At 41.4% G+C, this 58,018-nt stretch overlaps 4 protein-coding genes across 6 annotated transcripts; all 4 read right to left on the reverse strand.

Annotated features, from left to right (window-relative positions):
* Positions 1–324: 324 nt before the first annotated feature.
* camk1ga (calcium/calmodulin-dependent protein kinase IGa) lies at positions 325–9,163 on the reverse strand. The gene is made up of 12 exons (XM_072665760.1): positions 9,127–9,163; positions 7,819–7,931; positions 4,167–4,292; positions 3,906–3,980; positions 3,133–3,271; positions 2,807–2,930; positions 2,561–2,636; positions 1,972–2,084; positions 1,764–1,842; positions 1,420–1,504; positions 484–797; positions 325–397 (listed from the first exon to the last, which is right to left on the reverse strand). Exons 2-12 carry the CDS (start codon positions 7,902–7,904, stop codon positions 325–327), a joined length of 1,290 nt encoding a protein of 429 aa, XP_072521861.1. The 5' UTR covers positions 7,905–7,931; positions 9,127–9,163.
* Positions 9,164–9,257: 94 nt separating this feature from the next.
* Positions 9,258–15,142, reverse strand: LOC140543220 (uncharacterized). Its single transcript, XM_072666271.1, has 14 exons — positions 14,992–15,142; positions 14,542–14,614; positions 14,130–14,202; positions 14,011–14,041; positions 13,703–13,843; positions 13,456–13,587; positions 12,778–12,922; positions 12,658–12,698; positions 12,320–12,370; positions 12,152–12,243; positions 11,844–11,951; positions 11,552–11,683; positions 11,296–11,442; positions 9,258–9,272 (listed from the first exon to the last, which is right to left on the reverse strand). The coding sequence occupies exons 1-13, from the start codon at positions 15,001–15,003 to the stop codon at positions 11,298–11,300; spliced, it is 1,176 nt and encodes a 391-aa protein (XP_072522372.1). The 5' UTR covers positions 15,004–15,142; the 3' UTR covers positions 9,258–9,272; positions 11,296–11,297.
* A 4,188-nt stretch (positions 15,143–19,330) lies between these two features.
* pparda (peroxisome proliferator-activated receptor delta a) lies at positions 19,331–39,616 on the reverse strand. 2 transcript variants are annotated; one of them, XM_072665831.1, is made up of 8 exons: positions 39,383–39,616; positions 30,108–30,437; positions 26,918–27,063; positions 26,417–26,555; positions 26,023–26,228; positions 25,414–25,620; positions 24,761–25,004; positions 19,331–24,488 (listed from the first exon to the last, which is right to left on the reverse strand). In XM_072665831.1, exons 2-8 carry the CDS (start codon positions 30,385–30,387, stop codon positions 24,241–24,243), a joined length of 1,470 nt encoding a protein of 489 aa, XP_072521932.1. In that variant the 5' UTR covers positions 30,388–30,437; positions 39,383–39,616; the 3' UTR covers positions 19,331–24,240. The 2 variants fall into 2 exon arrangements, with proteins under 2 accessions (XP_072521932.1, XP_072521933.1); XM_072665832.1 differs by lacking the exon at positions 39,383–39,616 and adding an exon at positions 36,182–36,209.
* Positions 39,617–42,794: 3,178 nt separating this feature from the next.
* Positions 42,795–51,483, reverse strand: def6b (DEF6 guanine nucleotide exchange factor b). Of its 2 annotated transcripts, none has more exons than XM_072665830.1 (11): positions 51,263–51,483; positions 50,150–50,290; positions 49,818–50,003; positions 49,312–49,536; positions 48,606–48,752; positions 47,782–47,890; positions 47,304–47,602; positions 46,633–46,799; positions 45,122–45,320; positions 44,920–45,010; positions 42,795–44,153 (listed from the first exon to the last, which is right to left on the reverse strand). In XM_072665830.1, the coding sequence occupies exons 1-11, from the start codon at positions 51,356–51,358 to the stop codon at positions 43,978–43,980; spliced, it is 1,836 nt and encodes a 611-aa protein (XP_072521931.1). In that variant the 5' UTR covers positions 51,359–51,483; the 3' UTR covers positions 42,795–43,977. The 2 variants fall into 2 exon arrangements, with proteins under 2 accessions (XP_072521931.1, XP_072521930.1); XM_072665829.1 differs by having other exon boundaries at positions 42,795–44,165.
* Positions 51,484–58,018: the final 6,535 nt, after the last annotated feature.

Consider the following 58,018-nt stretch of genomic DNA (forward strand, 5'->3'; position numbering starts at 1 on the left):
TGGAACATGCTTTTACTGATACTTTTTACATTAATAATTGGACACAAAGCTGCACTACTATTACAAATGAGCAAACACATGTTGTCAAAAATAAAAGTCACTAATACAAACAAACCAAACACAAAATACCTTCAAATTAATAATACGCTAATATAATATCTGTCTCCCTTTTTTGCTGATCCGATAAATGATCTGTGATCAGATCTGAATCATGGGTTTAGTGATCTGTTACACCACTTGACTGTAAGCAATATGTGTATACTTAAATAATGCAGCGATTGCTTACCTGTAATGATTGGCAGCTGTCCATCAGCAGTGTGTTGATTACATCACAGAGCACACTCCGGTTTGCAGCGACTGACCAGAACGATTTACACCACATGCCACCCCCTGCCCACTGAAACACACACACACACAGATGCTAGAATGCACTCACAACAGTACAAATCACTTGTTATTATTTTGTTGAAGTCTTATGTTTACCCGCTGGCCGTGCTGGGCAGCTCAGACTCTGAATGGTAAGCGTGTTTTCCTGTCTCTGTGATGACCAGTGCATGAATGGGTTCACTTTTACAGGCCTTTAGTGGGCACAGGGCTCTGCTGGCGTCCCCGTGCGGTGCCAGTGTGGTGTGACCTGAGGAAGGGTTCCCATTGGTGTCCAGGATGCAGTCCGGGTGGAGCCTGTCAGACACGTCCACCACCTGGATAAGCGGGAGCGACTGGGGAACAGCTGGCTCACTGTGAGCTGACTGCAACTTCTTCATGTGGTTGACCACCACTGCAGCATTGAAGGCACACTGTAACACACACACACAGCCACATTTTAGCACTGTATTATTGCATGAACTCTTTTAGACCTGTATAACAGGTGTAATACTGTCCAGGGAAGGCTTTCCACTAGATTTTGAAGCATTGCAGTGAGGATTTGATTGCAGTCAGTAAGAAGAATGTTAGTGAGGTCAGAATTAGCATACCTCATCCCAAATATATTGGATGGAGCACCATCACTCTAAAGAACATAACTAATGGGTTTCTATGTTTCCATAGCTAAAGTTCCACTACTTCACAGCTCAATGCTGAGGGGCCTTATACCCCTCTAGCCCACATCTGGCATTAGGCATGGTGCCAATATGTTCCAAGCTACTGCTCCAGACAGTCCTTTTCTATAATATTTCTCTACACGGTCTTGACAAGCTGTGTAAATGTATTTGTACATCTGTGTCAGATATGGGTGCAACTTAAAGTAGCTGAATTCATTAGAAGGGGTGTGCACAAACTCCTTTATCTCTCTCACTCAGTGAATAGAGAAGCAGTGACTCTAAACATTGGTGTGATTCAAAGAGGATCATTAAGGGGTCATTAGGCTCTGCCTCTCAGCAAAAGGATTAAAAACATAAAGTCTAGGAGCACTGTACCCACCTTCCACTTGGACTTGAAGTTTTTCTGGAACTGATCACACACGGATTCGTAGATATCATTAGTCCACGCTGTTTCCCCCTTTATCCTGCGGACCAATCAGATCAAAAGCGTCAAATACTCTTCAATGCTAGCAGAAACACCCAGATTTACCATATACCCGAGTGATCCTTTAGCTGACACTCCTTTTGAAGTTCCACCGAAATAACATCATGAAGTCATCTCCAGGGTTTTTATATTAGCTCACAAGTGTGCACCCGGTTTCTGTTTCCTTGTGTCCATGACTTACCCCTTTTCACTGAGAAATGCCCCCCCAAATTACCCAACATTGTGACCCTGCTCCTCACCATGGGTGCCACAGTGCCTGCTCACTGGTAAAACGCTTCTTGGGGTTCTTCTCCAGCATATTCCTGATGAAGTCCTTAGCTGTAGCACACAGTACACAGACATTTCAAACACTGTACACAAAAAAATGCAGTGTAGATTAAATTCTAGTTACAGAGCTGTTGATATGTGTGATTGTGTAAGTATGTGTGCATGTGTGAGAAACAGTACCTGATTCAGAGATGTTGTCCCAGTATGGGGAGTGGAAGGCATACTCTGCCCGCATGATCTTTGAAAACAGACGGGTTTCATTCTCATCGTAAAAAGGGGGATATCCGCTTAGCCTGAAAAGAGCACAGCAGCACCATTACTCAGCATGTGCAGAATTCCTGGGACTCCAGAGAGAAGCTTTTTTCAAACAAACACATCTTAATATTGAATACCAAGACATTGCAATCCCTATCACTCAATAACACATAGGGGTATAATAACCTATTACTCAGAGATTGGTGTATGGGTGTATATATGTAGATGGTGTGCAAATGTATGGTTATACATAAGCAGAAGGTGTATATAAATAGATTGTGTATATATTGTTTTTGTTGAAATTATTTATTTATTTATTTACCAGGTGCACATTCATCAACATTTCAGTTTCCATGTAAAAACGCCAGTGTTAGCTGATAAGCTCATTTTCATCTGTAGCACTTGGCAGGTTATTACATATCAAAGGACTAGTATCATCAGCTCAATAAGCATTATGTAGAGTACGTGCCTATATGTAGATGGTGTACATATGTAGAGATTTAGAAGCACTTACAGAATGTATGTAATGACTCCAATAGACCAACAGTCCACTGCTTTACTGTACGGCTTCTGTGCCAGAACCTCCGGAGCTGTAAAATAAAGATAGCACACACACACACACACATTTACACACAAAACAAAACAGTCAGTGACATTTATGAATAATGCTTATGTTTCGGAGTATGAAGAGAACTGATTTATATATTGTAATCACACTCACATACACACACTCACATACACACACTCACACACTCCATACCAACATATCCAGGAGTGCCACATGCTGTTTGCATTGCGCCATGGTCAACCATCTTGGATAGTCCAAAATCAGTGATCATAATCTTAGAGTTTTCATCCTGATTATAGAACAGCAAGTTCTCCGGCTGTGAACAGAGACAACAAGTCACAATAAGCAACATGTATGCCTGTAGCAATATCGAGAATGGTGAAAATAAACTGTGAGCTTTTTATCCATCTAATTATATCCATCTGCTCATAACCTTTACAGTTTAGCTGTGAAAAACATTTTTTTCAGTTTATAAATAAGACACACATGTGCTTGTGTGTGTGTAACCCTTTGTGTACCTTCAGATCTCTGTGGACGATGCTGTTCTGGTGAAGGTAAGACACAGCCTCTAACACCTGCCGAATTACCAGACTGGCGTCTTTCTCCGTATACACACCTCTATCCAGAATGCGGTCAAACAGCTCCCCTCCAGAGACCCTGTAACACACACACACACACACACACACACACACACATAAAACTAAGTACACCAATCATTAACACCACCCAATATTTAGTAGGTCTGTGCAAACAGATCTGACCCATCAAGACACGGACTTCACAAGACGATGAAGGTGTCCTGTGATATCTTTGCACCAAGAAGTTAGCAGCACATCTTTTAAGTCTTTTAGTCTCCATAAGCAACAATGAGCCTTAGGTGCCCATGACCCTGTCACCGATTGTTGTTTCTTGGAGCAATTTTGGTAGGTATTAACCACTGCGTACCAGGAACATCCCACAAGATGTTTCCTGATGTTTTGAAGATGCTCTGACCCAGTAGTCTAGCCATCACAGTTTGGTTCTTGTCAATGTGTCTTAAATTCTTAGATTTGTACATCACCTTCAAAAACTGACTGCTTACTTGCTGCCTAATATATCCTATTCCTTGACAGATGGCATTGCACTGTTAATGTTCATAATGTTATGGCCGATCAGTGCATTTGTAAACTTGTCAGTGTAACGTTATGGTTGAACAGCGTATATATGAACTTAGAAAATTGTCATATGGAATCTATAGGTGTCATCACAAGTATAAGACAACAGTATAAGAGAGAGATAGAGAGACACTCACAGCTCCATGACGAGGTAGTAGTGAGTGCGTGTTTCATAGAAATCCTCCAGACCCACCACATTCTTATGCTTTATCCTGAGAAAAAACACAAAAGACAGAAAGTGAATGAGTAAGACACCACCTTCAGGAATTACCTGCAAAGCAAAACACTGCAAAACACTAATTAATTCTCATGCTCTTTTACCAAAGTTTTGGACATTTGGAAACACTTGAATGGAAATCATGTAAACATGATGTTAGAGTAAAGTGCTGTTCTCTGACCTTCTGAGGACAGTGATCTCATTCTCCAGGTTGCTGTGGTCCAGCTGCTTCTTCTTTACACATTTCAGAGCGTAAAACTTCCCCGTCTTCCTCTCTCTTACCAGAAACACCTCAGAGAAGGAGCCCCTGTACACACACACACCACAACTGTTTAATAACTAAGTGGAGTGACTTAGTGGACCATCTAAATTTAATAGAGAAATACATCTAGGCACTGTTTACTGTGATAATGCAAGAACATGAATAAAAAAAAAAACAATACAAATTACTTTATTACTATTTCTACTATTTTATTTTATTACTAAATTATTATAATTCTCTAAAAGAATTTTTAGAGATTGTAGGGAAGAACCACTTGTGTGGACAAAAGATAATTTATGCATTTATAGTGATCCTTAAATTGTCACATAAAATTATTGCCTTTTCCCTTCATAGGAGTCCACTGTAACTATTCAACTAAAACAGATCTTTGATATCAATATAAACTGACCCAGATGCATTTATCTGAAGATGTTCCAACTGCATACTGCTGATGATGCAACTGCTATAATCAATAGCAATAACATTTAACTAGGAAAGTTTCTGTTGAATCAGTTCACAGGTGGTTAGATTTATACCCCTAGGGATGATTACAAACATATAATGACGCACACATACAAACAGCTTCGCTCTTTCAGACAGCCAGACACCCAAACACCAGGCATCCAGCCCACCTGATCTCACTAAACACCTGCTGCTACACACACACACACACAAACACATGGGTGAACAGCTTTACCAAAATCATATTAGGTGAAAATCAACACCCCCCCTTTAATCCTAATGTAGTTGTCCAGCAAATACATGTTAGCTGCGCCTTTATTTTAACACTGGGGCAGCAAGGATAATGTACACAACATGAACAAATGTATTACAACACCTGCTCATTCACAATCCTGTCAGGATGATCACCACCCCACCTCCTCCCCAACTCCCAAACTCATCCCAAATATATTGCATGGAGCACCATCGCTCCAGAGAACACAGTTCTGCTGCTCCACAGTTCCTATACCTATTCTAACACAGAGTCATATTCTGTTGCCAATTTTTCTCTACAGTGACTAGACAAGCTGTGTGTGCATTTGCACATCTGTGTCAGGAATGGGTGTAACCTAATGTTACACACATTTGAAGGTCCATGTGTTGAATCCCACATGTACATGCATGCTCTCTCTCTCTCACACACACACACAAACACTTTAATCCATTAATTAAGCAGTGCTAGGATGTTCCTGTGCAGAAGGTGTGACGTCAGAGATGCTCCACATTCATTCAGACAGAGGGACGATTTAAAGCTCCTGCAGGACACATGCGCAATCCCCCCAGACAACCTCTAATAGCTCAATGAATACTCTTGAAGAACTCACCATCATCCCACAGCAGATGTCAGAAGTGCAAAGAATATGCAAAATTACTGCACAGCTTAAGCACTTCTCAGGTGGTTGCTAAGTGTGTTGTTAAGTGATTGCTATGGGATCACTAAATTGTTTCTATGCTGTCCCAAGTATATTGTTGCCCAGCATTTGATATGATATGCCAAGTAGTTGCTATGCAGTTGCTAGGCGGCTGTTATGCTGTTCCATGTGGTTGCTATGTGGTCGTAAAGCAGATACCATAGTGTACCAGGTTGATGCTAGGGTTGCAGTATCACGGTTATCGCTGTATTACAGTATTTTCCAGGTTTTTCCACTGCTCCACTGCTTTTATTGCCTTGGCAATAAAACATGCTACAGCTACTGATTTAATTCTTTGTCTTGTTTAGATACGGGAACTAACTAAATTCCCTTAATGTCTGATCAACTACTGTTGTAAGCATTCGTTTTACTGCCAAGTTAAAATAGGCACGTCAAATTTTGAAAATTCATGCACGTAAATCAATGTCGGCTTTCACTTCACTCCAGAAAAATTCAAATTGGTGTGAATGGGCCTTAAAACGAACACGCGCATCCTGAACGGCACACGCTTCACGCCCACACGCACAAGTACCAGCGTGCCTATATTTTCGAATGACTCAGCGCTTTTGCTGGTGCTTACCACGTGGATTGAGCATGAGGAAACAGATAAGTTAGTCGACATTTTACGCATTTGTAACAGCAAGCTTGAGGTATTCCCTCCTTTAGCTGCCACTTTACATCCACACTGTTTGCATCCTCACATCAGTTTTGAGGGTATTAGAAGTAGCCCCACACTGCTGATTTTAGTTTAGTTAGTTTGCTTGAGCGTGGAGCAGGTGGTCGAGGAGCAGCAAAGGCGAAGCGAAGATGTGCATATGCGGGCAAAATTCTCAGCTGGCTTGCTTTTTCCTTTAGTACCGGTAATAAGCAAACACACACGGTATGACAACCGTGCATTTTAATATTGTGGTATACCATAAAAAACCAGTTACAGCTGCAACCCTAATAGTGGCATATTTTCATTCTAGAAAATGAGAGGAGGCTGAACCAAGAACAGCAGACAGGAAGTCAGATTTTACAGTATAAATAAGTCCAGCCTTCTCGACATTAAACTGCATGTAATGTGGCTAGTTCTCTCAAATGAGTTTGTCACCACTGATTTAGAGGTTGAAGTGGCTTCATTGATAAAATTGGAGCTTGGCCTCTCTGCTTAATCTGTACATGCTACAAGAGGCAAGGATAAAGGCTGCAACAGAGACTGTGACAGAGTCTGCAAATAAGGAAAAAGGCTACAACAAAGACTGCTATACAGGCAAAGACTGTGATACAGGCCTACCAGTCTCTATTGCAGTAAAGAATGCAAAATAAGCTCTGACAGATTCTGCAATATGTGGTCTAATTAAAACTACAACAGTAAAGAAAATGAAGTCACAATGGAAAGTGTAAAAAGAACTGCAACAGAGGTTTAAATGCATGTTTTAGTAGAGATATCACTAGAGGCTTCAGGAGAGGTTTCAGTAGAGGTTGAAGTGGCTTCATTGATAAAAATGGAGCTTGGCCTCCCGTTTAATCCAATAATCTGTCCATGCCAGAGACGATCCCAGATTAAAGTGAACACCTCTTTGGGAACGGGCAAAGTAGGTCTCGTGAAAATCCACTCAACAGATAACAGCGCTTAGTCAAACCCAGAAAGAGTCTCCGATTCTGTGATTTATGACTCAAAGGCAACACTATCAGCGTGTGTTTTAGAGGGCTGTACGCTTGCGTCTTTGGACTGCACGCAGAATGCAGATCACACAGGTGTGATAATTTGGACAGGTAAATCTGTGCAGCATGAGTGTGACTGCAACTGCTGAATGTGACATCAGAGGTGTGCTGTATAACATTATACAGACCAACCAAGTAAATCCTGCTCCATGTGGTTGTGTCTGAAAACCTCAGAATTAGTCTGGCATTAATTATGGAATGCACTAAGAAACTAACCCTAAAACTACTCATGTGATACAAAACCTCCTGTAGAAGGAGAAGGATAGCATATTTAAGACTTTTTGTCTTAATGAGATAAGATGTAAAGTAAAATGTTTTCGAATGGTGTTAAAAAACAAGAAAAAAAAGTTGGTTTTGATATGACAGTGATGCTATAAACCCATACTATGTCTAAGTCTAGGTTTTTCGTCAGAAACTTAAATATAAGCAGGTACTTCGAACTGCTGACTTACGATCCAAGGATTTCCTTAAAGTCAAAGACGTCTTTGATGTTGCTGGTGACTTTCTTCCAGCTGCAGTTGATCTCCTTTCGACCCATTGTGTCTCAATTTTTACAACTGACTCCCTGTGATACAGAAATACATAAATAACAGCTTGTTAGGGCTGGACGATGAGTAAAACAACTGTATTGTGTATATACTGGGATTGCAATACACTCTGCAATAAAAACACAGTGGTGAACAAATAATGGGTCTGTATATCTACCAAAATAATTTCCTTTTGCAGGCTTGTATGACTGATATAACTCATAGTACATTGAGGGTGACCCCTATTTACAAAGTAGCCAAGCTGATACATAAAATATAAACTGGACCAATCTGACAGCTAAATGTAATGCATTATGAACTGAATTAAACATAAATTAAGGCCTGTCTGCTGATATAAAATACAGTTCAAACATACATTATAATTTAATTGTCATAATGCTGATATGTGTGAAGTGTTTTTAATACATTATTAGTTTAAAACTGATAAATGACACTACAGTGTAAAGTAATGAAGGCGCAGAGAGGAGCTGAGGATTACAGATTACATTGACACACACAGATTACTGCCCACCTCTGACCCCTGCATGTATTGTTGCCTAATATAACCCTCAGCCCTGATAATACAGATTATAACTATAAACAGACAGTAAACCTGACATAATGCCATGCAACTGGCGAGATTATGAATATTGATAGCTAGAACTGAATAGCTTAACATCCATATTTCTACACCTGATACCATCAGCACTGCACTGAGGATATCTGTCAGATAAAATTAATTATGTAAGATAGTTTCAGGAGTCCATAGATTTAAAACTCTACCGTGTAAAACTCTACCCTTTTCATATTTCAATTTAGCTCTCAAACACAATGCAAATTTATGCTTCGTTGACGTTTTATATAACCTACGTTAAATTAAATATACTAGCTAGCTAACGCTAGCTATAATCAGCTAGCTATGATGAACAGAATCACTCACAGTCCTCAAAATCCATAAAACTGGCTAACTAGCCTTGAACAGAAGAGATATAACTAGCTACATTTGTGTCTTAATTATTTTAATAATTCACTGTAAATAAAAGAAGCTGAATTCTTTCCCAGCCTGAATAGAGTTCGTAAGCAAGATAGTTAGCTAGCATCACTTCAGAAAAAAACATTTGTAAAACAACCCGCTATTACTCTTTAAATTAAATAACAAGTACCTAAATAACACATTACCAATCATATAAGAATAATTTTAAAGACTTAAAAAGTTTTAATTTATTGACTTACCTTTTACCTGATGTGGGTCTGAGCTCCTCTCTTCTCCTCACAACAGCAGCAGCGCGTGGAGACACTCCAGCTTCAACTGCCGAGACCCAAGCAGGGAGGGCGGCGCTAATGCTGCGCGGTCACGCCCCCAGTGCTAGGATTGGCTGCTAAAAGAGGTCATTAAAAGAATACTAATAATTAAAAACTCGACTTAGATTAACATTAACAACACTGATACTAACAAGAATACCATTATTATTATTATTATTGGTACTATCATAATAATATTATTTAAGTTTAAGATAATTTCTTAGATTCTATATATTTTTAAAGTTGTATACATTGAAATGCAGCTCAGGTGATTCACAAACTTTGCAATTAGAAGTAGCATGAAACGAGGGCCGATTCATAAAAAACAGTCAACTACCTGAAAGCTAAAGTGGATAAATAAGCTGCTTTTCCACTTTGCTTCTGTTTTGCTGCAGGTATATCCAGCTTTTGATGAGCTTAGTAAATAATCTAATTATGAATAATCAGATTCATCCCAATAATCTCTTATTATGTAAATCAGACAGTGATGAACTATCAGTATTGAGGATAATGAAACTGGGAAATGAAACCCTGTCCTAAACACGTCAGGTCTGTATGTGGTCATGTAATGATGATGTCATGTCCATATGCCATGCCAAGTGCGCATGTGTGAGCAGACGTTAATCTCATTCTAAACAGACTCACACAGTCAGCACAGGTGCACACCTGCCTGCTAAAATTTAATTATTCTTATAATATGTTGATACATAAACAATGGCCTATAGAAAGCATTCTCCCTTTGGATATTTTGGCCACCAAGACACCTGTTGGCCACCTGACACTATTCTGAAGGTATATAAATATATATATATGCATATGGTATATATAACTATTACTATTACATTTAGATACTTACATTATTGTAATACATATAGGATCATATTATTTTTTCTTGAATGTGCTTTCATATAATACATACAGGACTGTAGTTTAATATAGTCTGTAGTTTACCTCTGATTTAACACCGCTTGCTGAGGCTCTTTGGCTCCTGATTCATGAGGCTATACTCAGCACTAATGCTGTAATCTATCTGCACAGGTGTTTTCACACGCTGAAATGCACCTGACCACTGATAACTGAAAGAGAATCCCCCAGACACAGTGGTGTTACTGGAGTTTTTTAACCTGGCCACTAAAACAGAAACCCCTCTGACTGGCCAGTTAGTGTAGCAAAAAAAATATGTGTAAGACTGTACTTTATTTAAACTGTTGTTAATTAATCCACCTGCAGCGCTGCACCTTAACTGAGTTCAGAACACAAACATTGAACCAGATTAGTCTTTATGTAAGCTCACACTGTGTGTGTGTGCGTGTGCATGCTTGTGTGTGTGTGCATGTGTGTGTGTGTGCATGTGTGCGTGCGTGTGTGTGTGTGTGTGTGTGCATTCAGGACAAGGAGAAGTTCAGCTCTGTCTTTATGTAACATCACCTCCTAATGTGTGTGAGTGTAAGTGCATAGGTTAAAGCGTTTGCTAGTCTTTATATAAGCTCACTTGTGTGTGTGTGTGTGTGTGTGTGTACTGAATAAGGGTGATGAGACGTGTTTCTGTCTCAGTTTCAGTACAGTTATACTGTAATTTGGCCTCTATCTAAAACAACTGTACTTCTAACAAGGGTCACCACACATGAAATTGTATGAAACCATAGAAAAAACATCATGGAGAAATAAAAATTGTGGAAAAATCACAAGAAAATCAACATTGTCAAAATGAGGACATCAAAATTCACAGTTTCATCGAAACTGTGCTAAAATCATGGAGAAAACAAAAATGTGGCAAAATCTCGAATAAATCAAAATCATTGGAAATCAAAGTCAATTTTGGACAAAATGTGAAGAAATTAACATTGTGGTAAAATTATGGGAAAATCTAAAAAATTTTTACAATTTTTTGAAATCAAAATTGTGGCAAAGTTGTGGTAAAGACAAATTTATAGCAAACAAATGGTGAACTCAAGCAAGGTTATCGTGCAGTTTTAAAGAACATGGTCTAGTCTGTTAAATATTTCACACAGGTGGGTTTAATATAATTTATAATGATGCTGGATCCATTTCAACATTAATAAATTCATTACTGAATTTGTATTGGTGATCTACACACACAGTCACATTCTGTAAAGCAGGGTTTTCAGATATAGCAGCAGGATGAGAAGAAGTATGAAGATTCCACAAAGCACCAGCAGAACCATCAGCATTCTCCTGTAATGGGACAGCCAGGACAGCAGGGGGCGCTGAACAGCACACACAAACCTATAAAAAGAGAAACAAGCTTCAGATTCAAACAATGCTTGTGTAGGGTTGGTTTAGGGTTGTGCCTGTGGTGTACTGAGTGTAAGTATGCAGTCAGGTGACAACTCACGCCTCTGATTGGATGACGTCAGTGGGATCATGTGACCACTCGGCCAGGCTGGACTCTCCCTCCTCTGAGCTCTGCTCTGACTTTAGTAAAGTAGAAGGCTGACCACGACGCCTCAGAGTGACCTGTAGGGGGCTAACACACACACACACACAGACACACACACACACATACACACAAACACACAGACACACACACTCATTGTAGATCTCTCTTGATTTTAAGTAAATGACACACAAGTGTGTGTGTGTGTGTGTGTGTGTGTGTGTGTGTGTGTGTGTGTGCATGATATTACCTGGGAAAGCTATCAATGTCTGGCTCCTCCTCCTGACCATCAGTGGACTCCTCATTGGTTGCCTGGGTGGACTGGTCAGCGCTGCCATCTACAGGGAGAACAACACACCTACAAAGTGACAGAGAGAGAGAGAGAGAGAGAGAGAGAGAGAGAGAGATTCAGAGGGAGAGAGGAAGAAGAGAGAGATAGACAAATAAAGAAAGGGAGAGGCAGAGAGAGAGGGAGACAGAAAGTAAGCAGGTGTGTTGTGTGTGTGTCTGTGTGTGTGTGTTTGTGTGTGTGTGTGTATGTGTGCATGTGCACAGTACCTCCGGGCATACTTCAGCCCTTCCTGATTTGGACTCTCTGGTTCCTCGCCTGATCGGCAGCTCTCCAGAAACCTTACCTCCAAATCAGTCAGCTGAACACACACCACCACTTTATTAATGCACTTTATTAAAACAGATAGGTCAGTGTGTGTGTATGTGTGCTCGTACCTGAGCCTGGGTTGGTATTAGAGTAATGCTGACTCTTCGGCGGGTGACGTGCTGAAATGGAGGCAGACAACACAGCTACATTATGATGCCTCAGGCCGACTTCTTACTGGTTCTCTATATTCCACCTTTAAGGATGCAGCAGTTACATTCTGGTGCCTTAGGCCGGCTTCTTTTTGGTTCTCAATGTTCCACCTTTAATGGTGCAACACTTACATTCTAGTTTCTCAGCTGCCAGAATGTAACTGCTACACCATTTAAGGTGGATCTAATAAGATGAATTTTTACTGCAAGTGAATGATGATTTCGCTTTAATGGTAAAGAGCACTCAGACTGGTTACCTGTCTGGAGTCTCCTGCCAGCTGCTTCAGATCTCCATCCTCTGCAGGGGTAACAGAGTGCTGTTACACGCAAACAACAGGTGTGCTTGCTCTAGGTTATCTGCAGGGATCAGTACTGACCTGTGGAGTCACTGAGAAGGCGCCCGCGGGTTCGCTGGACCAGTTTTCTGGTGTGCAGGAGCTCTGTGCTCTCCACACTGTGACGTTTCTTTAGGTTCTCCACATGCAAAGCCATCAGCTCCACCCCACGACTCATACGGGCCTCCTAAACACACACACACAAGTGACTTTGCATCATGGATTAGAGGTCTTCCAGGTCAGACATTGAAGTGGCTTAACATCTGAGCATGAAGGTCTTTCAGACCAGTCGCCAGAGAGACTCAACATTGTGGCCTACAGGTCTTCCAGGTCAGTCACCAGAGTCACTTTATATCATGACTTTAAGGTCTTCCAAGGCAGCTGCCGGAGTGTCTCTACATCATGGCCTGGAGGTCTTCCAGCCCAGCCACTGGAGTGACTTTACCTCAAAGCTGGGATGTCTTCCAGGTCAGTCACCAGAGTGACTTTACATCCCCTCCAGGGCAGTTGCTGGAGTGTCTCTCCATCACAGCTTAGAGGTCTTTCAGGCCAGCCATCAAAGTGAACCAGACCTCATCCCTTTATATATTTAGAAATATATCTTTAGAAATATATATTGAGACTATATATTTACCAGCTAAGGACATCACACCATGTTTTGGGTTTGGGGCTTGGGGACTGTTTCTCCCTGCCTGCTGAGGAAGTGTGTGTGTGTTGTACCTGGTGTGAAGCCCCCAGTGTTTCTGCAGTGGTAATGATGTTCTCCATGCTGTTCTCCAACATCTGCAGGCTCTCCTCCATCTGCTTCACTCTCTCTCTCACCTGACAATCTGACATACACTCACACAGCATCTAACACATACACCCAAAAACACCCACAAACATTACAGCAGCTACCACAAGTTGATGAAGGGTGATGCAGTGTTGTCTGAGGACAGGTGACCCTAGATAAGCGTGAACATTGCACCTGTAAGCTGCCTCTGGTGTTCTGCAGCTCCAGCTGCAGGTTCTCCAGCGCTACACTGCGATCATGTTCTTCTGCTCGCAGCCTCTGAGTCAGTGTGTACTGGTCACAGTGGAACGCCATCGCAAACTGACCAAACGCACACTGAACAGAGAAGACATACCCACACAGTCCACTTTATTAACCCCTACATTGTGGTTTCATACACTGGCCACTTTATTAGAAACACAGATAAAGGGGCCAGCAAGGTGGAACTAGAAGAGAGGGGTTTCTGGTAAAGTGGAAGTGATTGGGTGAGTGAGAGAGCTTACCTCTGCCTCCTTCTCTGTCATCTCCTCACAGCTGGAATACAGAGAGCTCACTGCGTTACTGAGGTGCATGTATGTGTGTGTGTGTGTGTGTGTGTGTGTATGTGTATACAGTAGCTCACCTACTCAGTCCAAGTCTGTCCAGTACAGAAAGCTCCTCCCAGGATGGAGCCAGTAGTGGCTCAGGAATTGGCTCTGAGAGAGAAAGAGAGAGAGAGAGAGAGAGAGAGAGAGAGATAAATGAAACAAAGCATTCAGTTTGCTCATATTTCTGCTCAACAGTAAACAGGAATAGAGGCAGAACCTGTTTTGTTTTATATTGGTAGTAAGTACAGTGTCACAATCTCCTCCACCATCCATGCTAGATGTGGTCAGACTCTGAACTGCCCTCTAGTGGATGTATTGCTTAACATCCATGCCAACGTAAAGGACGTATGGAAGTATGTGGGTAATTTGGACATGGAAATAGACGTGTCCATCTGTGCATTGAGAGAGTATAAATGAGCCTTTAGTGAGTAAAGTTTTCAGTTGTACCTTCATCACTGTCCTCACTGTCCCCCAGTATACCAGAATATTCACAGTGAGCACGCTCAGGCACCGTCGCCTGCTACACACACAGACACACACACACACATACACACACACAAAGAATACACACGCTCATAATAAAAGGGCCAGTGGTAAACAATAAACTCACAATTAAGTGGACAGGGTAGGAGTTTCCAAAAAAAGGGGCATGACTTAAAAAGGAGAGGGGAGGAAAAGTCTGTACTAGTTAGTAAACATTCCACATAGGACCATTCAGTACATACACATTTAGAAACTAGGCTGCAAAAACAGCCTGGCTATGATGTCACAACTACAAATACATTTACATCCTTACGCCCATGTTATCAGCATACAGCAGTTTAGCCCCGCCCATTCAGACCGACAGCAGTTAAGCCCCACCCAAATACAACCATTTGAAGAGGAAGCTGTTCTCACCTGATCATCCATTGAGTTCTTTAAGCTTCCTCACACGAGTCTGCACACTGTCCCCTGTCAAAGTCAGAAGTCAAACAGTCATATCTACATACATACATACACACACTGAGAGCTGGAGAGTGGAAGAGAGGGGCATCATCATCTTCTTCAGTCTTTTAGCATCCTCTTACACTTGCCATCAGTACGAGAGAATACAGACAATTAAAGATGGACTTTTGTATATGTGTGTGTATGTGTTGGTCTAAGAGAGAGAGAGAAAGAGTGTGTGTTTGCAGGGGTGATATAGGGACAGTGTGATATTTAGAAAGGTCAGGAGATCACATTTGGCACTGTGCAAGGCTTTGAGATAGAAAGGAGCAGTTTGGTGTGTGTGTGTGTTTGTGTGCCACAGCTGGGAAAAAGTCATCACTGCAGAACACATCACTATGGCAACAGGTCTGCATATCATGTCACCATGGCAACAATTCAATGTACCGCCATGTGATTCAATCGACATGTCTACATTTAAACAGGTCAGTATATCACTATAGCAGCATTTTAGCTTGGAAACAGATCAGTGTATCACCATGGGAACGGTTCAGTATATCAGCAGTTGGTTACAGATCGTTGTATCACCATGGGAACAAATCTCCTGAACACCTGAACACTGTAACACCTAAACAAATAACACCTGAACAGCATTTCACCATGGGAACAGATCAGCAAATCCCCTGGGAATGTGTCAGCATCTCCCCATGGGAACAAATCTTCTGAGCACCTAACACCTGAGCACCTAACCACCTAACACCTGAACACCAAAACAATAAGCCACCTAAACAGTTGTACATTTAACTTCTGAACACCTAAACACCTGACACCTGAACATCTATACTTCTAAATACCTTAACAACATGTGTGTGATAGGTTGTCCTGCTGCACACACCAGTTCTCTGTTCTCTGACCTTCATAACTGCACAAGTTTAACACACCTGACGTGTACACATACACACACACAGTGGTCTGTGAAAACAACTGTAGCAGGTACAGCAGTGTGTGTTGAGTAACGAAAGTAAAAAGCGTTAGCAGAGATCACGGTCACAGTGACCTTCAATAGAATCACTAACAGCACACACACACACATACTAATAATAATGATAATATCAGCTTACCTTTACACCTCCACACCTGCTGTGAGTTTGGTGGAGTTGCCGACACACTCAAACACAATCAGAATGTGACACGCTGCCCTTTGTTACACACACACACATACAGCTGTGTTTTCCCACCAGCTGTGTTCTCTCTGTATGACTCCCTTACACACGCACACACACATTTAAAGTGTAATATTCTAACATTACAGAAATGTCTGGGGTTTATTTGTTCTGACCTGCCAATGTAGCAAACAGGTAATGGAAGCTTATACCCCACCAATTAGCCCTAAGGAGGGAGTGAATGGAGTTAAAACATCCAGATTCGTTTTATAGCAGTGTACTATTTATGTAATTCATACTGTACTGATCTCCTTCCCTGTGTTGTGGAACAGAGGAAACTGTGTCTATCCATTACCATCACATGGAAACAGCTGAGAGTACTCAAATAGCCACGATATGTACTCAGAACCAGTTGGTTACTGAGTGTGGTTACAATGGACACTATTATCCCACAATGCAATGCGAAATGAAAAGAGAGGAGCTACTCATTTCTTGAACAATTATGTAAAAAATGGGGATGGCAGTGCAGCTGGAGAGCGAGTGCAGCGACAGCGTTGGCAGGAGAAACAGCAGTGACGTATGTTGGCATAGCAACGCTTCATCACTTCAAGTACAAAAGAGATTAGTATGCTAATATTTTGTGGACCAACCTGCAAAACCTGCATTACTAAGATTAGTATGTGGTGTACAGGGTTGTGGGTTCGGTACCCGGGCTCGGCATGCTTCCACTGTTGGGACCTTGAGCAAGGCCCTTCACGCCTCCTCTCCTCCCCGGGGCACATGTCCTCACTGTCAATGTGTGTGTGTGTGTGTGTGTGTGTGTGTGTGTGTTTGATCACTAGTGTGTGTGTTATCTTCACGCATGAGTTAAAGGCAGAGGCCAGATTCCACTGTCCAACACAAATGGTGGTTGTCTTGTCTTATGTAGCACGAAAATGGGATGCAGCCATGGACACGTTATTGTTTTAAGCCATGCTAATGCACTTGAATCAATGTTCTAGATAACAGAGAGTCATACTGTGCCGGGAAGCACATATTTAAGTCTATTAGACATTACTGAACAGAGGAGAGTGTGTGATGATTTAGACATGCAGTTAGCTCCATGCCAACAGGTGGGGTATAAGTTTCCATTATTTGGTAGTTACATTAGCCTCTTAGCCACAGTGCTAATTGGTGGTGCATAAGCTTCTTTTACTTGTTAGCTACATTAGCCTTATAGTGGTAAAGTAAAGAAGCATATAGCTACTTTAAACAGTGATCAGCTGAGTGGCACTGGAGCTACGAGGCTAATGTAGCTAAAAAGTAAAGGAGGCTTCAAGTCATAAGAGGAGAGGTCGTTATGCACAACTACACACACACACACACACACACACACTCATACAATCAGTCATAAACACTTACCACAACCATTAGTTCAGACTATGCCAACAATGTTTTGTAGCTCTGGTTCAGGTAAGAGTAAACACACAATGTGGAACAGTCAGGTTCATACAAATGTGTGTGTGTGTGTGTGTGTGTGTGTTTAGATTCAGGGAGGAAAAGTCTGCACTAATCTGGTTAGTAATCCCATTAGCACACAGCCTGCAGCTACTGAACAGCCTGAAAACAGCAACACATTGTTACTTATTCTAATATAATATCCAATAATATTAAATATTGCTAAACTACTGCAGCAATAACTGCTGCTGAACACCAGTACATCAATTAATTGTACAACTGTCAATAGTAATTACACATATGTGTAATTATTGTTTAACAATTATCATTATTTTTTATTATTAGGTTATGGTTTATGTTTAGTGTTTATGAATAATGTCTAGTTGGTAGTAGTGTTAATAACAGTGTTGGTTCTGTAGGTGAGCTCAAGATCAAACTACTTTGTGTGTGTGTGTGTGTGTGTGTGTGTGTGTAGAGCTCTGTGGGGTGTGAGAAAAGAATCAGCACCACAGAAGCACAATAACAGAACACACACATACTCAGAGCATACATACAGTACATTGCTGAGGAAACCTAGATAGGAAGGAAGCCAACTCCTGAAAAAGATCATGTCCATTGTTCTGTGTGTAGAAAGGTATCAGGGAGGAAGCTCACAGCATGCTGGAGAGGCCATGACCTTTGAGCTAAAGGTATGTATAGCAGCAGCAGGACACAATGTTACTGTGTGTGTGTGTGTGTGTTTGACTGCAGTGTGTGACTCAGTATACAACATCAGGCCAAATAAATGTGTCCGTTTGAGTGGATGATCATTCAGCTCAGTGCCTCCCTCTAGTGACGCATACCACACATTACGTTACCAGACCTCAGTACAGCCTTTACTGCAGGGAGGCTTTATGGGTAAACCGTCACCAGCAAAACACCAGCAGTATGGAGAACCGCCACCCAGTAATATTCAGGGCTGGACACTAGAGGGCGCTCACTGGCTGAGTAGAGCCAGAGGGCAGTCCTGAGCAAGTGCTTATTGAATGGGCTGAATGGATCCGAACGGTTTTAATGTTAATGAAATATTTCTAGTCTTTCAGTATTCTTTTATATATATATATATATATATATATATATATATATATATATATATATATATAGACACACGCTGATACTGATACTACTGATACTGCGGCTGGCATTCTGGCTACTGCGTGCTGACTGTGCTGACCAACAGGGAAATTAAACACTGCGGAATGACAGAAGATCCAGGGCCACTTAAAAATGTCTTAATTTAAGATGTATAAATTTGACCATGTTTTAATAATAAAAAAAAAAACTTCCCATGCAACTTTTGTTTGTTTTTTCTTGTAAGGAATATAAAAATAGTTCACATACAGAAACTTGAAAACGGATCACCTAAAGTGTTTTCACACTGGAAATGTTGTAGTTTCCATGATGTTTTTTTTTTTTTTGTATTAATTAGAATGACAAGAATATTTATGTTATATAAAATAATGTTATTTACCATACTTTACAGTAGTCCAAAAAATGGAAAACTGAGTATTCTTTATTAGTATTAGTTATTTAACTGATCCTGAGCTGTGAAGTTATGAATATTGGCATGTAGCTTCAAAGAGTCCCCTATAAAGCTCCTATTGCTGTTATGTTATATAGAATATACAGCATATGTGTATATAAGTAATGACACAAACATACAAACAAACACACACACATTACCCAATATCATTTATTAAACATTTTCACATAAAAGTATACAATTTGAAATGGGCCCTAAACTACTGAACACAGTTCCAAATGTCCAGAGTGTGTAAAAGTTTTGATTATATGGATTTGTAAATATGATTTGGATTGTATGTATATGCATGTGTGTGTGTGTGTGTGTGTGTGTGTTTATACAGTATCAAAACCACAAAAAATTGTTGTGTTGCATTGCAGATCACATTCTTCGCTTTTCATTGTGTTAACATCCACAACTGTTCCACTACATGGACAAACAGCATATTACACTGCACTGTAGTCGTGGAGACGATAACCACGGCAACGGGAACCACCCATTCCAATCAACCTCTGTCTCCGGCTTTGCGGAAAAGAGTTTTAGAACAAACAGCATATTACACCGCACTGTAGTCATGGAGACCGTAACCATGCCAGCGAGTATCCCATCTCTGGCTTTGGGAGAGCAGTTTTAGAACAAACAGCATATTGCATCGCACTGTCGTCATGGAGAAGGTAACTATGGCAACGGGAAACAGGTAACTATGGCAACAGGAAACACCCTCATCAGCCTTAACTTGGCTGTTAGAGAACAGCTTTTGAACAAACAGCAATAAAAACAGTTAGCAGCACCGTCATTAAAGTGTCCGACAAACAGAATTAAGAGACTAAAGTTTTCAGAAACCGAGGTTTAAACAACAGTGAGAGCAGCAGCGCTGAACATCAGCAGCTTCAGTTTAGATAAAAAAAGTACGTAAAGCTCACCTGGAGCAGAAATAAACAAACAGGTAGATACCAAACGTGGTTTACAGGATGTCAGCGTCACTTCTGCGGGAGTTTAAGCTATAGTTTGACCAAAAAAAACTAAGAAACGCAAAGTAATGTAACTAACAAGCATTGGAAGCTTATACCCACCAATTAGCATATACAAAATCCATGTTCTAGATAACAGTGAGTCATATAGTATCAGAAACCACATGATGACTAAGCTTCTCACATGCTTATCTATGTAGTATTCACTTGCATTATTTATTAGCTATATTATCCTCATAGCTCCAGTGCTACAATTAATGTATTCAGGCAGAACTATCGCTTTAAAGTAAAGTGTGGTACTTACAGAAAGGCTGCAGATTTACACTATATGAACAAAAGTATTGGGACACCTGCTCATTCATCTTTTGAAATAAGGGGAATTTCAAAAAAGTTTATCCTGCTTTTGCTGGAGCAACTGTCACTGTCTGGGTAAGGCTTTCTAATTTGAGAGATTTTGGAGCATTACTGTGAATTGCATTCAGTGGCAAGAGTGCTAGTGAGGTCTGTATGTTGGATGATCACCATCCCACCTCATCCTCAACTCCTCAACACATTCCAAAAGTATTGGATGGAGCACCATCCATCATTCCAGAGAACGCAGATACCTACAGATACCCCTCTAGTCCACACTTGGCATTAGATATGGTACCAAAAGGTCCCCAGCCATCATGCTTATTTGGGGCTTTCATGGGTGGAACATGGGCTAGGTGAGTTTCAGTTGGGCTTCCCAAATGTTTAACCCCTTCTAGTGCCATCACTGACCCTGGTAGGCACTCATATGTGGGGCCAACATGGAACCCGAGGACAAAAGTTTCTGGTTCTCAATTGGGCTACTGATATAGGCCCCACACTGACACGTTAGCTGGGTTCATGTATCTGCTTCAGAGTGTCCTATTCTATTGGCAATGCTTCTCTACAGGGACTAGACAAGCTTGTGTGTGTATGTGTGTGCATTTGCACATCTGTGTCAGCAATGCGTGCAACTTAAAGAAGCTGTATGCATTAGAAGGGAAGTCCATAAACATTTGGACATATAGTGTATTTCTGAGTTAGCACTTAGTAACATATTGCACCACCTGATATCACTGGATTGGCAAATACTGCAAAAGCTGCATTTTATGGCATAACATTCAATCTGATTGTGGTCTTCATTGTAACACTGATCACGGAACTCTCTGCCATGATATTTAACCACAGATATACATGCTATAGGCCTAGAGAGCTGCCGGGGGGCGGGAGTGCTCTGCTGAAGCCCCAGCTCCTGATGTAAAACCCTGTTCCTGTTGGACTCAGTGCTGAAGTCTGAAAGTTGCTGCATACACTGCTATACTAGCAACACTGTTAGCTAAGGATAGCCTGTGTTAGCCTGTGCTTAAGCTAACCTGCAAGCTTGGTTTAGCCTGAGTTAAATCTATGTGCAAGAACTGGGTAAGTCTATAATGTTAGAGCCGGGATAGGTATTAGCTGGAGAATTAGCACTGCATTAGCAAGTTCCATAAAGTTAGAAAGTAAGGCTAAATTACACTTTTTTTTTTGCTTAAAATATTTATATTTGTATACATTTCTGAAGTAAGAACAAAGTTTGATGAGACACATGACTATGTCTTTTAAAGATTCCTTCCAGAGCTGTTGATTGACAGCTGTGAGATATGTCGATTTGATCAGTAACACATTGTAAATCATACAATCATGTACTTAGCACATAAGCCTTTTTCTTTCAGATACATAACAGAACATTTTTTTCTGTAAAGATGTAATTTTCCTTAATGTTTTTTTTCAATAAAAATTTAACAAAAAATTAAAAACATTTAAATTAAAATACAAATGAAAAAAAGTCAAATTCCATAGCATACTGTGATCCTGTGGTCTATTCCAACACTGTGCCTGACCCTGTCGAGGGTCTTTGCATTTAATTTTGCAGTTGACATAAAATAAATGGCTTAAAAAAACTAGCTTACTTAGCTAATGATTCTTCCTGTGAAGCTAGACAGTATAACACAAGCTAATGTTGGTTACTCTTAAATTTTACAACAAAGTGAAAAGTCTCTCTTTAACTCTACATTTGCTGTTGTTCAGTGTTTTTGTTATGTTTACATGTTTCTAAATTCTTTGCAAATAGACAACCATCCATTTTAGCGTAGCTCTCTATGGCTATAATATGTATATCCACAGTTATAACCAGTCTCAGATCTTTCTGCACTCTAAAACAAGCCTGATTAAACAGTCCACAAACGAGGGTTACGCAGGGTTACAAAATAAACTCTGACTGACTAAGCCAATCACAACTGATAGACCAAACTAGATCAATAACAGAGCACTTTAGAGGAAGAGCATGTGGCTCTAATGACACTTATAAAGAGTAACAGTAATCAGCAATCGTCAACAACCAGTTCAGTAATCAGATAATCCATCTGATGAGGACCCTGTGATCATTTTCTCTTCACAGCTTTATCATTTAAAGAAAAATACCAACAACACAAACAGAACGATTTGAGGTTATTAAGTTGTAACAATCTGTCCATTAAACGAATTTTGGCAAAGAGAGAAAAGCCTTTCAGCAGTGCTACGGACACTGCTGCACCTGAGCATTAGCGTAAGATAGCATAGCATTTAGCATAGTCTTTTCACTGACAGCAGTTACAGGCGGGGAATGATTATCATGTAGCATTATTAACCTGGGATGGCTGGAACAGTTTGGGCAGAATGTTCAGCAGCTTCAGCTGTTTTAGCGCTGCTAGCTAACTAAGTCAGTGTGGCGGCCTAGACTACTAGTTACTGCAGCATGGCTGAATTCACTGTAGGAGACTTACTGCCATATATACTCACGTTGCAACCACACATACCCACACCACTGCCACATTTACCCACATTACTGTCATATATACCCACGTTACCATCATACTGTATATACCCATATTTCTGCTGTATACCCTGAAATTACCGACCTATACACCCACATCAGCAATAATGCAGTGTAATGAGTGTTAGCTAAGCAGCAGCGCTAAAGCATAACAGTGGTGAACATTCTGCCTTTATTATTGATTTCTAATTCCACCGATATTTTCACTTAGTCCAGAGCTTGTTGCTTTTGCTGCCCACCAAATTGCATCCACAGTTCACCTAGAGAATACCATGCTAAGCTGCAATATTCAGATCTGAGTGTTAGCATAGCTGTTTGAGGCTACACTGGTCCATTGCCTGCAGCATGAGGGGGAAGAGTAGAGATATGCGAAGGTGAGATAATCAAAGCTAAGATAGGGTACGATAACATAAGCTAAGTTGTGCTAAGCTAGTACAGCAAGTGCTTGCAGACTCTAAAAGATGCATAGATCCATAAAGGCTCTCCAGGAAGGTTCCGGAGCATAGTGACCGTCCACTCAAAGTTAGAGTACAAACAGTTTACAAAAATAGTGACTTTTATCCGGAGGAGAAAATAGAAATCTTTTTGGGAGGGTCTGTTACTGTCTGTCCAGCTTTCAGTAACACCAATGACTGTAGAAAACATGGATGCTGTGGGTCCACTCCCTTCCATTCTATAGAAATGAAGCCAAAACTGTCCACCATGTTGACAAATTTGAGAGACCAGAGGCAGGGTTTGACTCTTCTACTTATTTGGTAGACCCCCCCCCCATAATCCCCAGCCAAGCGTGTCTCAGACCACCTTCATTGAGCTTACAGCGCAGAAGCAGAGTGGATTCTTTCCCTGGATTCCTAGTTTGTCCGGTGTGATATTTCAACAGTAACAGTGCAGTTAATGTAAGTTCAACTAGAACTCATGTACTCCATGTAATGAACAGAAAAGGCGCAACGCAGGTCCTGTGGATGGTTTAAAGGAGAAAATGGGCTATTTTGTCATTGAAACATATGGGGGTGGGTGGAGGTAAAAGACCTGTGGTTGATTCACTTTTGAGAGACGTTGTGCCGTGCATGTTTTCCACAGTCATCACGTAACACACACACACTAAGGCTGGACGTTTGTGAGCGTGGTTCTCTGTCTCTTCAGTAACAGTCAGTGTGTGTGTGTTCATCTCAGCAGCAAATGCTGGGGTGGATTTTTACTTTCTGGACCTGGATTTGCTATCATTGGTATTCAGTACATGTCTCTGTATATCTCCTGGAGAAGCGGGTGCAGGGAGGTCTCAGACTCCGTCTTCTTGATGGTCTGGACCAGCTGAGCGTTCTCCGTCACCAATTGCCGCAGGTCGGCCATCTTCTGCAGCAGTTTGGGGAAGATGTAGGTGCTGTCGGGGTGGGTGGTCTGGAGGTGGTGGTTCAGGGCCTGCAAGATGTTGTCCTGGATCTCCTCCACCTGCTTCACATTCATCAGGCCAGGCCGGTCTACACACGTGCACATACACACAGGAACACATATATTCTTATGTGTTATACTAATCTCCTTCCCATTAGCACTGGAGCAACAAGGCTAATGAAGCTAACAAGTAACAGAAGCTTATACCCTACCAATTAGCACTGGAGCTTAGAGGATAATATAGCTAACAAGTAATAGAAGTTTATGTACATTCATTAGCATGATGCTGAATATTTCACTTTTCTTAACATTAATAATGGTGTAATAATGTGATTGACTATGTGTTTGTGTGCACACATACCGCCACAGAGGATGATGGCAGCAACAAATAGTGCAAGGTCACTGTCGTCCAGCTCCAGAGCATTAAACTTCACCGCAAACTCAAACTTGGGCTCCATGATGTCACTGAAGGGTTTCCTCAAACTGCGCAGGAACTCTCGTGTCACAAAGCCACGGCCATTCGCCACCAGCAGCCCGTCCTTATTCATCAGAGACGGCAGCATTGCGAAGATCGCCTCGTGCACCCCGTACTTCAACAGTGTCACCTACAGGAAAAGAGCACACGTCACAGGTAAGGAAAGGGAAACTAGGGGAATTCACTTTAGGCTGCACTATTGCTATAACCCTTTTCTCTAATCCCCTCTAAAACACCTGCAAGTCATTGAGGTAGAGGTCTGCAGGTGTGTGAGTTGTCTGTGTACCTGGTGGTTGAGGTGTGTGTATCTCCTAATTAAGATAGAAGTCTGCATGTGTGTGTGCCTGGTAGCTTAGATGTGTGTACCAGGTTATTAAGGTAGCTGTCTGCAGGTGTGTGTTTGTGGTGTTCGAGGTGTGTGTACCTGGTGCAGTGTTCCCGCTACATATATTTCGCAAGTACGTCCTGCTAATGTGGGGCAACTGTGGGCATGCCACTGCTCTGAGGTAGAGTTATGTGAGGGTGTGATGTGTGTGTACCTGGTCGTTGAGGTAGAGGTCGACGAATCCTGGGATGCACTTAGAGAACTCTGTGAGTTCCCGCACCGTCTCCACGGTGGTGCACTGACAGCGATAGAACACGTGCACTCCGATCTCCTTATTGGGTGGAGCTCCATTCAATAGCTGGTTCCACACCAGGCCGTTTTCAGCCTGCCAGAGCGAGTCCATATCATGAACCACAAACGGCTACAAAAGAGAGACAGAGAAAGAGAAAGAGAAAGAGAAAGAGAGAGAGAGAGATATTAGGATTTTAATGCAGTTGTGATTTCCATTCTGATTGTGATTAATGATGGATGGTGAATATGACTAATTCTGACTCTAAATTTAAATATAATTGTGAATGTAAAGTTGATTGATTGTGAATCCGATTGCAAATAGTAATATGATTGTGATTGTAAATGTTAATTTGAATGTGATTGTGGTTGTGAATGGGGCTGTGAATTTCATTGTGAATGTGGCTGTGAATTTGAATGTGATTGTGACTGTGAATGAAGTTGTGAATTTGAATGTGATTGTGACTGTGAATGAAGTTGTGAATTTGATTGGGGATATGACTTAATTTGAATGTGAATTTGATTGTGAGTGTACCGGGCTGGAGCTGGTTCTGCCTGTCAGGATGCTGCGAGCTTTCTTCTTGGTCATGTTGAGGTTTTTCAGGTAGGCATTGTTGACGCGCTTGGCGAGAGTTTTGAGGTTGGAACTGCCCGAGTTTGGAGAGCCACTTGTTTCACCGGCCAACAGACCAGCCACCAGCTTCCGCTTCTCAGCCTCGGGCATACGACCATACCGGATTGCTAAGAAACACACAGGCCCATAAAGATCCATAAATAAAAGCTAGTAACTCCAAACCCATGTATTCATATCAATCTATATAGATTATACAGTGTGTAGATTTCATTACACTGCAATGACAGTTGATTGACAAGTTGTGCACTCCATAGTGAAAGAGGAACTGAGTATTGATCCTAGAGCAGTTGCTCACCATCGTGGGACATGCCGAGCATCACACACTTCTGGAAGCGACAGTACTGGCACTTATTACGGCTCTTCTTCTGAATCTTACAGCTGCGCTCACATTTCTCATACTCCAGCTTCATCCTCACCGTCCGCCGGAAAAAACCCTGACAATACACACACACTACTGCTCACACATGAGGAAAATGAAGGTGGTGGTGATGATGATGATGAGGATGGTCACTGTGGTGGTGGTGGTGATGATGGTGGTAATGATAGTGATCATGGTGGCTATGATAACCATGGTGATAATAGTAATGGTGAAAGCATAATGAAAAATAGATGCTGATCATGGAGATGATGATGGTTGTGACAATTATGATGACGACTGTTGTGATATTGATAATGACAGTAAAGACGATAATGATATGATTGTGATGATACTGGAAGTGATGAAAGTGATAGCTATGACACTAATGATGGTGATGTGATATTAAAGGTGATGGTGATGATGATGGTTAGTCCTCACCTTGCAGCCTTCACATGCGTGTACTCCATAATGAAATCCAGACGCTTTGTCTCCGCAAATCCGGCATTCCACATTTATCCCCGTAGCCTCATCTCGACCCAACATGAGCTGCTCCGACAGGGACGAGGGAGATTTCTGAGACACGTCTAACACACACACACACACACACACACACACACACACGGTCATTAATGCATATCTACACTTGAAAAAATTTAAAATATAGAAAGTACTTAGATTTAAATGACCTCAAGCCTAAAGTTCAGCCAGTCCCACAGAAGAAGAGCTGAGGGACATTTCTAGTGGACAGTCCTCACCTTCAGGCTGAAGTTATAGAGCTAACTGAGAAACCCTGCTGTGTGAACACTCTGGGTGAGTTTCTCTGCTTTAATGCTACATTCAAGCAGTAGAGAAACACAGCTGAAACAGTGACATTACATCTTACATCTCAAACATCACACACACACACACACACACACACACACATTTATACACACTATTCTAAATTATTAAAAAAACTCTGCTGTAACAGGACAGGCTAAAGGGAAAACAAACAGTTTTACAAAACACCTGAACCACCGCTGTGCCGAGCCAAGATTCCAGGGGCTGTTTGACATACAAACTCAATATATAAACTGTCCAGTGGTGTAAACCTGACCATAAGCAGTCAGAGCTTCACTGCAGCAAGTATCACCATACTTGAATTATCATCCTTGTCCCACCCCATCTCCACATTACCATCACCATTCACTCATTACCAACACATCTCTGCATTACCATCACCACTATTATTACTATCCCTGCACCATTATTCCTGTCCCTGCATCACTATCATTGTCCCCACCCCATCCACGCATTATCACCACCCCTGCATTACCATTAGCGCCCGCACCCCATCCTCACATTTCCATTACCCCCCCCCCCCCCACACACACACACACACTCTAGCCTCGCATTACCATTGTCATCACTATCCCCACATTACTTATCACCACCACCACACCACCTAAATAACCCCTACCACCTACAACGGAATCATACAGTGTTAATTTTGCTCGTTTAAATGTTGGTTTAGATCATTTAAATAATTAACTGACAGAAATGTTTATTGATAATACATGACAGTGTTTATCCACCTCTGACCTCCTTTGAGTGTAATTTGTAAAATATGCGCAGTCCGGTTGCTCGTGAACTTTAATACCATTCCCACATCAGGCTCAAACAAAAGAGCAGACTAGTGAGTCACTGTGAGACGCTGAGGAAACCACAGCAAGTAGGAGAGAGTTCAGGCTGTGCGTGTGTATATATGTGTGTGTGTGTGTGTGTGTGTGTGTGTGTGTGTGTGTGTTTGTGTGTGCACTCTACTCCAGTGCCTCTGGCAGTTTAATGTTTTGTCATTTCTACCTGAAAACACATTAAAGGCAGAGTGTGAGGAATATTCTAGAGCTGTGTTAAAGCAATAGTTCCCCAAGCTCACTGCACCAATTAGTATGATGCTAACTGCATGCCTAAATTAGCACACACTCTCCTCAGTAAAGATTAAGTCACAGTAAAGATTAAGTTGGCTTCTTACTCAATTGTCCCTGTTCCACCTTAAATAGTGCCTCACTGTAACTATGATTGTGTGTAGCTGCTGCTGCTCCATTGAAGGTGGAACAGAAAACAGTACTAAAGTTTAATACTGTATGACTAATCTGGGCTCTCTCAAAACTATCATTTTAATATGCAGTGCTGTGTTTTCATGTACAGCGTGTTTCTCACAAACTTTACAGAATGTAAACAAATGTACAACAAAGCAGAACGGCAGTTATCAAAGGGAAATAATCTTGAAACAAAACAACAAACACAAACAAACAAACCCATTGTTCCACAGTGCTGTGTGTTCCTGCTCAGCACCTTTAACTATGTAAGGGATGGATTATCCACCCAGGACCCGCAGACGCCAGGCAGAGGTTTCGGGTGATCTACACCCCATCTGCACGCTTATCAGTGCTGCCTGTAAATTAGACCAGTGTATACAAATCTACACTGCACCCGCACTGCCGTCATCTAGTTATATTATTAGTATTTATTTCATTATTAATGTATTTCTGTTGTCACTGATGCAACTCTGGAATGTGGATCCCCATCAGAATGGTGAGCCGGTAGTAAATAATAATAATGTAATTACGGTATATTAGAGTAAGAGTGAATGTGAGCTGAACGTGTAAGGGGTCTGGTTTGACACTCAGTTTCCCTCTGGACCCTGGAAGGCATGCTAAGAATGTGTGTGTGTGTGTGAGTGTGTGTGTCCACACCCTTTATTTAAGTACAGACACAGTACAGAATGATGTGTCCTAGCGTGGGAAAGCCAACACACACACACACACTCCTCCTGTAGCTTGTTCACCATCATACTCTCCACCTTCAGTCTGCTTACAGAAGTGTGTGTGTGTAAAGGTCAGTGTGGGTCAGAAGTGAATATTAATTAATTCCTATTATTGATAAGAAATATTAATAATAATAATAATAATAATAATCACCATCATACTAATAATAATCATGATTATAATACTGCAGTCCTGGGGTGGAGCTACACACAGCTCTTATTTCCTTATTTTTCAGCTCTTCTCTAGGTGCACTGAGTTCAAGTTCAGCTTTGGCAGGCTGCCAGAACAGGCCTGGCTAACTGACAGCCAAAATGTTTCCTAAGTCCCGCCCACCAGAAGCTGAAACCAGCCCACTATGTGTGTCCTAACATCAGAATTTTTTGCAGACTAAATATGTAGAACAATAAACATCCAACAGATCTTCTCTCAGCCCAGATCTCTCCTAAATCTCTCACTGACCTTCTCAAACACTGTGCTAGAACATTCAGAACATGAGCAGCAGGTTCTAGAGCAGGTTCTGTGTGTGTGAGTTAGTGTTGGTGTCCGGTGTACAGCAGAGTTCTCCTCTTGTTACACAAACAGCAGCAGCAGCCTGAGGCTTTCTGAATGTGGACCAAAGGGCAATCCCTCACACAACACAATGTGTGTATGTGTGTGTGTCTGTGTGTGTGTCTGTGTTACTCCACCAATTAGCACTGAAGCTACGAGGCTAGACTCCTGACTCCTCCTACATCATGAGCTCCCCCTACAAAGAAGACTCCTCCTACTCCACTATGTTCACCCTTCCCATGATTTTTACTGTTTTTGTCCTTCTGACCCACCTGTAGAGCCGGCAGGTGGGGCGGGACTATGGGAGTCCGTCACACTGCTGCTGCTGTTCTCCTCCAGTCCAGCATCAGCGTCCAGCTCAGGCTCTGCCCTCAGCTCGGGCTCCGCCCCCAACTCTGAGAGAACCTCCTCTAAGCTTTCTTCATCTGGATCTGCCTTTAGGGAGGTGTGGCTACCGCAGGGGGAGGAGCCACCATTCTTTAGACAGGCTCCACCCACCAACCCTGTCCCCCTGCTCTTCATCATCAAAACATCAGACTTGGTCGTGTCCATGACGGCACATCCACAGAGTCAGCGTCAGCGTCAGCATGGCCAGCACACGCCTACACAAACCGTAATAATATTAATAATAACATTAACAACAACGTTACTTACAATGTTGATGGTAATAGCAATGCTTAATGTTAATAACAATAGTAATAACAATGTTAATAATACAATATAAACAAAACCATTAAACATCTAATACTAAACACAACTAACCCATAAAATGGGGTAAACTGGTCTAGCACCAGCAAACCAGTGTTATAAACATGCTACATACTGGTTTATATTGGGTTTTTTGCAGGTTAAGGAAGAGAAAAGAGAGAGAGAGAGAGAGAGAGAGAGAGAGAGAGAGAGAGAGAGAACTGGAAAAAGAAGAGAGAGAGGAAGCAGTTGAAATAATACAGCTGGAGGACATTCAGCAGCAGTGTGTGTGAGTATGTGTGTGTGTGTGTGGGTGTGTGTGTGTAGAAGTTCAAAGAAGTTGTGTGTACAAGTTCACTGGCAATAGAGGGCTGTGTGTGTTAAAATCATTTATTTTTTTACTTATTAATAACTTGCTTAATTTCATTAGTGAACAAAGTCTGACACATTTTGAGTTTCAGTTCACTAACTTAAATTTGAGATATTCAAACCAGATTATTAATATTTGTATACAATCACCCCACACCTTTCTGCTTCCAGTGAGAACATAACCTGAGTTTCAGCTCCGACAGTTTCTGAACAATACAGCTGAAAACAGAGAAACAGCTTTCCCCATAAGCTGGGTTAACTGTGGGGTGAGGGGGGTGGGGTGCTGTAACGGTCAGTAAACTGTCTGGTAAATCCAAACAAACACTATTAATTCAAATAAATTCTATACTGTTTAAAGACCAGCTTTCCAACCTAACCACATTAAAACATATATGTCCAAATAAACGTGATCAGGGAAAAGAGGCTGCTGTGTGAAACACTGTACTGTATTTTACACCATAAAGTAGAACAGCATATATATCTGCCCCATCAAACTCAACTCAATCAGGGTGTAAAAAATGCTATCGGCTGAATGCTTTGCGGCGTAGTTTGCAGAGTGAACGGTATGCAAACAGAACACATCTCACGAACACAGATGGTCTTCACAGCTGGCAGTAAAGGGTCACTCACAGAAACGTGCCGGCGATCCTCAGGGCTCCGTTCTGGGCCCACTGTTTTTCTCCCCACACAGTAAAACCACAGGGTTCTGAGATCAATCCAGCAGATTCTTTTACCACCACTCCAAGAGAAAAATAAAACTACACAATATTAATCATGAAAGCTTACAAGCATCAGCCATAACATTAAAACCATCTGCCTAATAGTGAGTAGGTCCCCCTCGTGCCTCCAAAACAGCTCTGACCCATTGAGGCATGGATATCTTACTTCTGAAAGCAAACTGGTTTATCTGGCACCAATATGTTAGCAGCAGATCCTTTAAGTCCTGTAAATTTAGAGGTAGGACCTCCTTGAACATCCGTGAGATTTGGGTGCCCACGACCCTGTCACCGGTCCACCGGTTGTCCATCCTTGGAGCACATTTGGTAGATACTAACCACTGCATACTGGGAACACCCTAAAAGACCTGCCTGATGTTTTAGAAATATTCTGACCCGGTCGTCTAGCCACCACAGTTTGGTTCTAGGCAAAGTGGCACATCACTTTCAAGAACTGACCGTTTGTTGTGTAATATCTCCCACCCCTTGGCAAGGGCCACAGGAATCAGATCATCAATGTTATTCACCTCAGCTGGCACTGGTTTTAATGTTATGGCTGACCAATGTATACCCCACCAACTAGCATGGTGCTAACTCATTACACACTCTCCTCAACCCGTGTGGAGGTGTTCAGTATTTTTTAGTGCTTTCTGACACTGTCTGGCTCACTGTTATCTAGAACATGGACATGGTTATCTAGGACATGAAGTCAGGACAGAACTGAACACAGCGGCCTGAACTGTATTCATGCTTTAGTTCAGGTCTTTCTGTACAGCTCTGACTGGGTGTGATCTGAGTGGCTTAGTTTCTCAAATATGTGTGTGTGTGTGTGTGTGTGTGTGTGTATGGTCACCTGGTGTGAGACACTCTGTGTCTCACCCCCCCACACAGAGGTCTAAAACTGAGTTCTCAGATTCTACGCAGGCCTATTACACATGTTCAACTTGAACAGTTCAGTGTTCTACATCCTGCTGCATCAGCAGAGTCCACTTAGTTACCATCACTTCAGTATGCAGAACAGAAAACACTCCTGAGCTGAGCATTTACCGGATTGATCTCTGACCCCAGATTTAATCAATTAGCCAAGACATGTTGTGGTATCTGACATACCAAGTTTACAATTGGATATGTTAAGCTAACCTTGCTAACAAACACTAGACTGTCCGAAAAATGTTTGTCTCTCAAGTGATTGACTATACTTTAGTCTATAAACACAAACATTGTCTCCACAGAAATGAACGTTTGAGTAACCGGAACCACTTTCACCCCAGCACAACACTGCAGTTTAAAGGGGAAGTCAACCAATTTTCCCAGAGTAATAAAAAATATATATGTGAAGATGTGAACAAAGTCTATCAGGGTGGGTTTGGTGTGAAACACTCCGATCTAGAAAAACATACCCATTCAGAATTGTTCACAGTGGTGGTAAATGGAACCAGATGTCTGAAGCTCTAAGAGCTCCCTCACAGAAAGTTATTACAACAAATTGTTATGAATACACTCTCAGATGCCTGAGACACTATTACCAGTTCTGACGAGATTTTGGGTCTAAAATATAAACATTCTTAACTCACATATCATTAAAAAAGGTGGAGGGGTCCATGCAGGATGTCCCAGAGGAAAACCTATTAGTTCAGATTTGCCACTATTTTACCATCATCAACATTTCATATAAACTCAGAAGACATGTATAGGTCCACTGGTAGAATTCAGCCAGTAACTAAAATGGCTATATTTGTGTTGTAGTCACGATGACCGATCAAGTTTCATTCACCAGCACTGTGAGGAAATCTGAGTTTCTTTACAATAAGGCACAATTTCTATTTCCCACTCTGAAAGGGCTTGTTAACAATTTAGGTCTATTTTCTTCTTGGTTTTGAGAATGGAGGTGGTGTGTTTGAGGAGTGCCTGACAGAGTTCACTCAGGTAAAGCTTCACTAATCTGCAGCTTTACTCCAAACACACTAAAGAGTGTTCATTCATTTCTGCATTAAACACAGGCAGATTAGCCTGCAGTTAGCCTAATCTACAGCGAAGGAATGCAGTGAATCGCTCGCGCGCACACACACACACACACACACACACAGCATGGCATGGCATGTGAGAGCATGGTCAGCGGTGTAACCCTGTTACAAAGAAAATAATAATAACAGCCATATTTACCCATGTTACAGCCATATATACCCACATTAAGGCCATATATAACCACATTACAACCATATACACAAATGTTAAGACAATACAGTTATATATACCCAGATTAAGGCCATATATAACCAAATTACTGCCAATTATATCAACATTACAATCTCTTATGAAACTAGTATATATATATATATATATATATATACATATATATATATAAGTGAGGCTGCAGTGTGAGGGAAGTAAAGTACAGAGTGTTTTAAAGCTCTTTTCTACATCAGCGGAATTTTCTTTCTTCCACACTGAGCGACCACAGACGACCACAATGACTAATGAGCGAGAGGCAGGATTGAAAATGCTGAAGTTACACTGGAAAGGTCTGCTAAGTTAGAGGTACTGCAGGAACAACGTTTCCATGACAACCCCCACAGCTCCCCAAACCGCAAATATCAGTAAAGATCATTAAAGATCAGTAAAGATCACCCTTGGTCACGCTCACTGCGACACCCACTGCGAAAGGGTCTGATGTGGGTTTTCTCTGATCAGAAATGCTGGTTCAGAATGAGTCAGACTAAACTCACAGAACGGTCTACCAGCTTTCACATACTCAACCATTCAAAGCAGTAATTCATCGTGGATACTGAATAATTCATAGTAGATTTTAAATAATTCACCAAGTCGATACTGAATAATTTAAAGTGAAAACAAAATAATTGATTGTGGATACCAAAAATGTCTTAATGGATGCTGAATAATTCATACTGGCCACTGATTAATTCAAAGTGGATCCTAAATAATTCATAGTGAATGCTGAATAATTGATACCGGCCACTGAATAATTAATAGTGAATACTAAGAAATTATTGTGGATCCTAAATAATTCCTAATAGATATCAAATACTTCATAGTGGATGCTGAATAAAACATAGTGGATACTCAATAAACTAGAGTGGATACTTAATAATTCAAAGTGAACACAGAGTAATTGATAGTAGATACTGATAATTCCATAGCAGATGCTGAAAAATTCATAGGCGATACTGAATAATTAATACTAATTAAATCATAGTGCATACTGAATAATTTACAGTAGCTCTAATTGCTGTAGATAAGATTGGTGAGTGTGATTTGCTCATCACTTCTAAAGATCATCTGAAATCATGATTCAGCTAATTGGTATCAGTGCTGACAGATGTGATGTAATCTAGACTAAGCAGCTCTGAGTGTCTGTAACTCTACCCTCTGCACAGAAACAGCACCAACACCAACCAACATCACAAACAAATGCGCTATGTGTTTTATTTCATTTTACCATTAATAACAAAAGATACTAATGGAGGCTCCAGTGCTAACTGTTAGGAAATAAGCTTCCATTGAGTGTCAGCTACATTTGCATTGTAGCTCCAGTGATAAGTGTCTCTGAAACTTGTTTACTTCTTGCACCAATCCGACAGAAAAGGATAGCCAAAGAGCGAAAGACAGACAGAGAGGAGAGAGAGGGGCGGGAGAGAGGGACATTAGCCAGTAAAAGCAGTGGTTAGGTCAGTATGGTAATGATTTGTCTCATTCGGGAGTGTGTTTGTGTGTTCACTGCTGATATAGCTGGACTGAGGGTGACAGACGGGTTGCGCAACACAGAGAGCTACTTTGGAGGAAGGAAGGAAACCCCCCCTTACACACACACACACACACAGTGTTAGCCATGTAAAGCTGAAACAGATGAATCAGTGCAGACAGGTCTGATTGGCTAATCACTGATGTCATCACTCAATGAATCAGGTGATGAACAGTCAGTGTGCTGAATCTGCTGACCTGAAACAAGACAGCGTTCAGAGCCGGACTGAGGAGCCGGACTTCCTCTTTATACCCTTTTACTCAACAGATCTGAACACCTCAACCATGGTACAGACACACCATCATTCACTTACACAGCGTAACCATGGAAACGGGTGTAGAGTACATACAGAAAAGGTGTAGAGTAACCATCGAAACAGGTGTAAAGTAGCCATGTCAATGAATGTAGAGTAACCACGGAAATTAGTGTAGCGCAACCGTGAAAAAGAGTGTACAGTGACCAGTATTTACAGTATTTGTGGAAATGAGTGTAGCGTAACCATGAAAATAGAAGTAGAGTAACAATAGAACTGGGTGTAAGGTAACCATGGAAATGGGAGAAGACTAAACATAGAAACGGGTGTAAGGTAACCATGAAAATTGGAGTAACCATAGAAATGGGTGCAGTGTCATTATGGGAACAGGTGTAAAATAGCCATGTACATGGGTGAAATGGGTGGAGAGTATCCATGGGAATTAGTGTATTGTGACTATGGCAATGGTTGCAAAGTAACCATGGGAACAGGAGTAGAGTAACCATGGAAATGGGGATAGAGTAACCGTTGAAATTCCTTTGGCCAAAACAACCCAATCACCTAGTCAGACTTCAGCACACCCGATCACTCCCGCTGGTCAGCCCCACAGCTCTGTAGGAACTCTGCCGTAACCGAGTTCATCTGTATCGTCTTATTTGACACAAACATTCCCTTCGGCCTTGGAGTGAAGCGGCTCTGGGAGCGGGACTGTTAACACAGCGGTCAGTCTGAGTGACCCCGAGAGGAGGAGGAGGAACAAAAACAGTTTAAAGTCCAGGCTGAACTGGACTATTTATACAGAGTTAAAGAAGTAGAGTTTCTGTTTATGCTCCGTTTCTCCAGACACCAAATTTCTTTTACAGACCTGCGTTTTCCATATTTCATTTGGGAATCATGAATTCCATGTTGAATTGAATTCCCATCAAGCTGCCTGAGGGTGCCGAGGCTGACTGCAGAAGCTCACGTCAAATCTGCTTTCCCCTCAGTGTGTTTATCACACACAGCTCACAGTTTTCCAGAATCATATTAGACAGCCTGGTGTATTTTCACTTCTGATGAGGTGATTTTGTCTATCAGTGTTTCCTTTTTTATTACTTTATTACTTTATTACTGGCTTTGTTTTTTGATCTCTCCACCTGGCCTTTCTGCACCACTGCAGAGGGACAGAGTCCCTCAGGGACAGCGTTCCTTCTGCCTCCTCGCTCACCTGTCCGTTCACCCCACCCGCTGCTGCTGGATGACTGGCGGATAACTGCAGGATGTTTTCACACTATATTACATTTAAAATAGTTTATTATAACAATAAATAACAAACAGGAAACTTAAACATAAATATAAATATGCAAATGTAACAAAAATGTTTTAATTCAATCATTTTTGATTAGCACTGAACTCTCAGCCAGTTCTTAGTATGTTAATAGTATGTTATAGGTCACAGTGACAGTTTTACATTTTATAGAAAATGTCCCTGAAATAAATAAATGTATTTATTGATTTCTATTTTAAAAAGAATAAAATGTATTTACACTAATTTAATGATTTTTTTTTCTAATATTTATTTAATTATTTAATTCTTGATTTATGTCCGGCTGAGTTTGTGTGTGTATGTCTGCGTCTCTAAAAGAGAGATGAATGACTGTTTAACGGACACAGTTAAATCAAAACTACAGTATATCATAAACTACAGCACTAACCGCTTCCTCTCTCTGCCCCTCTGTGCCTCTCTCTCTCTCTCTCTCTCTCTCTCTCTCTCTCTCTCTCTCTCTCTCTCTGAACTGACTCTTATTCTGTTTTTCATCAACTCTGCTTCTGCTTACAGTGTAGAACACCAGTGCCCTTGGGGAGGACACTGAGATTTGTGTATGTGTGTGTATATATATATAGAATACATGTCATATCAGAATATCACCTTAAAGACCACTTACCTAATAAGGGGAATAACCACCCTTGGCTCGGCTGACACTAGCAACATACGCTGTGGTATGGGCTGTATTAGGTGATGAAAGGTTTTTAGAGGTTAATTGCTCCACAGTGGTGCGTTACTCTGTACCAGTCGTTGGAGTTGTCGTTCCCATCTGGAATCAATGGCCTGTGTGGCACCACTGTTGCTATTGGGAGACACTAAATGTGCGAGAAGTCCATTCTTCACACCATCACTATGGAGGCCCTAAAACATCCCAAGTTATTGGATTCCTAGATGCTACCACCCTTCCCCACTGTCACAGTCGTATCAGAGCATTATGACCATCCCTGGTTTGGAATGAGCTCTGCCTGGGACGGCACAGATGCCACGGGACAGGGTTTACTGCATGTATAAATACGCTAATGTTAATATACTATCATCATGGGCAAAGGACCAGGTTTGACTCATGTCCAAAAGGCTTGATACTAGCCTTGGCAAAGGGTGGTAGCATCTCGGAAGCTGCTAACATGAGATGATCTGTAGCCGCTGTAGTGAAGGTGTACCGAGAAGTCCACATTCTCGTACATTGTGGGCCCCAATGGCATATCAGTGGTGTCCCACGAGCCATTGATGCCATAGGGGAACAGCGACGCGATGCACCACTGTGGACCAGTTAACCTCTATAATGAACATCTCCAGAAACCTAATGCAGCCCATGCCACAACGTCTCGCTAGTGTCAAGACCAAGGATGATTATTTCCACTATTAGGCAGGTGGTCATAATATGCTGATGAGATTATTCTGCCTGCTGTATTAATACGCATACAGGAAAACAGCTTGACCAGGTCATTTCAAATAACCGAGCAGGTATTATTTGGGTGGAGGGTCATTCTTAGCACTGCAGTGACACTGACATGGTGGTGGTGTGTTACTGTGTGTTGCGCTGGTGCGAACTGACCAGACACAGTAGTGCTGCTGGAGTTTTTAAACGCCTCAGTGTCACTGCGAACAGTCCACCACCCAGAAATATCTAGCCAACAGCGTCCTGTGTGCAGCATCCTGTGACCACTGATGAAGGACTAGAGGATGACCGACACAAACTGTGCAGAAACAGATGAGCTTCTTTCTCTGACTTACATCTACAAGTTGGACCAACTAGGTCAGAGTGTCTAGTAGAGTGGACAGTGAGTGGACACAGTGTTTAAAAACTCCAGCAGCATTGCTGTATCTGATCCACTCGTACCACCAGCACAACACACACTACTAACACACCACCACCATGTCAGTGTTGCTGCAGTGCTGAGAATGTCCCACCACCCAAATAACCGCTGCTCTGTGGTGGTCCTGTGGGGTCCTGACCACAGAAGAACGGAGTGAAAGGCTAACAACGAATGCAGAGACATAGATGGACGACAGTCTGTAATTATAGAACTACAAAGTGCTCCTACACCCAACAGTTTAAAGACCATCTGCTTTGCTACTCCCTCTCAGAGACAGCCAATCAAAAACAACAACACCACCAACACCACTTCACTCCCCACCCGGCCGCCAGCATGGCTGACCAGTACTGTAAATAGCTGTTAGAGCTGGATGGTCGGGGGTCTTCGAGGGTCTCTAGGAGAGAGAGAACGTGAGCAGAAGAAGGTCAGCTGGAGGAGCTATAGAGGCTCAAACTCCACATTCCAGCTCTATTCTCCAGAGACTCCAACCCCTCTAAACTGAACTGAGGAGAACACGCACACGCACACACACACTCTCTCTCACACACTTCTGACTAAGCAGAAGAGGGTAAACAGGCGGTGTGTGAGAGTGTATGAGTGCGCAAGAGTGTGTTACAAGAGAACAGTGGAAGAACTTACCTGCTGTACTGATCGGAGCTCGGTCAGGCTGGACAGTGGTCAGTCTCTCTCTCTCTCTCTCTCCCCGCGAACAGAAGTCCAGCAGATCCTCAGGTTGGAATCAGAAGGAAAACTGTTCTTCCCGAAATCCCACGTTTCCTCTTTCCTTCTGTAATCCTTTTGGTCCCCTTCCTCTCCTCTCTCAACACGAGCATGTCCTCCTGCACTTCTCTACACTCCCTCCATTCTTCCTACACCCCCCTCCCTCTCTCGCTCTCTCTCTCTCTCTCTCTCTCGCTCTCTCTCTCTCTCTCTCTCTCTCTCTCTCTCTCTCCCTCTCGTTTAACTCCGCTAATCCACTACTGTCAGTAATCCAGCCCCACTGCGCATGCGCGCGCGCGCACACACACACACACACACACACACACACACACACACACACACACGCGCGCGCGCAGCGTCAATGTGGCGTCAGCGCTGTGACGTCACTACCGAGTCAACGAGCCGTTCGCTTCATTTTTATGTTAAAAATGTAAATAATACAACTCTTTACCTCTTGCTTATTTAAGACATTAAAATAATTATAATAATTATTACTTAATATAATAATTATAATAAGTATAATGATAATTATTATTATTACGTGTATTTTAAAATATAATAATTACTATTATTTTATTACAATCACAAACAGCTCGTTTGTTGCTTCACATAAAGCTAAAGTAACCGGTTTATTTATTAGTATTACTGCTACATTAACTACATTAACCACCGTCTTCAGGTTTAGATTTAGACACACACACACACACACACACATTAATATATGTATATATGTATATATATCTCCACTATAAACTATACATTATACACCATGCATTATTCAGTAACTACTATGAAGTATTCTGCGTCTACTACAAATGTTCAATATCCACTATAAGTTATTTAGTATCTACAATTAATTATTCAGTAGCAAGTAAGCATTATTCAGTATCCACTATGAATTATTCAGTATTTACTATAAATTATTCCGTAACTACTACAAATTATTCTGTATCCACAATTAATTATTTAGTATTTACTGTGTATTTTCAGAATTGACTATGAATTATTCAGTATCTACTATAAACGCTTCAGTAACTACTATGAATTATTCAGTATCTACTATAAACGCTTCAGTAACTACTATGAATTATTCAGTATCTACTGTGAACGCTTCAGTAACTACTATGAATTATTCAGTATCTACTATAAACGCTTCAGTAACTACTATGAATTATTCAGTATCTATTGTGAACGCTTCAGTAATTACTATGAATTATTCAGTATCTACTGTGAACGCTTCAGTAACTACTATGAATTATTCAGTATCTACTGTGAACGCTTCAGTAACTACTATGAATTATTCAGTATCTACTGTGAACGCTTCAGTAACTACTATGAATTATTCAGTATCTACTATAAACGCTTCAGTAACTACTATGAATTATTCAGTATCTACTGTGAACGCTTCAGTAACTACTATGAATTATTCAGTATCTACTGTGAACGCTTCAGTAACTACTATGAATTATTCAGTATCTACTATAAACGCTTCAGTAACTACTATGAATTATTCAGTATCTACTATGACTTATTTAGCATTTACAATAGATTATTCAGTATCTACTGTGAACTATTCAGCATGAAATGTCCACTATGAATTATTCAGTAACTGCTATGATTTATTTTGCCTCAACTATGAATTACTCAGTATTCACAATGAGTTCTAAAGTTATGGGCTTTATTTATTGTTAATAGCTTTGAGATGTTATTTGAGATGTTTTTTGTCCTGGTTGTTTATGCTTCTGTGCTGCTGTGCAGGTCAGTGGATTACTGATTGTACCCGTGCTGCACTCGTTAAACTGTAGATATGGGGGTTTAAATAAACATTTGCTTTATGGTTGCGTAACTCTGCAGTTCTCTGACCCTGTAAACAGCAAACACCCACTTATCTAATAAACACCTGAGAGCGGACTTCAGAGGACACAAACCCAACTGTTCTCTGCCCGACCCGTTAATTATCAGAACTGATTCACTGAGTCTTTCATTTATTTCAGATTCAGACATAACATAAACACCAATACCACAAATATTACACACACAACATTGGTTAATTTTAAGTTTCTGTGAACAGCTTTACAGTTCTTTTCATGTACTAGTATTAAATTCCATATATGCAATTTCTTTGCAGCTTTAAAAGAAAAAAAACTTGAAATAATCTATAAACTTTGCGTTCTACTCTCAATCCACATGGTCCAAATATGGAAAACAACCTGCTTTGAATTCAGTGTTATTGGAATGTCACATTTACATATATCTGTCTAAATGTATAAATGTTTCAGTCCATGCTGTTCAGATACAGTACAGGGCTCATATATCAGCGTTAAAGGTACAGTATCAAACAGAGTGAGTTTAACTGTAAGGGATGAAGAGAGATTGCGTAGAAATTAATCAGGAATGTTGATTCATAAACTCACAAACTCTGTAAGGGAGGGAAAACACAGGAGACAAGCTTTTGTTTGCGTTGGCAACAGTTGTAAATTGGACATTGTAATTTGTATGTACATTTATATTTTCAGTTATATATCTATAACCTTTATTATATTAAAAATATGATCTATTAGAATATTATCTATTACAGCTTCTAACACATATATTAAGGTTTATGTATTTTGTATGTAACAATTTATTATTATTATTATTATTATTATTATCTAGATATTTATACATCAGTGTGTACATTTACAGTTATCTTAGTGTTTATGAAAACTTTAAAAGCTTTAATCGACCTGCCCCTGCTTCTTCGCTGCAGTTCTCTGTTACTGCCACAAGATGTCACTGTTCACCACCCTATAAGGTCATTACGGCACAGCGTCACTGCAGCCTTCAACCGTTTCAAACACACACACACACACACACACACACACACAAGATAAATACTGCATTAAAATATGATCAAATTAGTATTTTATGTTACTAAAAAGATGTAAATAAAAAGATTATATTTTTCAACCGTCGCCTGCACTTTGCATTTTGTGCTGATTCCGAAAGTGAGGTTTCTGTGTTTAGTTCTGCGAGCTGTTAAACTGTGCCAGAATTTTGCGTTTCACTAAATCCAGCTCTTATAAAACGTGCAAGACTGAAATAGTTGTATATATTTTCATAATAATCAGACACACAACTGCTGTGAATAAATGTCTGCTCCTCTCTTAATGTTACAGGAAACAGGAAGTTCAACCACAGAAAGTGATCATATCACACCCGAGCACTTTCCAGATCTGCACCTTTCAATCTGTTCTCACACTCAGAGTCTGAGCGCACTCCGAGATGGACATGATGGGCACCCTGAGCATCCCCAGACTAAACAAACGAACTCCACACAGAACCCAACCAGTCCGGACCTGTTTCTTTATTCAGAATTTAATCACATGATTCAAGATTTTACACTGAAACATCTCAACAATGAACTAAAGTAAAAATGGGCCAGATTTCCAGACCCAGATGAAGCTTTTAGATCATCAGATGAAGCCTGAAATAGATCATCATTAACAGGCACTTCCACCCCTTTCCCAAAAATCTCTGCACAACTCCGTATCCATTAATTTAATGATATGTGACTTTACAAACACATTTTAGGCCCAAAATCTTCTCCAAGCTGTGTAGAAACTTTCTGTGAGATGCTTTTAGCGCTTCAGACATCTGGTTCCACTCCTCCTCAATGTGAACAGTTCTGACTGGGCAGGTTTCTCCAGAATGGAGCTTTTCAAACCAAACCCACACTTGAATCACTCTGTTCACTTACCTTTTTAATTAGGCAGAGAATAATAAAAAAAAAAAAATAATAATAATAACATTTTTATCCAGAACTGAATTCAAACAACTGTTCAAAAGTGTGAAATCACTATTTTCATGCATAAAATGATTCAAATCTGATGCTAAAACTCTTTACAGCACACTATACATTTTTATAATGTAAAGGCAGAGACAGATATCTTTAAATAAATGATTATCAACACATAATTGCAGTCAATAATTCAACATTTAATGACTGGCTGTTCCCAGAATAATTAAATTGTTTTTTAAAAATTGGTTTATTACATTTAAATCTACATAAAGTAAGTTACTACTCAATCAAATAATATTTATTGATACAGCAAACGACTGCAAACTTTTGAACAGTGATGTTCATAAAGTTTAGGAGTGAAACTGTCGACTGGAGCATTTATGATACAGAGAGATGACGTTAAAGCGATAATTCAAATCAAAAATTGGAAAAAAAACAACAATCTAGTTCCCCCAGTTTCCCCCTCTTCCCCCAAATGTGGTCAATCAGTCAAGACAAGCTTGATGCCTCTTTAGTTTTACACTGGAGCTACGAGGCTAATGTTGCTAACAAGTAATGGAAGCCTATGTACACCAATTAGCACTGGAGCTACCTGCACATCCAAATTATCATCCACTCTCCTTAAACCGTGTGGAGGTGTTCCGTAATTGATGTCTCTGTCTCTGTAGGGCCCACTGTTAGCTAAAAACTGTGATTTTAGTTGTTGAATCGTCACTTTAATGTGTGTTCTTCTCTACACAGGTTCAGAATAAGCTTTGTGGAGCGCTCGGGACTTCTCTCCATTTGTCTTCTCCTCTCTCTTTTCGTCTCCGTTGTGTCTGTCCGTCTCTCGGATGCTGCCTCTAGTGGCCAGAAGTCCGCTGTCTCCTAAAGATGGCACTCGCATGGCCGGAGCCGATGCCCTGCGGTCTGAAACACAGGCTGGAGTTAGAGAGAGAATATTTTAGGAGATAGTTCTTGATTTATTGAGACACAAACAGAAGAGCTAATAAACTGCATGGCACCGCTGCTTCTATTACTGTTAATGTGTGGTGAAGCCATCTTGGATTTTGAGAGAGTGGGTGAGACTTAACATTCCCAACTTTCCGAGTTGTGAGGGCATTCCAGTTATAATGAAAACCTAAGATATTCCAACATCCCAGTTTAAATGGAACACAGCAAGAATCAAGGATCTAACATTAGTAATAAGCAGGCTGGCAAACTCACCTAGCATACACACAAAAATATACAAAAGTAATCATCTCCAAACAGGTCTTGTGAGGTGTTCCTGGTATGAAGCGGTCAGTACCCAAGACTCACTGATGCTCATGGAGGTCCCACCTCACAACATACAGGACTTAAAGGATCTGCTGCTAATGTTTTGGTGTCAGACACTACAGGGCAATTTCACAGTCTCATGGACTCCATGCCTCAAATGGTCAGATCTGTTGATGTGGCACAAATGGTGTTATGGTGACTCAATATTAGATATGTGGTGTTATTGCTGATGGCTGTGTTTATTCATAGTCTGTGGGAGATAAATAGTTAAAAGGTTGTGTTTCAACGCATGTTTTGGGTCATAAGAGCTGGGCTTAATGTTCAGAACAATAGAGCCAATGGACACAAACTTATCAACATATTCTTGCTTTGTGTCAAGCACATTGAATTGTGAACCACAACAGTGTGAGCTGCACACCTCCTGGGCCGATGGGGTGCATCAGCCTGGTCATCTGGACATTCCAATGTTTAACACTCGAGCTGGCCTGCCGCTGCTTCCTCTGGGCCGCCTGAGAACACATACATATTTAATTAGATACCTGACATCAACCAAGTGGAACCTTACCTCAGAACCCAAATGAATTGATTTCGCTCCTTAACACAAACACACAGGTACGCACTGCAATGTCCTGGTCCACACGGTGTCTGCTGGCACGAATGTTCTCCAGCTGTTTGTGTGCCTCTTCCAGAGCGTTAGCTTTCTCATCCATTTCCCTCCTCAGCTCTCTCTTCTCCTTCTGCATGTGCTCCAGCAGCTCCTCCTGCTCCTCCTGCAGGGACAGCAGAGCCTTCGTCTTTTCCTCCTCTTCCGCCAGCAGCCTGCAGACACACAACAAACAAGCAAACAACAGCTTGTAAACAACAAGACTGTAGACTAAGGCTGGGTTGGGCTATACTGCTGTAGGCTGAATGGTTGGGGCTAAACCGCTGTAGGCTGAATGGGTGGGGCTAAACAGCAGAACGCACACAGCGTGTCTATTTCTTTGAGGGAAAATACTGCCAATCCTGCATCTTGTCTCAGAATGCAATCAAATCCTCACAGCAATTCATTTAAATTCTAGTAGAAAGCCTTCCCTTGACAGTAGAGAGAGTTATTTCCAACAAGAGCAAGATCTCTCTTTTTCTCTCTTTTTGAATATCCTTGAACAATTGATGAGCAGGTGTCCCAACACCATGTTGTTCAATGTAGTGTAATATAATGATCACATTTATTAATTAACTTTGTATGCTGTTTATCTTGTACTGAGGTGCAATTTATGACATAATCTAAATTGTATAAGTGTAAGACTGTGTCATCAGTGTGGTGATGTGGTTTGTGAAACTGTACGGCACACTGTTATCTATAAAAATGCAATGGAGTTTGGACATTCAGGCTCCTGCTGCCGTGTTTAGTGGCACTCGGTTTCTCTAAGTGAGGATTGTGTTGCTCATCATGACCTGCAACCACAGAGCCGAGCGAACAGGAAATCTTCAGCGCTAAAAACAAAGAAAATAAGGTTCCACACATACACACACACATGCACACACATACACACACTGATGCACACATAATCTTGTGGTCTTTATGGGCTGTGCATGGTTTGCTGAGCTGCACTTGTGGGAGGCAAAACACATCAGTCTCTAAGATCAGTTTAGTGACACAGTTGCGACACTTAACCCTCATACACACACAACATATACAACAACAGCTTAAATTGCTGGTCACTTTATCAGAAACCCCTCTCTTGTAGCTCCAAATTGCTGGCCATTTTATCAGAAACTCCCCTCTTCTAGTTCTACCTTGCTGATCACTTATGATCAATTCCTCTCTTGTAGCCACCTGGCTGAATGATCAAATTATCAGACCCCCCTTCCCTGGTAGTTCCATCTTGCTGGACACTTTTACAGAAATTTCTCCCCCGTAGAGCCACCTTGCTGACGACTTTCTCAGAACCCCCTCTCTTGTAAGGCACCCAATGTAGTCTACATTACTACTCATAATTACAGGAACTTTTTTGGTGCATTTTTTGGGCCCTTTTGTAAGGCCATATCTAAACAGTGGGAGTTTCTGATGAAGTGGACAACAAGTGTAGCACTAGAGCTTCTGTGTGTGTGTGTGTGTGTGTGTGTGTGTGTGTGTATGTGTGTGTACCTGGTCTGTGTGTATCTGTAGTTCTCCTCGTCCTGTCTGGCTTTGATCTCCTGGTGCAGCGCGTCCTCCAGATGCTGCTGAAGCTCCTCCAGCTCCCTAATCCTCTTCCGCTGATGCTCCGCCTCCACCTCTTTCAGCGCCATCTCCTCACGCATGCTTGCTCGGGCCTGCACACACACAAAAGCAGTTCCTTAAGAATTCTATACAGAACTATGACAGCTTCAATTATTCTTTTAGTCATTAAATGGTTCCTTGTTCCTGGTTTACAAGGGAAACCTCTTGTAGTTGTTGTTTGAAAAATGGGTTCTACTACTGTTCTAAACTTTTTTACAGTACTATATAAAACGCTTAGGCATCAGGTGTTCTAAATAACATGTAAAATTCAAGCACACTCTTCTCCTCTTACACTAAACAACTAAATTCTATATATTACAGAGAAAGGGTTCTGTGCGATACAGAACCATTCAAAAGTTTATATTAAGAACTGCATACAAGATTATTATTTTTTATTGTTATTACTTATTTTGTATACAAAGAACAATTTAAGCATCAAGGTAAATTATTGAAGTTGTTATGGTTCTATACAGAACCATGGTTGTATTCAGGGACTCAAAAATAACCCATTTTTCTGTAGGTGTACTCTCTTCTTTCCTTTTCCTCCTTTTCCTCACCTCCTCCGCCTGCTGCAGCTGCTCCTCCAGTGCCCTCTGCAACTCATCATGCTGTTTCCTCCTCCTTTCCTCCTCCTGCAGGAGCGCCACCTGAGCCTGCTTCTGTGCCTCCTTCAGAAGCTCAAGCTCCGCCTGTTTCTGCTCCTTCTCGCCCTGCAGATCCTGCAGTCTCTGGGTCTCCTGCTCTCTAAAGGCTCGCCTCCTCTCCCGCTCTTCACGTACCTCCTGCCGCCGAGCCTTCAGCTCCTTATGCAGGGAGCTCTTCCCTTCCGAGCGCAGACGGATCGCCAGCTGGATCGCTGTGCAGAGAAGAGTGTGTGCTCATGTAGTTCCTCCGGTTTAGTCTAATTTTATTAGGAGCTATGAGGCTCATGTAGCTAACAAATAATAAAAGCTTACACCCCACCAATTAGCATAGCTGTGTTTATAGTTATGTTTATAATAACAGTGTGTCATTCACTGTGTATGTATGTGTTACCTGTTGTCCACTCCTGTCTTTGCTTGCTGTCCGGTGCACTCATTTCATACGTCTTATTGAGGGTCTTCACACAGAACATGCACCTCTTTCCCTCCCTCTCTGGGAGAACCTGCCACACGCACAAATACACACACACACACACTCAACCTACAGCAGTTTAGCTCCCGCTCATTCAGCCTATACCAGCCTAAAGAGGTGTAACCTCACCTATTCAAGGGACTGTTTTAGGCTGCTGTCTGAATTAGGCACAACACAAGGCAGCCAATCAAAACAGATGTTATTTACATACTCTGCATGTCCAAATATTTGTGGACACCCCTTCTAATGAACACATTCAGCTACTTTAAGTTGAACCCATTGTTGACAGAGATGTGCAAATTAACACACACAGCTTGTCTAGTCCCTGTAGAGAAGTATCGCTAATACAATAGGACTCTCTGGAGCAGAAAAACATGAACCTATTGGCACCATGACTAATGCCAGGCGTGGGCTAGAGGGGAATAAAGCACCCAGGGATTGAGCTGTGGAGCTGAGTTTTCTGGAATGATTCATGCAATACTTTTGGGATGAGTTAGGGAGTTGTGGGTGAGGTGGGTTCGTGATTATCCAACATCCTGACCTCACTTGCGCTGTCTTATAGACATCTAGTAGAGAGCCTTCCATGGACAGTAGAGACAGTTACTCCAACAAAAGCAGGATAAAGTCATTTATTTTAATACTTTATATTAACAATGAATAAGCAGGTGTCCCAATTCCTAGTGTATATCAGTGTTAAAAGATATGGGCTCTTTAAGCGTCAGTTTGAGGTGAGGGGTGAACAGTACCTCTACACAGCAGTTGAGGTCGAGTTCGATGCTGCCTTTACACTCCTTCCTGTCTTCACTGGTGTAATAACTCAGAACACTTGGCTTCAGACAGAACCAGCGCTCTGTCCAGTTCCGCCGTAGGTGACCCTTCTTCCACAGATACCCCTGTAACACACGCATACACACACACATAATCAGCAGTTTTCTTTCCCTGTAGACTTACACTTTAATCATTTAGTGTCTGGAATGTGTGTACGAGTCAGGGATGGATTCAAGAAAGTGCCTGGAAAAATACAGTATTTTTAAAGAACCCGTATCCTGGATTTTTAAAGTAAAAAGTCTATATTACCTGAAACAACAGCCTATTTTACCATAACTGTTTTCATGATGTCACATAAACCAATAGTCTATGCAGTTTAGTCCCGCCTATTTAGCCTACATCACTTTAGATTCACCCAGCGTTAGATTCAACCAGCTTATAGTATCTTACAGTAGTCTAGCCCTACATATTCAGCCTAAAGCTGTTTATACCCACCCATTCAGCCTACAGTAGTTTAGCCCCCCATTCAGCCTATAGCAGTTTAGCCCCACCCATTCAGTCCATTAGTCTTAAAGCCCATTAGTCTTAAAGGGACAGTAGCAAAAAGCAATCTGTCCAAAAATCAAGCCATAGCCATGCAGGACATGGGCTCTTTAATCTGCTTTAAAATCTTTAAAATCGTGCCTCTTTTAGGACGCTTCCGACCATCTCCCGGTAGACATCCTCTATAGCCGAGCTGAGGCGCTCTCTTTCCAGGCCTCGGCCCAAAACCCCTGAGTTCACCAGTTCCAGGAAACTCCACACACTCATGCCCTCCTGAACACACTCCTGAGTCCAGAACTCCTCCACATCCACACTGTTTAGCTCCACACTCAGCACTGCGCAGATCTTCTTCAGCAGATAGTCCACCTGAGAACACACAAACACACACACTATGTTTTCCAATAATGCGCCAACTTGAGGATCCAGAGTGTAACTGCTGCACCATTTAAAGTGGAACAGAAAATTACAATAAGAAACTGGCCTCAGGTGCCAGAAGGTAACTGCTGCACCATTCAAGGTGGAACAAAAAGTTACAGTAATAAAACATGTTATCTAGGACATGTTATCTAAAACATAGGCCATGCCAATTGGTGGGTGTAAGCTTCCAATACATGGTAGCTAAATGTATTTAAACAAGTCTTTCTCACCTCCTCTGGTACGAGCAGTAGTGGGTACTTGTCCTCAGTAAGGAAGTTGAAGAGGCACCACAGACGTCCTGCGTCTTTATTGGACAGAACCGCGGTGCCATTGGTGTTTGGACGGTAGTTCTTTTTAGAACAGAGCGTCCAGCACAGTTCGTCCACCTGCTCTTTGTCAAACGTGCCTTCCACTACCTGCCAGAAAACGGACACACGTACACATACACACAGTAAGGGCACATAAACATAAAGGTGTGTGTACCTCATCCAGTATAAATTTACTGAGGTAATACATTTATCCCTGGTTTAGTGTGTGTCTTTGGGTGTGTGTATTTGTGTACCTTATCCAGTATGAATTTATTGAGGTAGGGCATGTATCCCTGGCTGGAAACGGGTCCATCATCATCATCACTAAAGTGCTGCTCCAGAGCCGCCTGATCATGAGGGATCCGTAATACACTGTACAGGTTATGAGACAACACCTAAACAATAAACAACAAACAATAAACAAACAGATCCCATTCAATAATACACTGTACAGGTTATGAGACAACATCTAAACAACAAACAAACAGAATATGCATCATAGCAACAGTACAAACAGTATTACACCGGTTAATACTACAGATTAAAGACAACACCAACACAACACTAAACAAACATTTACTCAATAATATACAATAAAAAATGTAACAAACCACACCTACAAAAAAGGGTTAAACAATTGAGAATTGTGTATTTTCTCTCACTACAACACACACACACACACACTCACACACAAATGTGCACTGCAGCCTAACACTGCTGACACAACCTGTGTGTGCGTGTGTGTGGACTGTAGACCCCAATTCTCTAAATCCAGATCATGTGAGACAGATTACCTACAGCTGAAGTAAACAAGCACCCCCACGCACACACACAACATGTACAGAAGTATTTGGACGGCCTTTCTAATGACTGAATTCATGGGACGCTCTGGAGCAGCCATGATCACATGACCCCATAACCACAGCATTGAGCTGCATTCTCTGGAGTGATGGAGCTCCATCTGATACCTTTAGGATGAGCTGGAGTGTCAGAACTAAGTCTCCAACATCAGTACCTGACCTCACTGGGTGCCCTCACTCTCTGGGCTGAACGCTATCAAATTCTCCTCACAGCAAACATCTAGTTTAAAGTCTTCCTACAAAAGTAGAGGCTGTTACTGCAGTAAAGAGGCACAAACCCACGGCTAGTGCCCTTGATTTTAGGAGGAACTTTGAAGGAGGGTGCCAAGACACTTCAGGAGAAGTTCAGTGAGCTTTACTGTTTACTGACAGTTTACTGACTCCTTAACAGTAACAAGCATTCAGACACTTCAGAACTGAGCAGAAGAAAAACACCAATACCAAACACCAATACTCAACACTCTCTCTCTCTCTCTCTCTCTCTCTCTCTCTCTCTCTCTCTCTCACCTTCAGTTGCGATTTGGACACTTTCCCGCTGTCCTCTGTGTCCAGAGAGGTGAAGGCGTACCAGATGCTCTTCAGCAGCTCTGCTCGAACCTCCATCCCTCACTCCTCTTACTGCTGTTTATGTCTCTCTCCCTCTATTCTGTCTTTATTTGCTGTCTCTTTTTTGCTCGCTCTTTTGTTTTCTTTTGTTTCCTCTGGCACCCCTTCTCCCTCCTTCTCTCTCTCTCTTTCTTATTCTTGCTCTGTTTTCCTCTCGCCCCTTCAATCTTTAAAAAAAAACCTCTCACATCCTGCCTCCACCTGCAGAAGCACAGCACCCCCTGCCTGCGGCACTGAGCCCCTGTAAGAGCTGAGCAGTGCTTCACACACACACACAGGACTTGTTTTGGTCACCCCCAGGGGGCCCTGTAGTACAGACAGAGGGTTTCAGAAAAATGTGATGAAAAATGAGTGATTGCACAGCATATCCAATTCCCAGGTGGTTGCTTGGATGTCATCAGGAAGTTGATATGGGGTTGCTATGTGACTGTTATGCTGTTCCAAGTGGATGCTATTATGTAGTTCAGCAATTGCTACGCTCTTCAAAGTGATTGATATATTGTGGCTAAGTAGTTACTATGGTACCCCAGAGGGCTGCTATGAAACTGTTAGATTGTTGCTTTGTTGTTTGCTATAGTTTTTTTAAGCAGTTGCTATGATATGCCAGGTGGAGTGTGAATTTACCTGTTTGTGAGTTTACCTGAGAGTGAGTTTGCCTGAGAGTGAGTTTACCTGAGTGTGAGTTTACCTGAGAGTGAGTTTACCTTTGTGTGAGTTTACCTGAGTGTGAGTTTACCTGAGTGTGAGTTTACCGTTGTGTGAGTTTACCTGAGAGTGAGTTTGCCTGAGAGTGAGTTTACCTGAGTGTGAGTTTACCTGAGAGTGAGTTTACCTTTGTGTGAGTTTACCTGAGTGTGAGTTTACCTGAGTGTGAGTTTACCGTTGTGTGAGTTTACCTGAGAGTGAGTTTGCCTGAGAGTGAGTTTACCTTTGTGTGAGTTTACCTTTGTGTGAGTTTACCTGAGTGTGAGTTTACCTGAGTGTGAGTTTACCGTTGTGTGAGTTTACCTGAGAGTGAGTTTACCTGAGAGTGAGTTTACCTGTGTGTGAGTTTACCTGTGTGTGAGTTTACCTGAGAGTGAGTTTACCTGAGATTGAGTTTACCTGTGTGGGGTTTACCTGAGTGTGAGTTTACCTGAGAGTGAGTTTACCTTTGTGTGAGTTTACCTTTGTGTGAGTTTACCTGAGTGTGAGTTTACCTGAGAGTGAGTTTACCTTTGTGTGGGTTTACCTGAGTGTGAGTTTACCTGAGAGTGAGTTTACCTTTGTGTGGGTTTACCTGAGTGTGAGTTTACCTTTGTGTGGGTTTACCTGAGTGTGAGTTTACCTGAGAGTGAATTTACCTTTGTGTGGGTTTACCTGAGTGTGAGTTTACCTTTGTGTGGGTTTACCTGAGTGTGAGTTTACCTGAGAGTGAGTTTACCTTTGTGTGAGTTTATCTGAGTGTGACTTTACCTGAGAGTGAGTTTACCTTTGTGTGGGTTTACCTGAGTGTGAGTTTACCTGAGAGTGAGTTTACCTGAGAGTGAGTTTACCTGTGTGTGAGTTTACCTGAGAGTGAGTTTACCTGAGAGTGAGTTTACCTTTGTGTGAGTTTACCTGAGAGTGAGTTTACCTGAGAGTGAGTTTACCTTTGTGTGAGTTTACCTGAGAGTGAGCTTGGGGGAAGGTTACCTGTCTGCACCTTGTCAGTCTGACTTTTAGATGACTTAGACCTCCGGAACGATTACCAAACACAGACACACACACACACACACACACACACACACACACACACACACACAGACTGGGAAAGCAGGATCCATCAGCACATTCTAGCTGAGGAGGTATGTCCGGGAAAACATACACACAAGCATGTCTGTGAGTGTGTCTGTGTGATGATGTCACTACATCATGCCAGTGTACACCTGGACTAACACACCTGTGAAACTCACAGCTCACAGCCATTACAGGTCAGCAACACACTCACTCTGAACTGTCCAGTGTCCGAGGCTAAAGGAAGTCCTGTTTTGGTTCTGCATTAAAGAACATTTTAAAGGAGCGGATATGCTAATCTTGCTAACACCTAAAATGAAAGTCTGTAGTCCCTAATTAGCATTACTCCAACAACACCATGCTACTTGGTGCCTATTAGGTGAACTTTCCCTTTTTTCAATACTTTTGTTTTTGGAAACACTTCTTATTCAGAAGTTCACTTAAGGAGTGAACTTCACATCTTATTCAATTCACGTAACCAAAATAAATAAAATAATTAAAAACAGAAGTTAAATTCAGCTTAATCAGAAAACAACACTCTGTATCCTATCAGAGGCAGGGTTCTTCTCTACAGCGCCCCCTGGTGGAGCTTCAGAATTAAACACTGATACAGAACTGAAGGCTTGAGGCAATGGCTGCAAAAAGCAACCCTTACTAAGCAGTGATTGGAGGATGGAGAAAACAAGACTTGGGTGGTTAAGTGGACTACACTGATTGGTCAGAATATGATGACAGTGCTCACAGAAAACAAATCAAATTTTATTATTAAAATTTTTCATTTTAATCATAATAAATTAATTCATATTTCTAAAGGCTATCCTAGTGGCCAGCCCAGTGACCAATCTGTGTATGGTCAGTCCCACCTGTGACTACAGAGTGCACCTTTATGGTTGGTGTTTCTGATAAAGTGGCCACTCAGTGTCGATGCATGGTAATAAACTGACAATTCAGTGTGTGTGTGTGTGTGTGTGTGTGTGTGTGTTAATCACAGTCCACTTCACCTCACAATTATGATGCTGTTACCAAATAATGTTTATGTGATACTGAGAGGCTTCAGACAAACAATAAACAAACAATAAACAATAAATAATGACCCTTCTACTCAGACCAATTAAAAAACTGGGGTCGGAAACAATTGCTCTAAACCAGGAAGTGTGTGTGTGAGAGTGTGTGTGTGAAGAGTAAAAACCTCTCCTTCCTCTTACTGGTCTGTTATTGAGACTCATACACACATACACACTGTACCGCGATGTGTGAGGGGAATAAAGCGGGGTAATGATGAGCTCTGTCATTAGAGCGGATCTGACGGAGGTAATTAAGGTGTGGAGTGGGTGTGGTCTCCACTCATCTAAATCCAGCTTTTGTTCTTTAAGCTGAGAAGGTTTGATTAAAATCACCACAACACACATTATCACCTTCAAAGAGCTCAGCTCGACCTGCCCGCACCACACACTGCACACACTCCACACACTCTTACACACTGCACACACACTCCATCGGCATCGATGGATAGATGGTGGCAGGGCACTGTATCTGTGTGTGTGTGTGTTTATCAATATGTGTGTTCTACAGTTGTAATATTGGTGAAAGGACTCTACTATAAATGTGCTGTTGGTGCAGTACAACTGTAGAATGAGTGCACTATGAATGCATTGTACTTGCTGAAGGTACTCTGAGTACTGTGTGAATGTATTCAGGGTGTTGCATGGGTGCAGTGCGGGTCTACTATGAGTGTGGTATGAATGTAGAGTACAGGGTGAATGTACTAGGAGTACTGTGTGAATGTAGTCAAGACATAGCATGGGTGTAGTATGAATGTAGTACCGGCGTACTACTTGTGTGGTGTAAATGTAGGGTATAGTATGACAGTAATATCAGTGTAGTATGAATGTAGTTGGGACATGCATGAGTGTGGTATTAATGCAGAATGTGTGTACTATGAGTGTAGTTTTGTGTGGTATGAATAAATTATTGATGTATTATGAGTGTAACATGAGCGTACAATCAGTACGTGTGGAGAAGCTATGAGCGTAATATGAGTGACATCAAGTGTAGCATGGGTGCAGTGTGGGTGTAGTATAGTGTGCTATGAGTAAAGCATGAATGTACTAGGAGTGTAATAAGACTATACTATGAGTGCAGTACCAGCAGAGTGTATTAGTGTAATTCTACAGCACCACAGTACCACTGTAATGTGGCTACAGGCATACACACCGTACGCCTGTACTATGGCTGTATAGTACAGCTGTAGTTTGGTGAAATTATAAATGTACAGGGCAGCTCAGAGAGCAGTTAATGAGTGTTTGCAGCTGCCCCACTCCAGCCAGTCAACACTGAGCTGTAATTCCACCCTCCAAACCCAAAACACACACTCCATCTCCCTCCACTTCCTGTGCTTCATCTCCTCTTTGAAATCCACAACTACTGTAAGCACACACACACACATGCCGGTGCACAGATTCCTCTGAAGCATACACACCCCTGTCTGGGGCGGGGCCCTCTGAGGTAGTAAAGAGCAGATCAGCTCACCTGCAGCACTTTAACATCACTCAGGTGTGTGTGCCGACGGCTCAGGTGAAGAGGCAGTGGAGCGTTTATGATCTGATGCTCTGGGACACTCTATTCAATCCAGCAACTTCTTCACCACCTGAGCAGGTAAGAACCAGCTTTCAGAAACACATTACACACCTGACAGGTACACTTCCCTCATTTAATACATTTTTACATCCCATGGATTAGCGGCTGTTTGGGATTCAGTTCAGCATGAAATCTCCAATTTCAACAGCGTTCAGTTAGCTTACTTTATATTGGACTAATTCAGATTAATGGTGATGAATACACACATAACCTTCAGGGGGATTTATATGCTATAAAATCACAAACTGTGCCAAAATGAGCGCTTGCCTTATTTAATTTGATAGATTTGATGTCGCCTCAGTGTGGTAGTTAACGCAGAGGATCCTACAGCTGCTTCCTTTTCGTCTCTGTAAATACATTATATATATATATATATATATATATATATATATATATATATATATATATATATATAATGTAAGTCATTAAAGATTATGTTCATTGCATGCTGAAGAGTGTCTATAATCTAACTACAGATCCAGATATTTATTAGAATTTATAAAATGTTATTCAAAATACAATGTAGTCTCACCATCCAAAATTCAGATGTAATATATTGTTATGTTATGTCCAAGACATTCCTAAAATCGCAGCATTGCCTCATCTCTATACATTTACATGAATAAGGATGTGAATGTTTCTGAATATGCAAACTATATTTGCAGAAGGTGATTCTTCAAGATATTAAAAGAACTGCTTGAATGAATAAAAGGTACATTTGAGCAGATCTTATTGACCAGAAACTAAAAATGAGGTCCAAAGTAACTATTTTTAGTCAACAGCATTTTACAATCTAGCCGAACAGTTTAACTGGTTTAACAGTCTTAACTATAGTTCAGCTCATCACAGCACAGTTTATAATCTGTTTCTCTGTCACACTAACTCGTTGGTCAAATTACTGCTTTAGATTTGAGTCTTTATCCTCTTATCTGTGTGTCAGAGTGTAAAGTGATCCAAACATATGTGAATATGTGGTGTGTGAAGCATTTTTAGCCTAACACTAAAACACTAACCTCTAACGGTAGTTAAGAACTGTAGCTTTAATGAAACAAGCAGCACAGCTAACAGTTCAACACACAGAAATCAGGATCAGCTGAGAATTTCAGAATTTCAGAATCAAAAAGGTTTATGAAACTGTCAGCATGGTGAGCTGTTAGCAAATTGCCAAATTGCAACCTATGTTTAGGCTGTACATCATTAGCTTAGCCACAATGCTAACAGTTATTTCTATTACTTATTTAGCTACCATTAGCTTAGTCTGAGAAATAAAAATAAGAAAATAGAAATAACCTTTATTAAGGGGTTCATTGGGTTTAGTCACCTTTAGTTTATTTTGAACATTAGTGAGAAGTCTCAAGTTTAAAATACAGGCTGTTTTTTAAAATAGCGAAGCAAAAAGAAAATAACTATAGAATACAGTAGCTATTTAGCTAACTAGCTAAGATTAGCCCAGACACACGCTGCCTTTTTTAGGCTGTAAACTGTACTTTCAGCTCTACCACTTTTAGAGTGAAATACTTTGTTCGAAATAAACTTCAGTAAAAGTGATTTTTACTAGTACAAACTTCAGAGGAAAGCTTCTGAGCACCTCCACACGTTCTCCACAGTTCTACTATTTCAGCTAATTCACTTAAAAGCGCTCGTGTCAACGACTTCAGACCACATTAAAAACTGTTAGCTAACTGTGTTCAGCCGGTGACGGATTTAGGAACACAGAGAGGGGAATTCCACACCTGTCCTCCCTCTCATCTCAGAGAAAGAGAGAGAGAGAGATTAGGATTCATTAAGAGATTATTAGGGGAAATCACGGCGCTCGCCTCCAGCTTGATCTCTCAGTCTGGCTGGAAAACCACATGAACGCTCTTCATTAATTATGTCACTCAGAAAGATCCCACAGGACAGCAATTACTCCTGTGTTAAGCAAACCTGCTCGTCCATCTGAAAGATGAGTTCACACTTCATTATTTTGTGCCAGTTCTACCTCTGTACCACAACCCCCCTCCGCTCTGCTGTGTGAAACTGAAACCATTAAAATGAACTTATAGTATTTATTAAATACTCACATCATCTAATATATCATAGAATATATTCATCACATCATCTAAATACACTGACCTCCATCTACATGTAACGTCTCTAAATCCTTTTGATGACCTCACTGTGCGCCCGCAGACAAGGCCACATCATTTTAACCAGTAATGTCACTGCCAGTGTATGACATCAACAACAACGTCCAGATCTAATATCACCTGTGTTTCAGACTGC

This window comes from Salminus brasiliensis, chromosome 21 (genome assembly GCF_030463535.1).
Source record: "Salminus brasiliensis chromosome 21, fSalBra1.hap2, whole genome shotgun sequence".
Classification (NCBI taxonomy): Eukaryota; Metazoa; Chordata; class Actinopteri; order Characiformes; family Bryconidae; genus Salminus; species Salminus brasiliensis.

Excerpts from the sequence above, each read along its gene's own strand:
- camk1ga (XM_072665760.1), bottom strand. The coding sequence starts at position 7,904 with ATGGGTCGAAAGGAGATCAACTGCAGCTGGAAGAAAGTCACCAGCAAC. Across the intron at positions 4,293-7,818 it reads TTTAAGGAAATCCTTGGATC|GGGCTCCTTCTCTGAGGTGT; the intron begins GTAAGTCAGCAG and ends GTGTGTGTACAG. Across the intron at positions 3,272-3,905 it reads TACTACCTCGTCATGGAGCT|GGTCTCTGGAGGGGAGCTGT; the intron begins GTGAGTGTCTCT and ends TGTGTGTTACAG.
- LOC140543220 (XM_072666271.1), bottom strand. Across the intron at positions 14,042-14,129 it reads GACAGACTTGGACTGAGTAG|CTGTGAGGAGATGACAGAGA; the intron begins GTGAGCTACTGT and ends TCTGTATTCCAG. Across the intron at positions 12,923-13,455 it reads CACTGGGGGCTTCACACCAG|GAGGCCCGTATGAGTCGTGG; the intron begins GTACAACACACA and ends GTGTGTGTTTAG.
- pparda (XM_072665831.1), bottom strand. The coding sequence starts at position 30,387 with ATGGACACGACCAAGTCTGATGTTTTGATGATGAAGAGCAGGGGGACA. Across the intron at positions 27,064-30,107 it reads CCCACCTGCCGGCTCTACAG|ACGTGTCTCAGAAATCTCCC; the intron begins GTGGGTCAGAAG and ends TGTGTGTGTTAG. Across the intron at positions 25,005-25,413 it reads ACCTCTACCTCAACGACCAG|GTGACACTGTTGAAGTACGG; the intron begins GTACACACACAT and ends CTTTTCCTGTAG.
- def6b (XM_072665829.1), bottom strand. The coding sequence starts at position 51,358 with ATGGAGGTTCGAGCAGAGCTGCTGAAGAGCATCTGGTACGCCTTCACC. Across the intron at positions 48,753-49,311 it reads TCGGAAGCGTCCTAAAAGAG|GGGTATCTGTGGAAGAAGGG; the intron begins GCACGATTTTAA and ends CGTGTGTTACAG. Across the intron at positions 47,603-47,781 it reads AAGACAGGAGTGGACAACAG|CGATCCAGCTGGCGATCCGT; the intron begins GTAACACATACA and ends TTCTCTGCACAG.